This window comes from Panthera pardus, unplaced genomic scaffold, assembly GCF_024362965.1.
Source record: "Panthera pardus isolate Hobbes unplaced genomic scaffold, ASM2436296v1 HiC_scaffold_2, whole genome shotgun sequence".
NCBI lineage: Eukaryota > Metazoa > Chordata > Mammalia > Carnivora > Felidae > Panthera > Panthera pardus.
Window position 1 is genome coordinate 76,198,172 of NW_026526765.1, and position 72,089 is coordinate 76,270,260.

The 72,089-nt window shown below is 36.1% G+C and overlaps 1 long non-coding RNA gene across 1 annotated transcript; it reads left to right on the forward strand.

Moving 5' to 3' along the window:
• Positions 1 to 14,372: 14,372 nt before the first annotated feature.
• On the forward strand, positions 14,373 to 45,578 carry LOC128778356 (uncharacterized). The gene is made up of 3 exons (XR_008423955.1): positions 14,373 to 14,452; positions 20,670 to 20,750; positions 44,646 to 45,578. It is a non-coding gene; the product is annotated as an uncharacterized LOC128778356 (long non-coding RNA).
• The last annotated feature ends 26,511 nt before the right edge of the window (positions 45,579 to 72,089 follow it).

A 72,089-nucleotide genomic window follows, 5' to 3' on the forward strand; every position in this document is an offset into this window, starting at 1 on the left:
CACCATTCTTACAAGTGTTGTTGCTGAATCAAAGGTTATTTGAGTCTGTAATTTAATAGCTCTTGGCAAATCCACTCCTACAGATTTTGAGAGTGCCGATTTCCTCCTATTCTCACTGGCATGGTGTGTTATGGAACTTTAAAACTTTTTCCAATCTGATGGGTGAAAATATACTTTGTTACTGTAATGAATATCACTGCAAGTGTGGGTAAATTTGTATCCTTTTAACATGTTGGCCAGCCATGCACATTTCTTTTTCTGTAAATTGTCCATTTGCATAATTTGTCCTTTTTGCTGACAGTAAGTTTTTTTCTTACTGATTTGTAAGAACTCTTCTAATATACAGAAAATTAGTCCTTTTTATTTTAAGCAAAAACTGTTCCCCAGATTCTTTTTATTCTGCCAGCTTTAATGCTAAATATTTTACATAAACTATTGTATCACATAAACTCTGCAGAGTTAACATAATTTCCAATTTGAAGTGAAGAAACTGAAGCTTAGAGAGCAAGTTACTTCCCCAAAGTTACAGAATAATTAGATGGTAGAGGTTGAAAAAGTGAAAATCAGCCATCACATTACAAAAGTTGATCTCATGTGCTGACATATAATAATGGTGGTGTTGCTGGTGACAAAACCAGTCCACTAGTATTCTTTCCACCTGGGAAAAATAAGCAATGTAGAAATAAAGTGCAATAATACACTTTCCTGAAACAAAGGCACATCTTGTCAAATATATAAAATTCACCAAGTGGCAACTGAGAGTACAATCATTACTTCAAGTAAGAATAATTTTGATGCTGTGACGGTGGGTGAATATTTAATGATAAAGAAGTTGTATATATAATTGTAAAGTATCTCCCACCAATTACATATTAATTGAATAAAAAAAAACCCAATAACTTTACGGTGGGTAGATGGGGGAACCACCAATCTTAGGACAAAACAACAAACCTACATGTCTCCTGGTAATATGTACCGATGAGGGTGCAACATTACTTCTCCGTTTTCCTGCCAAAGTGCATAATCTCAGTCTCAACAAGGGGCAATATCACTCACATCAAAGTTGAGGGACGCTTAATAAAAATATTAGTTTGTACTTTTAAAAAATATTAAGGTCATTAAAAAATGTTAAGAGATACAGGAGTTAAAATGGTGGAGTAGCAAGGGGACCTTGGATTTGTCTTGTGCCTGGAACACACCTAGATCAACATCAAACCATTTTGAACACCTAGGAAATCAACCCATCTGAGAATTAACAGAACAATCTGCATAATTTGAGGGAGAGAATGGGCAGGTAAGTGATGTGAAGAGATGAATGGGGGGAGAGAAGAGCTGGTGCTGCAGAGGGGAGGGAGCTGTTTCCACAGAGAGGAGAAAAACAGAAGGGGAGAGCAGAGTGTCAGACTTACACAAGAAAGCACCCCCCCGCCCCCGAAAGCAGCTAGAGAGAAAGAATGAAAACATGCACACGGGACACCCCAAAACCATTGACAGGGGAGAAGGAGAATACTGCCGGTTTTTTATAATGGGAGCACAGAGTCTGACGTTTTAAAGGTCATCCTTTGGTGGTGCTCTTGTGAGGAAAAAGGATGGAGCCCAGGGAGTAGGCAGCACAGTCTCAGAATCCCTTGGGTCCCTTGGGGAGAAGCTGTTCCCCTGCTTGGAGTGTGTTTGGCATATGCCCTCTCCTCAGGCAAAAGACAAAGAAGACACTATTATGCTGCCTGTATAGGAACAAAGATTCCAGCTGCGGGCAGCAAACATGGGTACCGGTTGTGCTTTGTGATTTACCATAAACTCTGAGCGGCTACCGCTGCATGGGGTGTGACTATTTCCTGGGACAAACCAGCCCTGGCCACAGCACAGTGAGACCCTGCCCAAGAAGATCACTGCAGATCCCAACCACAGGGATCTCTGAAGTGTCAAGTTTTGAAATACAACCACACCTGAGATAAAATTCTGGAGAGCGGCACTGCCTGGTAGGTGTACAGCTTGGACATAGACAGGGAAGGTAGGGAGCTGACAGAATTGGAGGACACAGGAGGGGTGACTGATGGCTCATCTGTGAGGTTGCGAATTTCCTGCTTTGAAGACTAGACGGTGAGGTGAAGCCATTTTCACCGTTACCCCACCAGCACTGATGGACCTCAGTGAGCTAAACAGCACCACCAAGTGGAGGACGGCGTAGTTACACAAAACCCTACCCACCTGCAGCCTCCAGCTCCTCCCCTACAAGACCAGCAAAAATCCTTTCCACAAGCTTGGTCTTCTGACCATAGACTGCTGCAAAGTCTCAGCTCTAGGGAACACTGGATCTAGCTTCATTTGGGTTTTTTGTTTGTTCTTTTGTTTTTTGTTGTTGCTTCTAGTTTTGTTGTTGTTGTTGTTTGTTTTCTTTTGTTTCTTGGATAAAGAGCAACATTTAAAAAATTATTTTATTTTTAATTTTTTTCCTCTCTTCTTTTCTCTTTTCTCTTTCTTTCTTTTTTTTTCTATAAAGTTTCTCTTAAGCAGACAAAAACACCTAGGATCTAGCTTCTTTTATTTGATTTGCAATTTTTTTTAATTTTTATTTCATTCTATTATTTTTTTTTTTTCTTCCTCCAAAATGACAGGATGGAAGAGTTCACCTCAAAAGAAAAGAGGAAGAAATGGTGGCCAGGGATTTAGTCAATGCAGATATAAGTAAGATGTCTGAACTAGAATTTAAAACAACAATTATAAGGATTCTAGCTGGGATTGAATAAAAGTATAGAAGACACAGAGAATTCCTTTCTGCCGAGGTAAGAAAACTAAAATCCAGTCAGTTGACATCAAAAATGCTATAACTGAGATGCAAATCCAAACAGAGGCCATAAAGATGAGGATGGGTGAGACAGAGGAATGAATCAGCAGTACAGAAGATAAAATTATGGAAAATAATTAAGCTGAAAAGGAGAGGGAAACAAAGGTCAGGGATCATGAAGGCAGACTTATGGAATTCAGTGATTTATTAAAATCTGATAACATTTATATCATAAGAGTCCCAGAAGATGAAGAGAAAGAAAAAGGGGAAGAAGGTTTATGTGAGTAAATTATATGTGAAAAATTCACTAATCGGGGGAAGGACACAGATATGAAAATCCAAGAGGCACTGAGAACTCCCATTAATTCAACAAAAGCTGGCCATTGCCAAGATATATCTTGGTAAAATCCAGAAAATACACAGACAAGGAAGAAATCCTGAAAGCAACAAGGGAAAAAAAATCCTTAACCTAAAGGAAAGACAGATCAGGTTTACAGCAGATCTTCCCACAGACTCTTGGCAAGCCAGAAAGGAGTGGCAAGATATATTTAACATGCTGAATGGAAGAAAATATGCAGCCAAGAATTAATTATCCAGCAAGGCTGTCATTCAGTAAAGGAGGAGAGAGAAAGAGTTTCCCATACAAAAACTAAAGGAATTTGTGACCAGCTAAACCAGCTGTCCAAGAAATTTTAAGGGGGACTTTTGAGTGGAAAGAAAAAAAAAGACCAAAAGCAACAGAGACTAGAAAGGACCAGAAAGCATCACCAGAAACATTAACTCTACAGGTAACACAATGGCACTAAATTTGTAGCATTCTATAATCACTGAATATAAATGGACTAAATGCTCCAATCAAAAGACATAGGTATCAGAATGGAAAAACAAAAGACCTATCAATATGCTGCCTAGAAGAGATTCATTTCAGACCTAGAGATACCTGCAGATTGAAAGTGAGAGGATGGAGGACCATATAGCATGTTAATGGATGTCAGAAGAAAGCTGGAGTAGCCATACTTACATCAGACAAACTAGATTTTAAAACAATGTAACAGATAAAGAAGAGCATTATATAATAATTAAGGGGTCTATCCATCAATAACATCTTACAATTATAAATAATTATCTCCCCTAACTTGGAGGCACCCAAATATATAAGTCAATCACAAGCATAAAGAAACTTACTGATAATAACACAATAATAGTAGAGGACTTTAACACCCCACTTAGAGCAGTGGACGGAAAATCAATACGAAAAAAATGGCTCTGAGTGACACACTGGACTGGATGGATTAACATATATATTCAGAACATTTTATCCTAAAGTTGCAGAATGCACATTCTTATCAAGTGCACATGGAACATTCTCCAGAATAGATCACATACTGGGTCACAAATGAGCTTTCAACAACTACAAAAACACCAAGACTATACCATGCATATTTCAGATCACACTGCTGTGAAACTCAAAGTCAACCACAAGAAAAAAATTTGAAAGCACTTAAATACACGGAGTTTAAAGAACGTCCTAGTAAAGAATGAAAGGGTTAACCAGGAAATTAAGAAATTTAAAAAATACATGGATGCAAATGAAAACACAGCAGTTGAAAACCTTTGGGATATAGCAAAGGTAGTGTTAAGAGGAAAGTATATTACAATTCAGGCCTATCTCAAGGAGCAAGAAAGGTCCTAAATACACAGTCTAAACTTGCACCTAAAGGAACTAGAAAAGGAACAGCAAATATAACCTAAAGCCAGCAAAAGGGCATAATAAAGATTAGAACAGAAATAAATGATATAGAAACAAAAGAATGGTAGAACAGATCAATGAAACTAACAGCTGGTTCTATGAAGGAATTAACAAAATTGACAATCCCCTAGCCAGACTCATCAAAAAGAAAAAAGAGGGGTGCCTGAGTGGCTCATCCAGTTAAGCCTCCAACTCGGCTCAGGTCATGATCTCACAGTTCGTGAATTTGAGCCTGCTTTGGATCTCTGTCTCGCTCTCTCTCTCTGCCTTTCCCCATTCTCTCTCCCCCTCAAAAATAAACACTAAAAAAAAGGACCCAAATAGAATCACGAATGAAAGAGGAAAGATCACAACCAACAGCACAGAAATACAAACAATTATAAGAGAATACTATGAAAAATTATATGCCAACAAATTGGGCAATCTGGAAGAATTGGACAGTTTCCTAGAAACTCGCAAACTACCAAAGCCGAAACGGGAAGAAATAGAAAATTTGAACAGATTCATATCCAGCAAAGAAACTGAATCAGGAATCAAAAATCTCCCAACAAACAAGAGTCTTGGGCCAGATGGCTTTCCAGTGGAATTCTACCAGACATTTAAAGAAGAGTTAATAACCATTCTTCTCAAACTGTTCCAAAAAATAGAAGGACAACTTCTAAATTCATTCTATGAAACCAGCATTACCTTGATTCCAAGACCAGACAAAGACCCCACTAAAAAAGGAGAATTATAGGCCAATATCCCTGATGAACATGGATGCAAAAATTCTCAACCAGATATTAGCAAATCAAATTCAACAGTACTTTAAAAGAATTATTCACCATGATCAAGTGGGATTTATTTCTGTGCTATAGGGCTGGTTCAATATTTGCAAATCAATCAATGTGATACAGCACATTAATAAAAATAAGAATAAGAACCATATGATCCTCTCACTAGATGCAGAAAAAGCATTTGACAAAATACAGCATCCATTCTTGATAAAAACCCTCAACAAAGTAGGGACAGATAGAACATACCTCAACATCATAAAGGACATATACAGAAGATCCACAGCTAATATCATCCTCAATGTGAAAAAACTAAGAGCCTTTCCCCTATGATCAGGAAGGAGACAAGAATGTCCACTCTCACTTACTATTTAACACAGTACTGGAAATCTTAGCTTCAGCAATCAGACAATAAAAAGAAATAAAAGGCATCCAAATTGGCAAGGAAGAAATCAAACTTCTACTATTTGCAGACAACATGATACTCTATGTAGAAAACCTGAAAGACTTCACCCAAAAATTGCTAGAACAAATACATGAATTCAGCAAACTCAAAGGACATAAAGTCAATGTGCAGAAATCTTTTGCATTTCTATACACCAATAACAAAGCAGCAGAAAAAGAAATTGAGGAATAAATTCCATTTGCAATTGCACCAAAAGCAATAAGATTCCAGCAGTAAACCTAAATAAAGAGGAAAAGATCTATACTCTAAAAACAATATAAAACTCATAGAAAAAGTTAAAGATGACACAAAGAAATGGAAAAATATTTCATGGTCATGGATTGGAAGAACAAACATTGTTAGAATGTCTATACTACCCAAAGCAATCTACACATTTAATGCAATCTCTAACAAAATACCACCAGAATTTTTTCACTGAGCTAGAACAAACAATCTTAAAATTTGTATGGAACTACAAAACACCCTAAATAGCCAAAGCAATCCTAAAAACAACCAACCAACCAAACAAACAAAAAACTGGAGGCATTACAATTTTGTATTTCAAGCTATATTGTATTGGCACAAAAACAGACACATAGATCAATGGAACAGAATAGAAAACCCATAGATGGGTCCACAACTGTATGGTCAACTTATCTTCAACAAAGCAAGAAAGAATACCCAATTGGAAAAAGTCTTTTCAACAAATGGTGTTAGGAAAACTGGACAGCGATATGCAAAAGAATGAAACTGGATCACTTTCTTACAGCATACACAAAAATAAGTTCAAAATGGATGAAAAATCTAAATGTGACACAGGGAACCATCAAAATCCTAGAGGAGAACATGGGCAGCAACCTCTTTGACATCGATTGGAGCAACTTCTTACTAGACACATCACTTTAGGCAAAGGAAACAAAAGCAAACACAAACTATTGGGACTTCATCAACATAAAAAGCTACTGCACAGCGAAGGAAACAATAAAAAAAAACCTAAAAGGCAGCCTATGGAATAGGAGAAGATATTTGCAAATGACATGTCTGATAAAGGGTTAGTATCCAAAATCTGTAAAAAAAAACTTCTCAAATTCAACACCCCAAACCAAATAACCCAGTTAAGTAATGGGCAGAGACAGGAATGGACACTTCTGCAAAGAACACATCTAGATGGCTAACAGACACATGAAGTGATGTTCAACTTCACTCATCATCAGGGAATTACAAATCACAACCACAACGCCACTCCTGTTAGAATGGCAAAATTAACAAAACAAGAAACAGATATTGGCAAGAGTAAGGGGAAAGGGGAAACCTCTTGCACTGTTGGTGAGAATGCAAACTGGTGCAGCCACTCTGCAGAACAGTATAGAGGTTTCTCAAGGAATTAAAAATAGAACTGTGCTACCAACTAACAATTGTGCTATTAGGTATTTACCCAAAGGACACAAAAATACAGATTTGAACTGGTACATGTACCCCAGTGTTCATAGTATTATCAACAATGGCCAAACTATGGAGAGAGCCAAAATGACCACCAACTGATGAATGGATAAAGAACACACAGTATGCATATACAATGGAATATTAGCCATAAAAAATAATGAAATATTGCCACTTGCAATGATGTGGATGAGACTAGAATGTATTATGCTAGGCAAAATAAGTCAATCAGAGAGGAACAAATACCATATGATTTCATTCACGTGTGGAATTTAAGAAACAAAAGAGATGAACATACGGGAATGGGGGGAAAGAGAAGAGAGGGAAACAAACCACAAAAGACTCTTAATGATAGGGAACAAACTATGGGTTGACATAAGGAGGTGGGTGGGAGATGGGCTAGATGGGTGATGGGTACTAAGGAGGGCACTTGTTTTGATGATCACTGGGTGTTGTATGTAAGTGATGAGTTACTGAATTCTACTCCTGAAACCAATATTGCACTGTATGTTAAATAATTATAATTTAAATTAAAAAAGGAAAAAAAAGTTAAGAAACTGCTCCACATACAACAGACTAATGAAACATGACAACTACATTTAATGCATAGTCCTGGATGGGATTTTAGATTGGAGAAAATAGTTACAGTACACATTTTGCAACAGTGTGTGAAATTTTTATATGGACTGTGGATTAGATAATTGCATTGCAACAATATTAAATTTGCTGATTTTGGTAATTGTACAATGGTTATGTAAAAGAATACCACCATTCTTAAGACACAGGAGTATTTTGGATAAAGTGATACAATATTTGCAATGTGTTCTTAAATAGTTACAAAAGTATATATGTAGTTAGCTTTCTATACATACATACTTGGGTACATTTACAGACATACATAATACCTTGTGGCTAACCATTCACGTGATTAGATAAGAAATATCTACACTTGTTTATTTAATGATATTATATTTACTGGTTAAAATATACTTTTTACAATTATCTCAGTAAATATTTTTCTGTTTTTTGTTTCATATAAATGTGATAATATGCCATCCCCACATTGCTAATCATTTTTCAGGTTAATATGTTTCTATCTATATTCACATAAAGAACATTTTTTATATTACTATGCATGGATTTTGCTTCAATAGCTTTCTAGAAGATGGGGCTGACTTCACATCTGTATATTTTTTGGCTGGACAATTCAGTGTTTACTATGCATTAGAATCATTTAGGAATTTGTTAAAGTCAAGATTTTGATTGAGAAGGTCTGGGTTGGAGCCTAGGATTCCTCATTTCTTCCGAGTGTGCAGGTTATGCCCTTTGTGAAGACCACTCTCTTGAGACTTTATGTATTTCCTCATCCCCCTCACAATGAATTTCATGAGGAAGTATGAGCACAACATAGGCACAACTAGATTTACTTCAGAAAAGGTGAACTGGGGAGTTATTTCATTTTGAATATGTTTTGATGAGGAAAAAGATTGGAGTATAATGGAAGAGCAAAGTGAAATTGCTGAATTGAATTGTAGCAAAGTTTGGAGAAACAATTTGTGCAATATAGCAACTGCAGTGATAAAATGTGTGCAGACATTTCTCAGGAAATGTGACCCAGACCGATGCACTCCATTATCCAGAATCTTAATTTCTTGCTTAGGAGAGGTTTTTGCAGGGTTCCATACCACGAAGAAATGCACCCAACATCCAGCAATTCCTGAGGCTCACCTACATAGAACAAGTTCAAGAATATTTTCTTGCATAAAAATTGTCCTGGTTTAATTTGACTCTCTTTGTATTTACCAGCTGCATTTACAACTCTATAGTTATTACCATTTAAATGCAAATGACTCTTTGGTTTGCTTATTTTTGTTTTCTCTATCTTATATTTAAAAAAAAATGTGAACCCTGAGTTATCTGTGGTTTGTTGGTTAACTTGGAAATACAATAGTGGAATCTGTGCTCTAGCATATAGTGTGCAGAAGATAAAAGCTAAACACACAAAAAGACATCTGATCTACTTCATAAATCCGTCTAAAGTATGTTTTGCATTATGGATGTTTCTGTCAGTCACTTGTGTTAGTTCCATAGAATTAGAATCTTGTCTCCTTTGTAATATCACTGATGACGGGCTACTCTTAAGAACAGAAAAGAATTGAATTCTATTCTGTTCTTCAGGTTTTCTTTTCTTCCCTTGGATATTTATAGGTGTGTTATTTACAGCATAATTTCATCTATTAGTTATTTATGTGGCTTCAGATCTCTATCAGACACAAGCAGTATATCACTAAAGCATCTAGATTACATCATGATACGTATCATTTGATACCTTAGAATGTTTCATCCTTTTTGTTTTGACAAGGCACATATATTTTATTGTGAATTCTTTTTAATAGTGAAAAGACTTCTAATGCGACTCTAGTGAAATTAGAGGGAAATATATGTATCCTGATACATCTAATAAAATAATGAATACAACTTCCACTCGTTCCTAAAAGCTGTATACCATAACGTCCTTATTAAAATGAGGGATTTTAAGTACTTTTGGAACTATCAAATTGATTGCTGATTTTAGGAGAGTGTGTTTTTAAGTCACATAAAATTTAGACATTAAAAATAGTACGTTTCATAGTAGTAAATTTCACCTCATTGATTTATCTCAAAATGTGCAGTTTAATTAAATTAAAGGTGCATGATTCCACTTCAGAGAATATAAACTAATGTCCTCCTTAATAAAAAAATTTAATATAACATCTTCTCATCTCAGCTTTTTGTGACATGTATATAATTAGAACAAAAGTTGTTGGGTGTGCTGCTAAGAATATCAAAAAGAACTGGGACATAATAATTACAAATTAATGTTAAGGTTAAGAGAGAAAACCAGGCACGGTTGACTGTAAGTTAGGCAAGAAATGTAAAATAATGTTGGTTCTTGACTACCAGTTCTAGAGGGTTCTGCATACTGCAGTGAGCTTTCTAGAACTCTGGGGAAGACTTGATTCTGACCCCATCCTGTTCTTTCTCATGCACCTTATGTGTGATATGGGAGAAACACATATTCATTCATCTTCTCAGAGATTTTTTCTGATTTATGATAACCCGTAAGTCAGTCTTTTGTGAGAATATCATGTTGAGTAAAAATTTCCCATGCAAATTGATAATATAGCTGATACAATTTCAGGGAAGAAAGGGAGAGAGGTATAGCAAGGGAAGCAAGAAAAATTAACAAAGAAATGAGAGAAAAATAGATAATTGGAAAGAGGAGTTTTTAACTATTACAAATAAATACTTGTTTGGGAAAATAATTTATTGACCTTAGAGGATAAATGAATTGAAAGAGAAAAAAAATCATAATGTCATTAGCAAATTAGGGATCTCTTTTGATTCCTTCTGCTGCTACTTACACAATTTCTCTTTTCTCCTATACAGAAAAAGTTTTTTAAGACACTGCAGCAGCATCTTGTGTTCTAGGATTTGAAAACTTCTGTGGTTATAATTTTGTACATGATATTCAAATATCAAAATATGTAGCATCTTTATTTTCTACAGTTTGTCCCCTCCACTCCCCTTCCTCCCCCAACCCTCTCTGTCACTCTTGCTTGGTTTCTTTTTCCTTCCTTCTTTCCTTCCTTCCTTCCTTCCTTCCTTCCTTCCTTCCTTCCTTCCTTTCTTCTTCCTTGCTTTCTTGCTTTCTTTCAAGATTTAACCTTGCTGAAAGCAGGTTGGTGGGGGGACTTGAAGGTAATAAACTTACCGTTATTTTAAAGAATGTCTTTTTGATTAATCAATTTCTGTTATAGCTTTTTGGTAAACATTTGAGTTACAGACTTTCTTCTCTCCACCGTTTTTCTAGCCAAAAGAAATCTTGACAAAGGAAAACTTTTTCGTATCTATTCATGTTAATGACCATGTCAACTATTTCTAAACTTATAAACTAAGGTATACTTTTGTGTGAGACTAGATGCTGAGATTCACAAATAGATTTGCAGATTTGGCAATCCTCTAGAAATATTTTCAGAATCTACTAGGAGTTCTCTCTAACCTGTCTAGGTATTTCTCTACTCAACCACTTTCTGAAGATAGTGGGAATGAACAAATACTTGGTTTAACCTCTTTTCTCCTCTAATTTCCCTCACACTTCTTACTGGGTTGGGATTTTAATATTGTCATGGAAATTGAGTGTGAAAGGTGAAATGATTATTTGAAACATGGCACTAATTAAACTCTGCTCTTATGTGTGGTTACAGGTTCTGGTGGAGATGCCCATTTGTGATTATGCTTTTCTTCTGGTAGCCTAAAACCATGAGATGCCTCTGGCTATAATATTTATAATCTATGAGAGATTTATAGAGTAGTGTGAAATGAAGAGTGTTTATATAGTCTAACCTCTCCTTCTTAAGCAGTAAAATAAAATTATTTAAAAGTACCATGGTCTGGGGCACCTGGGTGGCTCAGTTGGTTAAGTTGATTTTGACTCAGGTTATGATCTCACTGTTCCTGGGATCCAGCCCCACATTGGGCTCTGTGCTGACAGTGTGGGGCCTGCTTTTGGGATTCTTTCCCTCCCTCTTTGCCCTCCCTGGATTGTGCACTTGTGCATGCATACATGCTCTCTCTCACAAAACAAATAAGCAAACATTTGTATTTTATTTATTAAAACTTTTTTTTAATGTTTATTTACTTTTGAAAGACAGAGAGGACAGAGCACAAGTGGGGGAGGGGCAGAGAGAGAGAGACACACACACACACACACAGAATCTAAATCATGCTCCAAGCCCTGAGCTGTCAGCACAGAGCCTGACATTGGGCTTGAACTCATGAACTGTGAGATCATGACCTGAGCTGAGGTCAGATGCTTAACTGACTGAGCCACCCAGGTGCCCCTAAATAAGCAAACATTTAAAGAACTACCATGACTTGTTTGTATACTAAGGAAGAAAATGCATTTAATTAACTGCTAAAATTTTAAGAAAATGGCTCACTAAGACTACTACTACATTCTACATGTGACATTTTTGTAAAAAAAAAAAAGTTAACTATTTCAACAGCTTTTTAAACACAAAGTATATTTCCACTTAGAAAAATGGTTTAATAGGATAAATGCTCGTGGAATTTATCAGTCAACATGCCCTAAAACAGCAACATCTTTATCATTGAATTGACATGTTTATTTTTACTTTTATATAACCTAAACAGTAAATATGCCTTTTCTTAAAATTTTAATATACAATTTTCTAAACTTGAAAAATGAATACACTATAAAATTAAATTTCATTTTTTGTTGTTACTTCAATAAATTGAGAAACTTTTTTCTCCTTTTTGATGCTTAAGGTGAATATTGCAAAACTCCAAATTGGTATATTTACTTAATAATGAAGATATTACTTTTTAAACATTTATTTTGAGAGAGAGAGCCTGTGTGCATGAGGAGAGGAGGGGCAGAGAGAGAGAGAGAGAGAGAGAGAGAACCTTAAGCAGACCCCGACTCAGCCACCCAGGTGCCCCTCAAGATACTATTTCTGAAATTTATCTAGTATTTTTATCATTCTGTTATTTTAATAGCTTTATTGTTCTGTTTATCAGTTCACATATCCCTAAAGTCAGTTGTTGAAAGTGTACAATTCAGTGATTTTAGTAAATTAACACCCCAGGTACCACATCCCAGGATACACTTCCATCTGAGGCAAATCCAAGTGGTTGGTCACTCTTTACATTTCAGTCATCCTGAGATGGCCTCCTCCTGTTTACAGTTAATCACTCCCATTCTCAGCCTGAGAAAATACTCCTTGGTATCTGTTTCTATAAATTTGTCTTTTCCAATCATTTCAGACAAAAAAGTATACATATTCTTTTGTATATTCTCAGCTCTTTCACTTAGAATAATATTTTTGAGCTTCACCCATGTTGTAGCATTTATCAGTACTTTTTTTAAATTATTGAATATTATCCCATTTTGTGGATATACTCTCTTTTATTTTTTTTCTCCAAATGATCACCTACAGGTAGATTATTTCCACTTCAGGCTCTTATAAGTGGTTAATATTTCTGGGAACAATTTGCATACATGTTTTTGTGGACTTTGAAACACTTTTCTTGGCTAGATTCCTAGAGGTATAATTTTTGGGTTTATGTTTTGTTTATGGTGTGCATAAGGGTCTTTTCTCTTCCTCTTCCACCTTTGTTTTTTTCCTTGCGAGTGTACAACCAACTGTTCCAGGGCCATTTATAAAAGAATATTCCTTTATTTAAAAAAAAAAATTAATGTTTATTTATTTTTGAGAGAGAGACAGAGTGAGAGTGGGGGGGCGAGAGAGAGAGGGAGACATGACTTGAGCTGAAGTTAGACGTTCAACCGACTGAGCCACCCAGGCACCCCAACCATATTTTTCCCTTATTAAATTGTATTGGCATCTTTCTTGAAAATAAATGACTTTAAGGTAAGGGTCTGTTTATGAACTCCCAATTCTGGTCCGTTGATCTATTAATACTATGATTATACACTGTCTGCATTATTTTAAAGTAAGTTAAAATCAAATACTATAATTCTCCAATGTGTATTTCTTTCTTTCTTTTTTTTTTTTTCAAATATGTTTTAGCTCTTCTAGTTCCTTTGTTTTTCCACATAAATTTTGGGATAAACTTTTCATTTTCTACAAATAAGCATGTTGAGATTTGATAGAGATTGCACTGAATTTATAGATCAATTTGGTGGTAATTGCCATTGCGACAATAGTAAGCCTTCCAATCAGTGAACATAAAATGTCTTTTTATTTGATCCTAATTGTCTTCTCAATGTTTTGTAATTTTCAGTATATACGTCTTACATTTCTTTTGTTAAATTCACTCCAAAGTAGTTTATTTTATTCTGATGTTATTGTGAATAGAACTGTTTTGTAAGTTTATTTGAGATTGTTGCTAGTATATAGAGATAAATAGATTTTGAATATCGAACTTGTATCCTGTGACTTTGTAGAACTCATTTATTAGTTTTTGTCATTTTTTTCCCCTTACCATTTTTCTACATATAGGATCATATCCCCTGTAGGTGAAAACATATTACTTTTTCATTCTGATCTGCATGCCTTCAGTGTATTTCTTTCAAAAAAATTTTTTCCCACCAACTAAGACCTTTAGTACAATGTCTGATAGAAGTTGACACATGGATATCCTTGGTTTGTTCCAGAGACTAGTGGGAAAGCATTCCAGTGTCTTCTTGCCAACTTTGCCTCTTGTGGGATTTCAGCCATTTCTCATGCAAGGTCAGTCATTTATCTTATTGATGTTCCATGAATTGGTACATTAAATATATATTTTCAAATTTGTTGGCATCATGTTTTTCATATTTTCACAATACAAAAACTGAATACTGAAACAACTAGCTTGGTGTTGAAAATAATTAAGTTTAATATAAGATATAATGAACATTCTAAGGGAAAGTATGATATGAGGGAGAAAGAGAAAAGTATTAATAGAAAAAATAGCAAGCTTAAGACAATATTATAATAACAAAATCCAGAGAGATCATATAAGAAGGCTGAGATGAAAAATAAAATTTAATCCTGAAGGTTGTAAATTTAATGATCAGGATAGGACCTTGAATTTGGTACATTAGGAAAAAGAAAAGTGTTCATATATTTTCTCCGAAAATATATGCCTTATAATTCCATAGAGATAACAGTAATTAGGGGCTTGAATAAGAAAGACTGTGTGTATAAATTATAAATGAAGCCAAATATAATATTTTGGTCAAGGGCATACTTTGATAGAGAAAACATTAAAGTTAAAATAAAAGTTTTATTTTATTTTGTTTTAATACGTATTATGTCTTATGCATATAAAATATATAACATGTTTCTTATAAAATATGACATATAATGTATAGTTATATAATATATATATAACATATTTGAATGTCTAAATGCCTACCATTTGATATATTCTAAAAGCCAGCATCTCAAAGTTAGGCTGAGGACCAGTAGCAGCAGCACCCCACCACATGAGCTCTTATTAAAAATGCAGAACCTCAGGGCACCTTGGTGGGTCAGTGAGTGGTGTCTGACTCTTGATTTGGGCTCAGGTCATGATCTCATGGTTGTAAGATCAGGCCCTGCATTTTTAAGAAATGCAGAACCTGAGGGGCACCTGGGTGGCTCAATCGGCTAAGCGTCAGACTGGATCAGGTCATGATCTCTCAGTTTCTGGGTTTGAGCCTTGTGTAGGTCTCTGTGCTGACAGTTCAGAGTCTAGAGCCTGCTTCAGATTCTGTGTCTCCCTCTCTCTGCCCCTCCCCTGCTCATGCTCCATCTCAAAAATAAATAAATGTTAAAAAAAAAAAAGAAAGAAATGCATAACCTCATTTCTAAGCAAGATGCAGAACCTTGGACCAACCAAGATAGCAGAATCTGCATTTTAAAAGATCCCTATGGGGGATACAGGAGTACTGATGCATAGGGGCACTTGTACCCCAATGTTTATAGCAGCACTCCCAACAATAGCCAAATTATGGAAAGAGCCTAAATGTCCATCAACTGATGAATGGATAAAGAAATTGTGGTTTATATACACAATGGAGTACTACGTGGCAATGAGAAAGAATGAAATATGGCCCTTTGTAGCAACATGGATGGAACTGGAGAGTGTTATGCTAAGTGAAATAAGCCATACAGAGAAAGACAGATACCATATGGTTTCACTCTTATGTGGATCATGAGAAACTTAACAGAAGAACATGGGGGAGGGGAAGGAAAAAAAAAAAAGAGGTTAGAGTGGGAGAGAGCCAAAGCATAAGAGACTCTTAAAAACTGAGAACAAACTGAGGGTTGATGGGGGGTGGGAGGGATGGGAGGGTGGGTGATGGGTATTGAGGAGGGCACCTGTTGGGATGAGCACTGGGTGTTGTATGGAAACCAATTTGACAATAAACTTCATATATTGAAAAAAAAATAAAAGATCCCTATGGGATCTGTGTTTGCATTAGAGTTTGAGAAGTCGTGATTTAAAGTATTATGCTTTCACCTAGCAACTACAGTATCTTCTCGAGAGGAAGTATTTACCAAACCATATGGTACCCATTGTGGGTATTAAATTATCCTTCATGGAAGAGTCTCACAGTCTAGTAGGAAAGTCAGGCAGGTGGATATAGTGATAGTTGGACTAACACAGTGCTAAGGAAACATGGAGGGGACATAAGTTGGCTTCTTTGTGACTGCCAGAGAAGATAGATCAACATTTTAATTGGACCTTCAGAGATGGGGAGTATTCCCCAAGTCTTCAACTCTTCATCAACAAAAGGTAGGGTGGAACTCACAGTCATAGCCATTGTCTACACAGCCTCTGACAACATCTTTACCCCTGCACAATGGAATCTTCACTGCTTCACATTCCACAAGGACCACCCTTTTGCTAAAACTATTTAACTTAATTCCACTAGGATTCAACTCATGATATTTCTGCAGTTGCCACAGAAAGCCTCAGACTTTCTCATAGCTCCTGGGTGGTCTCCTGCTTGTCATCTAACCCTGAAAAATCCCTTTTTAATCCCCTTCTCACCATCCCCCTTTTGAGGGTCCTCTTGGTCCATCAGTAGCAAAACCTCGTCAACCTCCTTTTTGAGCATTTCCTTTAGCATTTTACTCTAAAAGGAACCTGGATCTCCACTAATGATACTTTTGTTTACTTGTTTTTCTTTTACCCCTATATCCACTAGTCTTAAAGGTGGAGTACTTTTTCTTTGTTTCCTCATTGATAGTTCCATACCTCTCTTCTTCTATTTTCCTTGCAACCATCTTGATTCTTTTCTTCTTTTCTTTTTTTTTCTGTCTTTTGTTTCATCACTTCAATTCTTCATAGTGTTAAAATCTAGAAGTATCTGAGCACTTGTTTCATCTCTCAGTGATTTTAAACATTATTTTATTGTTTTCTCCAAATCTACTCGTGTCTTCTTTTTTGGTGATTAGAATACATGTGGAGAGGATCCTGCCCACTCTGGCCTCCCAGTTTCTTTAATCCCCAGTTATTCCTTCGGTTAAACCCTAGACCATGTCAATTCCTAAACCTGTAACCTTTCCATAATCTCATTTTTATGCATCTCATTATTGATTACTCCCCCTTCCTTCTAGTTCATTCCTCTAGAATTATATACCCAACAAACTTTTACCTAACTGTGACCTCCCATCCATGGAGTCTACTAGTCTCATTGCTGGAGACTTTACATCAGCCCTTGTGCCTTTTTTTCCCTCTTTCTACACTCACTCCCTTGGTGATTTCATAACATCTCATGCATTTAAATATTATCTGTATGCTGGGGCTCCTGGGTGGCTCATTCAGTTAAGCATCAGACTGTTGTTTTCAGCTCAGTTCATGATCTCACAATTGTGAGATAGAGCCCCATTTCAGGCTCCACTCTGAGTGTTGAGCCTGCTTAACAGTCTTTCCCTCTCTCTCTGCCCCTCCCCCAATTTCTCTCTGTCTCTCAATCAACATGACCTCTATGCTGATGATACCCAAAATAACGTCAGCTTATATTTTTCTGTTGAACTCCTAAAGTGACAGATGGAGGCAACTGTTTTTGCTTTCTATTTGTTGATTTGTATATTTCAGTTTTGATAACAGTTTCTGGAACATGGTAGGCCTACAATAAATAAATGAATAGATTCTTTGCCCCCCAAAACAAAGAAGTAAGAATACATGGTTTACTGAAATAATTTTGGGTAGTAGTATGTGGTTGAAATGAAAAGTGCCTGTGTATATATAGGGATGAGGATATTGGTTGAAGCTGATTTTAAGGAATTTGCACTTTATCATTATCATATACATATTCTAGACCATATCTATATTTTTAACACTAATAAGAGTTCAATAAATCAAAAGATTAAGTCTTTAATAAAAGATACTTTGTTATTATAGTATTTTAGTGTTTTATAGAATTGTAGAGTCATACATCATCCTCAACAGGGAATTCATAGCCTGAGCATTCATAGTATGAAGTCAGTTATATGTTATGTCACACTTATTTCTGTGAATTTAGTAAGCAAATAACCTGGCAAACTATCACTGTAGAAAAGTATTATAGTACACAACAAATATAGGAAAAACATAAAATGTGCATGGGCAGATGTATTTAGAATGAATAATATAGAATGGATTATCTTGAAAATTTTAACTTGTCAGCATGAGAAAATCCACACTTATGTGTGCTTCAGTGAAGCACTTCATAAGATTTCAGAAAGTATATGATACTTTAAATTATGCACTTTTATTTCACAGTAAAAATATTCATGTGGCTCTAATGAATGACCCATCTTGTTATACAGTAGAGAAGAATGTGAAAAAAATTGGACAGACTTCATTGTCAGAACCCCATGTTTTCTGGTTTAGAACATCATTAAGCTCAATATCACTCTGAACTGTCATTTCCCTTCCTAACAGCACATGCACAGAATAATGATTGCCAACAGGTGGGGGTTAATTAATCGGATTTCTTGCACGTGGGCTACAGGTGGAGAGCTGTGCTTCCCTGAAGCAGTCATACCTGTCTTTACATGTCCCAGCACTTGGTGTACAGTGTCGTAGAGAGAGCAGCGGAATTATATTAATCAAATTTTAGTTTTTATCTAGTTCCTCTTAAAAAATATGCCCAGATATTATTAACTACATAGTATCCTTGGAAAAGTAGTTTATGGTTACATCTGTGAATAAGGTGTCCGTTTATACACAAACTTACTTGTGTTTATTACACGTGTGTACATGTTCTACTACCCAGACTACTTGAAAACTGCTTCTGTACTTTTTTTGTTTTATGTGATTTCAGTTAATATACTCCATGGGATTAATTATATTTCTCTGGTCCATGTAGTAAAAGAATACCAACTTTGAAAATAGAGACAATAAATCCCCAAAGTAATATCACCAGTATTATAAAGGGATATTCTCAATATGTTTACGTAAAAATATTGACAATTTAGATGAAATGGACAGATATAAATTATTAATCTTCTATCAAGGGCTGGATCTGACTTCACCAGCCCTTGAATCTGGATTTGCCATGTGACTTTTTGAGCCAATGGGGCTTCAGTAAAAGTAGCAGATGCAGATGCTTGAAATATATTGGACATTGAGGTTGTTTTGTTGTTTTTATTGAAAGTGGAAATCTTAGCCACCAGGTGAATAATATAGGGGTTGGTGAGAGTTTGAGAAGGCATGTGGAGCGAAACCAGCATAAGTGGGAAAACAGTTTGCCAAACACCATACATGTGAGGGAGGACTTCATCAATCATCCAGCTTCTCACTGCAGAGCAGCTGACAACAGAAACGTGAGAAGGTGCAATAGAACCTACCCACCCAAGACCATCTAGATTGTAAAACCACCCAGTTAAATGCAGAATTACAAGATAATTTAAATGTTATTTTAAACCACTAAGGTTTGGGATTATTTGGTATGAAGAAATAGCTATCTGACAAAGTAATGTGTTTCTTAATTGATACTGTCTTTACTATAAAAATAAACAAAAATAACAAAAGCTGTCCTTTGCTTATAAATTATGGCTTGTCATAGTCTGATTAAGTTAATATACTACATACAATGTCCTATCCCCATTTCAGCTGGAAGTCGAGAGAGCTGAAATAGAGATGGAAGGAGATTCTAGATTTAGGGGTAATGATTAAAAGATGAAACATGTCAAACCACATTTGACCAATTCAGCAAGAAATAAAAAGACATCACAGATCTTTATGTACAAAATGACCCATTTGGAAATATGTTTCAGAAAGAGTTTAGGATGAATGGTAGAATTTGCCAAACAAGTATACTCAGAACCATAAAAACATCATTATTTTGTTTTATTTCATTTTGTAAGCATCACACCAAAAAGACAATTAAAAACTAACATTCATTTAAAATTCTACCATTGTACCTCTTCATTTAAGAGATTAGTGGAGGAGGGAGGAAGGGAGAGAGTATGTATAGGGATGTGGTAAAGGGGAAATAAAGGCAGGAGAACACGTGGTAAGGCTCTTACACTGATGTGAGCAAGAAACAAGAGTCTGTGTTATAACGTGGCAATGAGAATTAGAAGCCCATGATTGGTTCAAAAGAATTGTGTATGGATCCTTACCTGCAGTACAAAATCTGGTGTTAACAGTGCTGAGCTAAATGAAGTAAATTTTTTTTTCTGAAAGAAACAAGATCAAAGCTTAAATTAAATCTAGAAAAAAGAAAATCTTTAGTACCTATTAAAAGACCTAAATTGTCCATTTTGTATTAGTTTATATTATTTATATTTTGTTAAAACTCCATTAAAATCATACTTTGAAATAGTTTTAATAGTATTTCTCTCTTCTCAATCTATTTTTTTCTTTATCTCTTGGATCACCTGTCACTCCTCCTCCTTTGCCTCTCCTACCCTTTTCTTCCACCTCCTTAATTTTCTTTAGCATAATTTTTGGTTCTAATGCGGATTTATATCCCTCTGTTTGCAGTAAGCTATGGGATACAGCCTATGTGGTGGTGAAGAGAAGGGACCAAGTGGTCATGCCTACATCCCAGCACCTACGAATTTGGTAAGCTTGGGCTTGTGATGGAAGTTTTCTGTAGCTTTCCTATTCATACGAACAGAGTAATAATGGAGCTCACCTTACTAGGTTGTATTAAATATTAAGCAAGTTAGTACATTTAAAGTGTTACATTTAAAGTTCTTAGGACAGTAATCACTCAGTAAATGTTACTGGTTAATTGGTTCTATCCCTATACTTAATAGAAAATCCTGGTGTAATTGATAGAATTTGCATCAGTGTATGCCGAACAAATATACTCAGAACCATAAAAACATTATTATTTTATATTTCATTTTGTAAGCATCACACCAAAAAGACAATTCAAAACTAAACTTCATTTAAAATTCTACCATCCTAACTCATCATATACCTTCAGTTTTTCTGAATTTCTTTTCATTTTTTCCCATATCCATGCAATTACATATTTTGCTTAATTTCAACTTTTTCACTCTAAATTAATTCTATACTTCCAATTAATATTTCATGATTATTATTTTAATATCTGAATAGGGTTTTTCTATAGTCACAATTTACCTGACTCAATTTATTTTTTTTCATAATTTTAATGTGTAAATGAGGATATTTATAGTGAAATTTTTCTTTCTCTTACTTTATACTCAGATTTCTTTTTACTAAATTTAGATTTGTAATAAGAATTATCCCACAAAAATTACAAAATGGACAGCAAGAAATTTAGATGAACAAACTATATTTGAAATAGCAAATTCAAATAGAAATATAAGACAATAATATAATTTTATCATAATTTGTTTCATAAAAGAAGACCTACTACTTAGACTGAAAAATGGATGCATCATTAAAATGCAACAACTAAAATTTGAGTATTTGAATTTGGTTAAATATTTTTAAGACAGAGAATGGTAATTCGTCACCTAAAATATAATAGAATTACCTTTAATATTATGCAGTGGTGAACACTAGTACTCACTAACATCTAATTTTCCTCTCTTTCTGGATCTGTAGGGAAGACTATATTTTTCTGCTCCTTGATGTTAAGCTGGTGATAGATTCTTAATTCTGTCCAACGGGCTGTGAGAAGTGATTGGGTTTGCTTCTGGGATAAAGCTTTTACTTAGAGGATTCTTTCTTTTTTGTTGCAATGTACAAGGTGGACTCATGGTCAAGATAAAAAAATGCTAACAAAAGGCAGCATAGCTTCCACTAGGTCTCTGTGTGCAGGGCAGAGTCATTCAGGACATGCACTGGAATGGGAAGGGCACATGCAAAATAAACATTTGCCGATTCCTCTGTTATTTGGAATTTTTTGGAACTTTTATAGACTCTGGTCACTCATTAGTTGACCAATACAATACTTAACAAGGCCTCACGTGTTTGCCAATTTAATCAAATAATTCTTTCTAAAAAATTTCCCTATTTTCCTTCAAACATAAATTACTTAATGTGATCCTCTTTGAATTCATAACCTGTAGTAACATTTTACTTTCTCTTTTCTGGTTCTCTTGAATAGATGATCTTTTGTCAGTTCTTTTAGTTTTTTTTAACATTTTGAAAATATGTTTTAAGTTTATTCATTTTTGAGAGAGAGAGAGAGAGTGTGTGTGTGTGTGTGCAAGGGAGGGGAAGAGAAAGAGAGAGAGAAAGAATCCCAAGTAGGCGCTGCACTGCCAGCACAGAGTCTGATGGGGGCTCCAACTCCTGAACCATGAGATCATGACCTGACCCGAAACCAAGAGTCAAATGTTTAACTGACTGAGCCACCCAGGTGGCCCTAGTGTTTTTTTGTTTGTTTGTTTGTTTTTTGTTTTTTGTTTTTTAACATTTTCATACTTGAAAATGTCAAAAATAAAAATTACAGCTTTATAAAAAAAATAACACAAGAGTTTCAATAATGACTTTACACAGTATTATGATTTCAGATTGACAGTTAACAATCCCCCGTTTTTAAACATTTCTGAATATTTATATATTTTATTTTTTAATGTTTATTTATTCTTGAGAGAGAGAGAGACAGAGACAGAGTGCGAGCAGGGGAGGGGCAGTAAGAGAGGCAGACACAGAATCAGAAGCAGGCTCCGGGCTCACAGCTGGCAGCACAGGGCCCAATGTGGGGCTTGAACTCACAAATGGTGAGATCATGACCTGAGCTGACGTCAGTCGCTTACCTACTGAGCCATCCAGGCTCCCCATCTGAATATTTATATCAATGGTATAATAAAAAGGATTGTATCCATGAGAAAGTGTGATAAAATATTTTATTAGTTTATCCATAAAGTATTCTTTTTTAGTAAAAATATTTTCTTGCAGCTAAGTAATGGGTTAAAAGTGTAACACATTATGAAGTCTGAAATGAAGAAGTTGTTGGAATATGGATTATGAAAATACTTCAGAGCAAGAATATATTCCAATAACTTGATAAAAATTGCAAGCCAATTACCTGCAAAAATAAAAAAAACAATTATGTTTGATAATTTAGAAATATAAATGTCACGAAATGTGCAATTGTTTTCAATTTCATCTCTCATAACCATATAGACTCAATTATAGTTTTCCATTATACAAGACTAATTAGTTTCACAAAAACTGGCATCTTTGCAATGCAAGGTATCATAATTAGGATTTCATGTTTTAATTTGTAAGTGTGTTCCCTTTGATTTACTGCCATATGCTTTATTATTTTAGATACATATTTTGAACAGATATTTCTGAAATAATCAGTTTACTCTTTCCTTTGAACTACATTTGTGTTTAATCAGAAAACAAAGGCTGTCCTTTTTACAAGAACATTTAAAACTAAGAAAAAAAATGATAAAGAAAAGTAATCTTCTAAGATCTAGAACAATTAAAAAGACTTTCCATCCTGTATGATTTCAGTCATCTTTGCTGCTTTTTGTCCCGGAAACCTTCCTACTAAGTTATAATTTTATCTCCATTTTGAAGAAAGATTATTAGATAGTAAAACATATAAAACAAAAGAAATGAATGAAATAAAACACACAGCAGAGCAGAATGAGTGAGGAGTAAGATAATATGTTGATGAATGTTTCATTAGGCAATATCTTACCTCCCAAATTGCTACATTGCTAAATTGGATATTATTAATGTGAACAAAGTGTATTTCACGGGATGCTAAAGCATACAGATACTTTCTTGAATTCACACAGGTTTAAATCTAGTTTGATTGAGGAGACAAGAAAACAGCTAGTAAATATGAGCCATACTGGTAAGGCCACAATAAAACTATAAGAAACGAGTAATCAGTGGAGGGAGAAAAAATTGTGATATCACCTGGGTTAGTTCATGTATGCCCTTTTCCTACAGCTGATGATAAAATCAACCCTTTCATAAATAACTTTAATTATGAACTTAGGTGTCAATATAGATATCCTCTTTATATTTGATATGTGAACCCAACTATTTGCTGCTAATATAGGCATAAAGACTTGTATATAGGAAGAGTCAATATATGCACATGGTAAATGGATGATATTTGAATTAAGATAGGTTCACCTTTCTAACATAGTATAAATCTGAAAATACTCAGTTGTATGTTGTAATTAAATCTCTGGGAATATTCCTTTCTGAATAAATAATCAATTCAACTGACTAGAACACTTACATGTAAGCATTGGTAGAATAAATATTACCAGAGCTTAACTTTTTGCTAATTAAACTAAACTTAGTGTTTGAGTTTTCTTGTCATTTGAACCTCAGAAATTTAAGTTTAGGTGCAAGTATCACATTCTCACAGAATGAAAATTGAATATCAAAACCAGTAATCCTAACGGTAAGGAAGTAAAACTCTGAGATTAAAAAGATTGATAGCAAATGTTTGAATATTTATTTTTTTTAATTTTTTTAATGTTTATTTATTTTTAAGAGAGAGATAGAGAGACAGAGTGTGAGCAGGGGAGGGGCAGAAAGAAAGAGAGAGAGAGACACACCCACACAGACTCCAAAGCAGCCTCCAGGCTCTGAGCTGTCAGCACAGACCCAGACACGGGACTCAAACCCATGAACCATGAGATCATGACCTGAGCCAAAGTCAGGCGCTTAAGAGACTGAGCCACCCAGGTGCCCTGAATATTTATAGTTTCTAATACGTTGGAAGATATATCTTGGATTTTAAATAGTACTCTGCTATATTCACACTGCAACAGTGGTTTATTTCTTTTAAAATTTTTAAATTATAATGGAAAATGACAAGAAAATAGGCCGTTGTTGAGATTTCCTAGTGCATTGTTTTGTGGAAACTAAAATATGATTAACATAGATAAAAATAGATTGAGTTCTTTAACTTGAAAAATGTATAAAATAAAGAGGTCCCTGAATGGTTTTTAAAGTTCAGCATATCCATTCATCAGTTGATGGACATTTAGGCTCTTTCCATAATTTGGCTATTGTTGAAAGTGCTGCTATAAACATTGGGGTACAAGTGCCCCTATGCATCAGCGCTCCTGTATCCCTTGGGTAAATTCCTAGTAGTGTTATTGCTGCGTCATAGGGTAGGTCTATTTTTAATTTTTTGAGGAACCTCCACACTGTTTTCCAGAGTGGCTGCCCAGTTTGCATTCCCACCAACAGTGCAAGAGAGTTCCCATTTCTCCACATCCTCTCCAGCATCTATAGTCTCCTGATTTGTTCATTTTGGCCACTCTGACTGGCATGAGTTGGTATCTCATTGTGGTTTATATACACAATGGAGTACTACTTGGCAATGAGAAAGAATGAAATATGGCCTTTTGTAGCAACGTGGATGGAACTGGAGAGTGTTATGCTAAGTGAAATAAGTCATACAGAGAAAGACAGAGACCATATGTTTTCACTCTTATGTGGATCCTGAGAAACTTAACAGAAGACCATGGGGGAGGGGAAGGGGAAAAAAAAAAAAAGTTAGAGAGGAAGGGAGCCAAATCATAAGAGACTCTTAAAAACTGAGAATAAACTGAGGGTTGATGGGGGGTGGGAGGGAGGGGAAAGTGGATGATGGGCATTGAGGAGGGCACCTCTTGGGATGAACACCGGGTGTCGTATGGAAACCAATTTGACAATTAAAAAACTAATAAAAAAAAAAAGGTAATCATGAAGGATCCGTGTGGTGACATAAATGTTCTGTATCTTGGCTGTCATTGTCAATATCCTGGCAATGATATTGTACCATAGTTTTCCAAATGAAAAATTAGAACTTCTCTGAAGAAATAAAATGTATTGAAAAGAACCAAATAGAAATTACAGAACAGATACTGTACTATAGATTTGCAATGTGTTTCCATTGGGGGAAACTGGGTGAAGCATACATTGAATCTCTCTTTTGATTCCTTACAACTGCATGTAAATCTACAATTATCTCAAAATAAAAATTCTAATGAAAAAATAAAGCTAAGCATATATTTAATATTGATCGTCTTTTTAACAAGACTATTTATTAAACCTGAACACTCCTTTCCACATAGCTGGCTATATAATACAACGTTTACTGTACAAAAGCTAATACTTTATTTTTTCTATACAATTTGAAATAAAATACGAATTTGAACTTTTCTTTGCTTCTGGCTACCATTTTCAGAACTTCAAAAGAAGGTATTCGAAAGAACAGGGGGAAAACTCTGGTCACGTATTTTGATCTGATGAAGATCAGTTCAGTCTGGTTACTCAGCCAAATGTGGAAGGAAATAACACCAGATATTTTATTTGATTGTCTTGACCACATAATTCTTTTGAAAGGCTTAATCCAGAGATCCCACAAGTAAAAAGGAAAAAAAAGTATGTTTCCATAGTAAAATTTTCTTAATCATATATCTGAGTTGACTTAATTCGTTTTAGAACTTAAGAGAATTTCAGTTTCTAGTCTTCCGTTGTCTGAAGTCTAGTCTTGAGTTTTCTTCCATTGTTAACCTTCATTAGAAAGTATCCTTCCCTTGATTATCTTTCAAAAAATGCATAATTAATATATTTCTAAAGATGGATGATAAACTATTCCTATCATAACAGTTAGAAATGTATTTTTTCAGTATAGTAGTGTTAATTTGGACAGTAGATCATCATTTCTGTTGATAGTCTTGAACCATGTGTTTTATAAATTATACTTATTATATAAAATAACCTTGGGAAATTAATCTTTCCATGTTATTCATATGTACACTTCACCTGAAAAGGACTTTGATTTCACTTCTTGGGAATTACTGGAAAATGGATTTCCCACCTAGAATTCTAGCACATTTATAAACATGACCTAGTAGTGGAATTTATGGCATGTAGTCCTTCTGTTGAGGATTTCTGTGTACATAAAATTGCAACTGGGTTGCTTTCTTCTGTGTAAAATAAAGTGATTGGGAAAGACTACTGATTTGACATTTTAATTTTAGCACAACATATTTTTATGAAAATAAAAGCCTCCCTTTTCTTTCCATGATGTAGAGTCACATCTGCCAACTCCAAGGATGAAAATCACGCAATTGGTAGACCAGGGGAATCAGTGAACTCCCAAGTCTTTCCCAGCTAAGCAATCTATGATAATTTATAATTTAAGTTAATGGAAAATATCTCTAGCTTTTCAGCATGTTGCCCCTGGTTTCTTTTCTGGAATGCCCTCTTCAGTGACATGGAAGTTTCTCCAGAACCCATCCTCCAAAACCAAGCTCAATTCCCTTCTCCCAGAAAATTTCCTCATCCTCCAATTAGTTTCTCCAGACCTTATACTTCTCTAGTCTATAATCCGAGTTGACTCTCAGGAAATGTTTGCATAGTTGAGTTGTGGAGAGGAGAAACAAGAAAAACATCAAAACCAAAATTTTAATTAAAGTCCTTGTTACTAGAAAAGTCAGGTGACCGGAAAAGTACAGAAAGAAGGCTTCCACAGCCATTAAATTTACTCTGTGCCACAAATTTTGATCACCAAATCTTTCATTAACAGCTGGTCGTCAAAACCTCTATGTTGTTAATGATTTCTGCTTGATGTTATACCATTCATTTCATACTGTGTTTTGTTGTTGTTGTTTGGTAGTGGTAAAAATACATCAGTTGGCATTTTAATTTAATACTTCAAGTTTCACACATCAGCCCCAGTTAGATAATATCTTAGCTCTCAAAAAGAGAAACAGCAAAGTTTTCACTGCAGAGAGTCCAATGGGTCCCGTTCTACATTAGGCCATCAACTTTGTCAAGAAAACAAATGACTCAGAAATGTGACCTGGAATGAAAGTCAGTCTTCACAACATCCTTGGACATTTGAACATGCTTTAATTCCTTGAGTTTATTTGTCTAAAATCCATCTCATAAAAAGGTTCTGCCTGTAGGAAACCCAGAACTCGCCTCCGGACTCTATGAGAGGGTAGAGAAAAGATATTCGAGGAGAGACCAGAAATGCAGTTTTGATTTAGCTGCATTACAGTAAGGAAAGGGAAAAAAACTATTAACATAAGGTAACAAAAATAATGTGCAAAAATCATGAAACAGGCATGATACCACAGTTACATCTATCTTAAACACTCATTGTGCTGGAGGATGGTAAGTATCAATACAGTGTGGATATAAGACTTCCAAATGTTGAGCAGAGAAATGCCAACCTGATTTATCCTTAGGAAATCTAATGATGCTAGTAAGTAAGTAATGGAAATATTCATTAAAGATAATGAAGGACTTGGTGATTCAGTACAAAAAAGAGTATTTTTTCTTATTAGAGAAAAAGCAATATGTATTGCATTCACAGGTTTACATTATTTTATAGATTTATCAAGATCCAAAGAGAAATGGTTTTGTTCGGGGAAGAGAATTCAATGTTTGAAAATAAAACCTCTCTAAATTATTCTTCCATGCATGCTGAAACAAACAAGAAATGTCTGACTCATTCACATCATATAAGAAACACTTACTATAAAGCTTAAACCTATAAAAACCTGTAACAAAATATGGAAACAAATCTTGTGACATTGAATTATCAAGATTCCTCAAATACAACTCCAAAAGCACAATTCATAAAGAAAATCTTCATAAACTGAGCTATAGCAAAATTAAAAACTTCTGTTCTTTAAAAGACACTGTAAAACAAGTAAAGGCAAGTGAAAGAAAATAGTTGCGAAACACATACCTAGTCAAGGACGTGTTTTCAGAATAGAACACTAAACATAATCTCTCCAGAAGCTCTCACAATGCAATAATAAACAGAACACCAAATCAAAATTGGGCAAAAGATTTGAACACATGATAACAAGAAGTTTTAATTTGCATTTCCCTAATGCCTAGTGATGTGGAACACCTTTTCATGTGCTTATTACTCATCTGTATATCCTCTTTGGTGAAACATCTGTTCACATCTTTTGCTCATTTTCTAATTGAATTGATTGTTTTTTAAATGTGAGTTTTGAGATTTCTTTATATATCCCAGATGCTAGTTCTTTGTAGGATATGTGGTTTATAAACTTTTTCTACCAGTTTGTAGCTTGTCTTTTCATCTTCTTCAGAGAGTTCTTCATCAAGCTAAAGTTTTAACTTTTGTAAGTCCACTGTATCATTTTTTTCCCATTAATGGACTGTGCTTTTTTGCCTGGTCCTAGATCTTGAAGATTTTCTGTTGTCAGAGACAGGGACTGTTGGTATTTGGCTGGAGTAGGGTGGGCATTGACAAAAAGGTTCTTTGGTTTTGTTTCTTTTTTGGCCTGTGGGAACAGGCTTTTCCTGGGGGCTTTCTTTCTGTACCTGTTAGCTCTTTCAGGTTGGATGTCATGCAAATGCTCTGTCTGGCTCAAATGCGAGACAATATGAAAAGCGAAGGAATTCAGTGACGCCAAGTCTTTACTTAAGTCAAGCAATCTTCAGGCAGCCCACCTCCTTCTTCCCAACTTTGAGGGACTTTCTATGGTATTCTTTGAGTCCTAGCATGACCTTATATGACATTTTCCTGGAGCAGTCTTTGGTCATTCCATTGGAAAGTCTGGATCTAAAACTTTCCCCTCATTCTCAATAGATTTATTAATAGTAGTACAATTTGTATTCTCCTTAAAGCATCATGTGTCAAAGATCTGTGAGTATGTAATATATGGGTTTCAGTATTTCAAGGGTGGATTGATGCCAGATATACCATAATATAGCTTGGGCTGTCAAATTGTATTTTTCACATAACATCACAAGAGAAATAGGTATTTTAATTTCTAAAACCTCTACTTGTTGCAAGACATCATGACTACCTCCACTCATTCCTTAATTAATATATTTCAGCCAAATTTCCTTTCAAACTCCTGTAGTCTCCTTATTAGTTTTATTGTTATTCTGAATTCCCTTTAGTTTGTCTCTGACCTAATGTACAGACACACTCAAATAATAATCTAATACACCTTACTTGCACTTGGTGGGATAGGACACTTTTTACAATGCTCTGTAGAGAAGACATGCCAGTTGGCTACCTCACAATTCAAGGTTCTCAGAGAATACCCAAACGTGCCATGCTAGGACTGCTCTAAAAACAATAAAGTGCCATTTAATGATTATATATAGTGATGTAATTAATATAGCAATGACTAAGCACACTTGAGTATTTCTTGAATGTTAAAAAAGGTAGCAAGTGATATATCATTTTAAAATAAGTATCAGAGGGTAGGAGTTCTGGCTATGACCAAGTGATGAATATTCTCTCAGTAAATACTCTCTGTAAAAGCAGCTATCAGCCTATACCAAGTGGACAGGAACCATTATTTCAGCACACTGGAATTTGACCAAAGGCATAGACAAGCCTGAGAAGTATTTACCTTTAAAGATAGCCTGAACATCAGACAAAGTATAATAGGGAGCCAGCGACAAAGCAGAACTGTGGTTTACAGAGTATGGCAAAAACAGGGCAAATTTGTGGCTTAAAGGCAATATCTAAGTATATATGTATTGAGCTACCCAATAATAATAGCAACTGAAAAGCACAATCCAATTATGGCAACATTGATGGCAAAGTTTTTCTTCCTCCTAAATTAAGGGGAACCCAGTTATCTGTATGTTCATGTGCATTAGGCACAGGGTTAGGAACATGATAGAAATGCATATATAGGAAGCAAAAAAGGCTCAGAAGAAGGAAGGGTCTATTTTCTCCCTAAGCTTCAAGAACAGGAAGAAAGACTTCCTGGACATGATACTGCCCAAAATCCCAAAGTGGAGAAGACGAATGCCTATGGTGAAAAGTGTGGGCTATTTCAAGTAAACGGCCACAAGGGCAAGAGGGAGAGGTATACAAGTATTTGGCATACCCTTCTGTGTAGCATGAGAGGAAGTGAATTTTAGAGGTAATTTGGCACTAGATCAAGATGGCCTTTTATACCTTGTTATAGAGTTGGAGTTTTTCACTATAAGAATAGAGAGCCATTATTGAAAGGTTGCTTACTGGTGAGTATTGTATCAGATGTGTGCATTAGAAATGCCAATATGAGGGGCTCCTGGGTGGCTCAGTTGGTTAAGTGTCCAACTTCAGCTCAGGTCATGATCTCACAGTTTGTGGGTTCGAGCCCCACATCGGGCTGTGTGCTGACAGCTCAGAGCCTGGGGCCCCCTTCAGATTCTGTGTCTCCTTCTCTGCCACTCCCCTGCTCACGCTCTGTCTCTCTGTCTCTCAAAAATAAATAAACATTAATTTTTTTTAAAGAAATGCCAATCTGAACCCTGTTTGGCTGGGTTAGAATTAGGGAGACCCCTTGAGGAGGTTGTTAGCATGAACCAATTAGTGTAGGAGGAAAGAAGATTCTTAGAGCAACTCTTCTTTAAAGCTGTTTGGTCTTGAGCCCCATTACACTATTAAAAATGATTGTTGGTGCAAAGAACTTTTGCTTTTATTCCCTTAAAATTTTCCATAGTAGAAATTAATACAGATTTTTAAATTATTAATTTTAATTAAATTATTGAATATAAAGCTATTTACAGAAATGTCATAGTTTTATGAAAACATAAAACATTATGAAATAAATTTTCCAAATTAAAAATCAATGCAAAAAGTGACGTTATTTTATAATTTTGTAAATCTCTTTAGTGTCTGACTTAGGATAGCTGGATCCTTATATCTGTTTCTGTATTTAGAACAATCTTGTTTTAGTTGATAGATCTGAAAAAAATCTGGTCTTACACAGACAAGAGTTGGAAAAGGAAGGAATGCTTTAATAACTCTCTAACATAACTTTGGATATTCTTCTTAAATACCCCACTAAAACTTAGGGGTAGTTTATTAAACTTTAGCTCCAATTGAAATTGAACACTATATCAATAAATTTACACGTTACATTAAAATCCATTGGTCGTCTTTGTGCTTTGAATGGATCTTCTCCCCATGAATTATAACTCAGGAAGTTTTTTTGGAAAATACTGGTTCAAATGACATTATTTTCAACTTTCAAATATTGATACATTTTATTATGTGATATTTTAAGAAATTATATTTATTACCTCTGATCTCATCAGAATAGCCTTTAAGTATCTAGAAGCAGTCAAGCTAATAGTAGTAAATATTAGTTTTCCAAAATTATAATTTTTACTTGAAAGAAAGCTCAAATATTATCAATGGCAGTATAGATTCTCAGTTGGTTTACTTGAAGACACATGCTCACATTGTATATTTTTGAGAAAATGACTGACAAATACCCAGGTCTGAATAACTATAGTTTTCTGTCATTCTGTCAAGTAAACATTATGTTCTGTGAAAAGTGATCTCAAAACTCACACAGTGGTTTTCTTCTAGATCATCATTGTACTGCAGTATACAACAGAAATGTTTCATGTGTGCTTCCCATTTCTCTCAGGCAGACTATTGAAAAAAGAAGTACTTATTGGTAAGATTTAATTAAATTTTAATTTTTCATCAAGGACATTCTTAAGTAAAACTGGCTTTGTCTTTTTTCTGTGAATTCAGGAAAGTGAAGAATAAAATGACTTATAATGTACTTTGGTGCTACCATCTTCATTGCTCATAAGCAGCCAGCATTTTCCCTACCACTGCTTTTACACCATTAGTTACAAATACCAATATGATAGAGAAAACAATAAAATTATTTTGAACTCCATAATCCGTGGAAATGTATCAGAGATTATTGGAGACCATAGACCATACTTTGAAAACCACTGACTTAAAAAACAGCAGAAAAGAATCAGGGAAGAATGGATGTAAGAGATTTGGAAATATAAACTTTATAAGAACTGTCTTTTTTGAAAAAAAATCTCTCTCAAGTTGCCTACGTAGGTGTATTAGAATAACATTAGTGCAGACTTTTATTGCGTGTGGTTTTGTCTTTTTTTCTTCTTTTCAAATGGCTTCTATCATTTGCCTAACTGATCTACCTAAAGGTTTGTGAAACCATCCCTATCTTTTTCTGTACTTACTCAGAATCTCCTGCAGTACTGACCATGTCATAATTAACTACACAACCAATAAGACCCGATTAGTTCGTAGCTCTTGAAACAGACTGAAAAAAAAAAGGATAATAGATTTGCACTCTTATGCAACCTAACATTATTATATTAGGCACAACTTTTTATTATTTTTAAATTACTCTGAAATTGAGACATATTCAAATATTAAAATTAAAGCTATTGGCATACTAATTACTTTCCCACTTAATTATAATAGCACAGAACAAATGGTAGGGTTTGCACAGTAAACAAAAGCCTGGAAGGATAATATCTGCCAGTTAATTATTACTTTAAACATGTGTCTCTCTGTTTGTGACCTATTAGGGTTGTAAGTTTTGCATATTACTATATTTTGAGCCAAGTTTGAAGATGGTAAGAACATAACAAAAGACACAATTATTTAGACATAGGGCTTTATTTTACCACAAATTATTTAAAAAAAGAAAGGCCTCTTATCTCTATTCTAGGAATAGTTTTGTTCTAATCTCAAGCCCATGACCTTGGACACACATCATTTAGTTGCCATGTACTTTATCAGACTCATCTATAAAAAAGAGGTAAAACTAGATGACTTGTCAACTCCAGTCTTTTTCTTTTTTTAAATAAGGTACAATCATCAATCCATGACCATGGTGACCAAAATGATTATTATATGTTAACAGTCTGTGATCTATTAAAAAGTGGATAAATGAATCAGTTTGGTCACCATTGCAATGCTGTGGTGATTTTTTAATCTCTTCTGGGCAGATCTTTCAATCTCTTCTGGGCAGATTTTTGCAATTCATTCATACAGATAACTATTAGATGCAACTAGTTTTCTTTTTTCTTAGCAAATGTAAATATTCAGATCATATTTCTATATCCATATTAGAAAATGGCGGCTTAATTTCTACACTTTTCCCCATTTTGCTATTGATTTAGCTGTGTAAATCCAAAACTGATTTTGTAAAGGAATAGACTAAGCTTATTGAGTCAATGTATAATGTTTTGGAACCTGAGAACGTTCTCCAAACTGAATTATTTGATTTCTAATTATACACTGTTGATTAACATTAGAACTGGTGGCACCTGGGTGGGTCAGTTGGTTAAGCTTCTGACTTTGGCTCAGGTCATGATCTCACAGTTCATGGGTTCGAGCCCCACGTTGGGCTTTGTGCTGACAGCTCAGAGCATGGAGCCTGCTTCAGATTCTGTGTCTCCCTCTTTCTATGCCCCTCAGCTGCTTGCACTATGTCTGTATATGTCAAAAATAAATAAATATTAATAAATAAATAAAATTTAGTGTTGAAATATAAGAAGAAAATAACAAATAAGTACTAATAACTAAGAAAATAAAAAGTAAAATAATCTCTGTATGAGGAAGGGTCTACTTTAGTGGTTTTGGATGATAAATAGATAAATCTAATTCTCCTTCTAGAGTGGTAAAGTGTTTTAAGAAATCACATCTTATGGGGGAATTGAGAATAACTTTTATTTTTTTTATTTTATTTTTTTAATAAGTCATTTCACTGCTTATTTTTTTTTTTCAACATTTATTTATTTTTGGGACAGAGAGAGACAGAGCATGAACGGGGGAGGGGCAGAGAGGGAGGGAGACACAGAATCGGAAACAGGCTCCAGGCTCTGAGCCATCAGCCCAGAGCCTGACGCGGCTCGAACTCACGGACCGCGAGATCGTGACCTGGCTGAAGTTGGACGCCCAACCGACTGCGCCACCCAGGCGCCCCGAGAATAACTTTTAAAGTAGGATGGCAGACCTGCTATGAGTTCCTTGACAATTATATTCAGTCTTATAATCTCCTTACTAAGTACATAATGCATGACCAAAAAACCATGAGAGTGGTGAGCATAGAGGATGTGTCTCTTTCTCTCTCTCTTTCCTCTCTTCCCCCCTTTCCCCATGCCCCCCACCTTCTTCCACCTATCCTTTAACATTTGGCTTCCATTATAATAGGCAGCTGTGCATGGTTGGGTAAAAATTGGACCCTCGTTCCAAACTTAAACCAGAACAATGCTAAAGGCATTCAAAATTGACATTTCTCACCCTTATCAAAATGGAACTTGAGAACTACTCTGTTATCCCTACATGTAGACAATAAAGCTTACCCTGCACTTGCTTCTATAGTTACCCTATGAAGTCATTTTATCACTAATAGTATAGGAATTGAATGTACAGCAGTTTTTGAAATAGCAACTAGTAGTTACTATTTCCCTTTGTCACTCAAAGAAATTCTGATTTTGTTTTAAATGAACCACCTTTTCTGTCTGAGCCCAGTGTCCCTGGCAGATTTGACTTTATACCCAGCATCAGTGTGTGACTGCCATTAGAACTAAGCCAACCGGCACATCTAGGCGGAGTGTTTCAAAGAAAGTTTCTGACCTATTTTGGACCAGCTTCTCCCAAAGCTCTACTTTTATTGGAACTTATTGTGAAGACAGTATCTCTCTCTTCTGCTGTGGTTATAACTGAGTAAGATAGAACCCTACAGCTATATAGCAGACATCTTTTCCTGTAAGAGGAGAAAGCGTATAATCTCTGATGGTGGTGTGAATGGTATAAAATGGTTGTCATAACCGAATTCACAATGAAAAGTAAAATTTTCCTTGAGCCACTTTAAGTAGGGCATCTTATTTTATATTTGAAATTTCCACTCTAATAAATATAACATTACATAAACTCTCTGCTTTATTTACTTTTATATTTCATTTGTACATTATCTTAATGGGATTGTTTTTTACTTCTGTTAAAATTTGTCCAGTGTCCCTATGAACTGAAGACACACACAGAAAATATTTGTATACATAAAACATATCATAAAAAAATAATTGGGGATCTCTCAAACAACTCATTTAGTTATTAACACAACCAAAAGAAATATAGTAGTTTACTTTTAGTCTTTGTTAGAAACATGGTTTCTTGGAGGATTTTAGTTTTATTTATTTATTTATTTATTTATTTATTTATTTATTTATTTTAACGTTTATTTATTTTTGAGACAGAGAGAGACAGAGCATGAACGGGGGAGGGGCAGAGAGAAAGGGAGACACAGAATCGGAAGCAGGCTTCAGGCTCCGAGCCATCAGCCCAGAGCCGGACGCGGGGCTCGAACTCACGGACCGCGAGATCATGACCTGAGCTGAAGTCGGACGCTTAACCGACTGAGCCACCCAGGCGCCCCGAGGATTTTAGTTTTATGTTATCAAATTAAAATTTTAATATTCAGTTTCAAGGAATATTCTGTATATAATTATTTTTGAATTTTTTTCTGTATAGGTCCTACTCTAAATGAAGTAATATTTTTAAAAAGTTGAATACAAAATAAATGGTAAAGATGTAGTATGCACACAGAAGTTTCTTGAGAAGTTAATTTGGTCCTTTTTCCTGTCTTGAAAAATTATTTTTAATTATAATAAATGTAGCTTACGTGAAGTTAGAGCTAGCTATTTTTTTAAATTTTTATTAATGTTTATTTTGAGAGAGAGAGAGCGAGCACAAATGGGGGAAGAGGCAGAGACAGAGGGGAGAGGATCCCAAACAGGCTCTGGGCTATCAGCTCAGAGCCCTACATGGGGCTCAGTCCCACAGACCCTGAGATCATGACCTGAGCTGAAATCAAGAGCTGGGAGCTCAATCGACTGAGCCACCCAGGTGCTCCATGTTACAGCTAATTATATCAAAACTTCTAGCTATGTATAACCTTTAACATTGACCTTGAAGTAGTTTTTCTAGGTTTTGCCAAGAGAATATCTACCCATACTTTAAATATTGTAGCTTTCTCAACCTTGAAGAAAATACATCCTCTGAAACCTCCATTATTGTATTTTCCTTGGGATGGAGCAATTTTTTCTGACAGAGTACTTGAAGTGGTAGTTATATGTTGATACTGAATAGCCTGAGGCTTAGAAGTCAGTGCTAGACAAATTCTTATTATCTGCACTCACCAAAAATAGTTATGGCAGCAAAAAATTAATCATATGCCTCATTTCAGGAAGATGAAGGGCAAAACTGAGGAAGTGAAGCTCCTCATTTCAGATTTTGGAGCAGAAGTTAAAGGTAGGGAAATAATGCATGGAGAAAAAGTCTATATCTCTAAAACATGAGATTGGTTAATAATCATATGAGTATATAATACCACGATACTTTTCTTCATTTAGACAAACATTTCTCAGAGTGTAGTTCTCACACTGGTTACACCAGCATCACCTGAGATGCTTGTTAAAGATACTATTTCTTGAGCTATTTTCAAGCTGTTGATTCAGATTATCTTGGTTGGCCCTGAGGGGTCTGAATTTTTAATAGGAACCTCCAGGCGATTCAATAAACGTTGAAGTTTGAAAATTGCTGACTGAGAGCTTGGGAATGACTGGGCCACAGTCTACCTTTTTTCTCCTGATGGGAGCTACATTCCTCCACTTAAGATGGAATTTTATACAGTTTACAGTTGCATACACTGTTTCTACAAAACTTCCCTTGTACACCAGACTTCGACTTCTGTATGTCAGTTGATGAAATAGATTAAAAGCAATTGTATGATAGAAATGTCTTCCAGATGAGGTGGCTGGGTGTCTCAGTCAGTTGGTTAGGTGTCTGAGTCTTGATTTCAGTTTTGGTCATGATCTCAGGATTCATGAGATCGAGCCCCGCATCAGGCTATATGCTGACAGCATGAAGCCTGTTTGGGATTCTCTCTCTCCCTTTCTCTGCACCCCCCACCCTCTCAAAAATAAATAAATAAACTTAAAAAAAATTGCCTTTTGGCTAACAGTTCTGCTTCACCAGAGTCACTTTATTTGTCTTCACAGCATTGCTGTTGTGCTTACGGGAATGTTACTGCCTTCATCCCATATGTAGTAAAAAGAATGTAAAACAAAGGGATTAAAAGTGATGATTCTCAGAGGAGTAATGCATATCAGAAAGAAGAGATTACTATAACTACTTTAAATAATTACTTTTAGTATTATCCTTACATAAGTGTTATTAAATTTGCAGGACAAAATAAAATAAATAAAATGAAGTGTGTATATGACATGTTAGAAGTACATTTTTCGAAACAGTGTCCTCAAAACATCTTGTAATTAGAAATTTTAAAAAAACACATTTTTTTTTTCTCTCTGGGATTGGAATCTACCTACCTATCCACACATATATATGTATATATATAATTCTAACTCTGCATCTCTTCCAGGAATTCATTGTGCATGAAATTAAGAGATCGCCTCTATAAATATTGGGGTTTTATTCATTCAACAAATATTTATTGAGCACCTACTACATTGCAGGTAATATTTTAGAAGCAGTATATGTTGTAGGAACAAAACAGAAATAATAAGGCCCAAGGCCTTCTAAGACCTTGATTCTAGTGGAGGAGGTGAGATAGTCAACAAATCATCAGTAAATCTCTGTCAGGTAACAATAAATGCTGTGAATAAAAATAAAGCAGAATGGCATGTTGTATAGTGTTGTCAGGGAAAATTTCTCTGATAACTTGACATTTGAATGGGAACCTGAAAGATATGAAGGAGTAACCCAAAAAGCTGGTTATGGCACTTTTTAAAACTGGATTACGAGAGGATGGTTTGGTAAAACATTCCTGAAAAATAAAATACAAATCCTATCTATCACTTCCTTGATGCACACAAAATATTTTAATTCCACATGCCAGTGTAATGTAACAAAGATGATAGTCACAGTATACACAAAACAAATGACTGAAAACTCAAATATCAAGACAGTAACTGATTTGTGATGTAATTTATGAGAGCTTTTAGTTATAGTTTGTAGGGCAGACAGATCATAAGTAGTAGTATGTTTGTTACTACCATCAAGCTACTTTTTTCTGTTTTAGAGAATCAAGTACTCTTGCTTTCCATCTCATTGTCTGGCCTTCTCATTTTTGTATACTTTTATACAAAGGTAAGTAAGGTTATTATTGTTTTTCAATTCCAAGTTGGAATGCTCTTTGTACAAGTTGTTATACAGATAAAAGAAGCTGAAATGAAGTAAATATTAAAAATTTTTAATAAGGTTATTTAAAGGATAAAACACATCTATAATTTTTTTAAATATTTATTTAATTTATTTTTTAATTCACATCCAAGTTAGTTAGCATATAGTGCAACAATGATTTCATCAGTAGATTCCTTAATGCCCCTTACCCATTTAGCCCATCTCCCCTCTCCCACCCCCTCCAGTAACCCTGTTTGTTCTCCATATTTAAGAGTCTCTTATATTTTCCCCTCCCTGTTTTTATATTATTTTTGTTTCCCTTCCCTTATATTAACCTATTTTGTATCCTAAAGTCCTCATGAGTGAAGTCATATGATTTTGTTTTTCTTGACTAATTTCGCTTAGCATAATACACACTAGTTCCATCCATGTAGTTGCAAATGGCAATATTTCATTCTTTTTGATTGCCTAGTAATTCTCTCTCTCTCTCTCTCTCTCTCTCTCTTCTCTCTCTCTCTCTCTCTCTTTCTCTCTCTCTCTCTCTATACACACACACACACACACACACACACACACACACACACACACACACATCTTCTTTATCCATTCTATTGATGGACATTTGGGCTCTTTACATACCTTGGCTATTGTTGATAGTGCTGATATGATCATTGGAGTGCCTGTACTCCTTCTAAACAGCATACCTGTATCCCTTGGATAAATACCTAATAGTGTAATTGCTGGGTTTTAGGGTAGTTCTATTTTTAATTTTTTGAGGAATCTCTATACTGTTTTCCAGAGTGGCTGCACCAGTTTGCATTCCCACCAGCAGTGCAAAAGAGATCCTCTTTTGCCACATCCTTGCCAACATCTGTTGTTGCCTGAGTTGTTAATGTGGGCCATTCTGACAGGTGTGAGGTGGTATCTCATGTGGTTTTGATTTATATTTCCCTGATGATGAGTGATGTTGAGCATTTTTCATGTGTCGTTTGGCCATCTGGATGTCTTCTTTGGAGAAGTGTCTATTCATGTCTTTTGCCCATTTCTTCATTGGATGATTTGTTTTTTGGGTGTTGAGTTTGATAAGCTCTTTATACATTTTGGCTACTAACCCTTTATCTGATACGTCATATGCAAATATCTTCTGCCATTCCGTCGGTTGCTTTTTTAGTTTTGCCAATTGTTTCCTTCACTGTGCAGAAGTTTTTTATTTTGATGAGGTCCCAGTAGTGTATTTTTGTTTTTGCTTCCCTTGCCTCCAGAGACATGTTGAGTAAGAAGTTTCTGTGGCCAAGATCAAAGAGGTTTTTTCCTGCTTTCTCCTCTAGGATTTTTATGGCTTGCTGTCTTACATTTAGGTCTTTTATCCATTTTGAGTTTATTTTTGTGTAAAGTGTAAGAAAGTGGTCCAGGTTCATTTTTCTGCATGTCACTGTCCAGCTTTCCCAGCACCACTTGCTGAAGAGACTGTCTTTATTCTTTATAGGATATTCTTTCCTGCTTTGTCAAAGATTAGTTGGCCATATGTTTGTGGGTCCATTTCCGGGTTCTCTATTCTGTTCCATTGATCTGAGTGTCTGTTCTTATGCCAGAACCGCACTGTCTTGATGATTATAGCTTTTAATACAGCTTAAAATCCATGATTGTGATGCCTCCATCTTTGGTTTTGTTTTACAAGATTGCTTTGACTATTCAGGTTTTTTTTCTGGTTCCATACAAACTTGAGGATTGTTTGTTCTAGCTCTGTGAAGAATGCTGGTGTTCTTTTGATAGGGATTGCATTGAATATGTAGATTGCTTTGGGTAGTATTGACATTTTAACAGTATTTTTCTTCCTATCCAGGAACATGGAATATTTTTTTCCATTTTTTTGTGTTTTATTCAATTTCTTTCATAAGTTTTCTGTAGTTTTCAGTGTATAGATTTTTTTTCCTCTTTGGTTAGATTTATTCCTAGGTATTTTATGGGTTTTGGTGCAATTGTAAATGGGATTGATTCCTTGATTTCTCTTTCTGTTGCTTTATTGTTGGTGAATAGGAATGCAACCGATTTCTGTGCATTGATTTTATATCCTGCAGCTTTGCTGAATTCATGGATCAGTTCTAGCATTTTCTTGGTGGAATCTTTTGGGTTTTCCATATAGAGTATCATGTCATCTGCGAACAGTGACAGTTTGACCTCCCCATGGCCAATTTGGATGCCTTTCATCTCTTTGTATTGTCTGATTGCTGAGGTTAAGACTTCCAACACTATGTTGAATAACAGTGGGAGAGTGGACATCCCTGTGTTGTTCCTGACCTTAGGGGGAAAGCTCTCAGTTTTTCCCCATTGAGGATGATATGAGCATTGGCTCTTTCATATATGGCTTTTATGATCTCGAGGTATGATCCTTCTATCCCTACTATCTTGAGGATTTTTATCAAGAAAGGATGTTGTAATTTGTCAAATGCTTTCTCTGCATCTATTGAGAGGATCATGTGGTTATTATCCTTTCTTTTATTGATATGATTAATTACATTGATTTGCAGATATTGAACTAGCCCTGCATCCCAGGTATAAATCTCCCTGGGTTGTGGTGAATAATTTTTTAATGTATTATTGGATCCGGTTGGCTAATGCCTTGTTGAGGATTTTTGCATCCATGCTCATCAGGGAAATTGGTTTGTAGTTCTGCTTTTTAGTGGGGTGTTTGTCTGGTTTTGGAATCAAGGTAATGGTGGCTTCATAGAAAGAGTTTGAAAGTTTTCCTTCCATTTCTATTTTTGGAACAGCTTCAAGACAATAGGTGTTAACTCTTCCTTAAATATTTGGTAAAATTCCCCTGGAAAGCCATCTGGCCCTGGACTCTTGTTTTTTGGGAGATTTTTGATTACTAATTCGATTTCTTTACTGGTTGTAGGTCTGATCAAATTTTCTATTTCTTCCTGTTTCAGTTATGGTAGTGTATATGTTTCTAGGAATTTGTCCATTTCTTCCAGATTGCCCATTTTATTGGCATACAATTGCTCATAATATTCTCTTATTATTGTTTGTGTTTCTGCTGTGTTGGTTGTGATCTCTCCTCTTTAATTCTTGATTTTATTTATTTTGGGTTCTTTCCTTTTTCTTTTTGATCAAACTGGCTAGGGATTTATCAATTTTTTTAATTTTTTCAAAGAACCAGCTTCTGGGTTCATTGATCTGTTCTACTATTTTTTTGTTTTTTTGTCTTTTGTTTTGATAGCATTGATTTCTGCCCTAATCTTTATTATTTCCTGTCTTCTGCTGTTCTTTTTCCAGCTTTTTAGGGTGTAAGGATAGGTTGTATATCTGAGACCTTTCTTCCTTCTTTAGGAAGGCCTGGATTGCTATATACTTCCCTCTTATGACCACCTTGCTGCATCCCAGAGGTTTTGGGCTGTGGTGTTATTATTTTCATTGGCTTCCATGTACTTTTCAATTTCCCTTTTAACTTCCTGGTTAGCCCATTCATTCTTTAGTAGGATGTTCTTTAGTATCCAAGAATTTGTTATCTTTCCATATTTTTTCTTGTGGCTGCTTTCAAGTTTCAGAGCGTTGTGGTCTGAAAATATGCAGGGTGTGATCTCAATATTTTTGTACTTGGTGAGGGCTGATTTGTGTCCCAGTATGTAATCTGTTCTGGAGAACGTTCAATTTGCAGTGGAGACGAATGTATATTCCACTGCTTTAGGATGAAATGTTCTGAATATATCTGTTAAGTCCATCTGGTCCAGGGTGTCATTCAAAGCCATTGTTTCCTTGTTAATTTTCTGCTTGCATGATTTGTCCATTGTTGTACGTGTGGTGTGGAAGTCCCCTACTATTATGGTATTATTATCAATGAATTCCTTTATGTTTGTAATTAATCGATTTATATATTTTGGTTCTACCACATTGAGGGCATAAATTTTTACATCATTAGGTCTTCTTGGTGGATAGACCCCTTAATTATGATATAATGCCCTCCTTCATCTCTTGTTACAGTCTTTATTTTAAAGTCTGATTGTCTAATGTAAGTATGGCTACTCCAGCCCTCTTTTGTCGACCATTAGCATGATAGATGGTTCTCCATCCCCTTACTTTCAATCTGAAGGTATCTTTAGGTCTAAAGTGGGTCTCTTTTAAACAGCATATAGATGGGTCTTGTTTTCTTATCCATTCTGTTACCCAATGTCTTTTGATTGCACCATTTAGTCCATTGAAGTTTAGAGTGAGTACTGAAAGATATGAATTTATTGCCATTATGTCGATTGCAGAGTTAGAGTTTCTCGTGGTGTTCTCTGGTCCTTTCTAGTCTTTGTTGTTTTTGGTCTCTCTTTTTTTTTTTTTTTTCCTTTTTCGTCTTTTCTCCCCTCAGAGAGTCCCCCTTTAAATTTCTTGCAGGGCTGGTTTAGTGGTCACAAACTCCTTTAATTTTTGTTTGTGTGGGAAACTTTTAATCTCTCCTTCTATTTTGAATGACAGCCTTGCTGGATAAAGAATTCTTGGCTGCATATTTTTCTAATTCAGCACATTGAATATATCCTGCCACTCCTTTCTGGCCTGCCAAGTTTCTGTGGATAGGTCTGCTGCAAGCCTGATCTGTCTTCCCTTGTAGGTTAGAGACTTTTTTCCCTTGCTGCTTTCATGATTCTCTCCTTGCCTGAGTATTTGGTGAATTTGATTATGATATGCCTTGTTGATGGTCATTTTTTGTTGAATTTTATGGGAGTCCTCTGTGCTTCCTGGATTTTGATGTCTGTGTCTTTCCCCAGGTTAGGAAAGTTTTCTGCTATGGTTTGCTCACATCTACCCTTTTTTTCTGTCTTCATCTTTTGGGACCCCTATGATTTTGAGGTTGTTTCTTTTTAATGAATCACTGGTTTCTCTAATTCTTAAATAGTGCTCTTTTGCCTTAGTCTCCCTCTTTTTTTCTGTTTCATTATTCTCTATCAGTTTGTCCTCTATGTCGCTGATTTGTGCTCTGACTCATCCATCTTTGCCTCCATGGCATCCATTCGATATTGCAGCTCAGTTATAGCTTTTTTTATTTAATCCTGAGTAGCTTTCATTTTTTTTATCTCCACAGAAAGGGACTGGATTTTAATTTGTTTTTGACCCCAGCTAGTATTCTTATTATCGTGATTCCATATCTGGTTCAGACATCTTGCTTGTATCTGTTTTGATTAAGTCCTTGGTTGTTGTTTCTTCCTGCTCTTTCTTTTGGGGTGAATTCTTTTGTTTCATCATTTTGAAGGAAGAAAAGGAATTAATAAGGTAAAAAAAAAAACCTAAAATTAAAAAATTAAAAACAACACACACACACCCAAATCAAATAAATGATGCTAGATCCTAGGTGTGTTTTAGTCTAGTTATTGAAAGGTGCTTGATAGATTAGAGAAAAAATAAAAAGAAAAAAGAAAAATAAGAAATAAATAAAAAGGAAAACATTTGAAAATATGAGAAAATGAATACAATGAAATAGAATAAAATTAAATGATGGAAGTAAAATAGATTTTGAAAAATGTTCTAAAAAGAAAAAAATATATAGTAGAGAAAAATAAAGGAAAATATTTTTAATAAAAATTGAAAATAAAAATAATTTTTTTTCTCTTTCTGTATTGAAGAAAAAGAAAAGAAACGAAAAAGAAAGAAAAAAAGAAAGAAAATTGATTAGATCGACCAGCAAACAGCCTGAAAAAGGATTGAAATTACATCCTTTTCGCCTAGAAGTCAAGCTATGAAGCACTTTATAGTCTGTAAACAAGCTGCAGGAGTGATCGGTGCTCCTGAAGAGCTAGGTTGGCCCCATTGGGTGGGGCTTAGTGTCATGGCTCCTTTCTCCACTAGATGGCGCTGCTTAGCTTACTAGAGTGGATTGTTGTGGTGCTTGCAGGTGTGTATGCACATGTGCCAGAGTTGAGAAAATGGCGTCACCCAGCTATCCAGTCTGTAGTATCCGGATTCTGTGCTCTCCCCAACCAGCAAATATGCACCCATCCTTTGTCTCCAGCCTCCGTCCACTCCCTGCTTTTACATTGTGACCAAGACGTGGGGTTGCCAGGCAGCACCTCCCTCCTGAGTTTTATATCAGATGCGGCTGTGTTTCCCGACCCCTCACTTCTGAGGGACTGCGGCTTTGACCCGCTGAGATCCTGTGGGTCTCACTGAGCAACGGCCAGGTGCAGGCTGCACCCAGAAATGTTTGTGGGACCATGCTGCTGCCGATGCCCAGAGACTGCGGCTGAGTGCCAGCCTGCCCCAGAAAAAGTTTGCGTGATCATGTAGCAGCAGCGTTTCAGGGATTTTGGAAAATCACAACATACATCTGGCACCAGGCTTCACCTTTAAGGACCTTGTTTCAGCACCCGCAAATGTGGTTGTTCTCTGGGGTTCACTGGGACCAGGTGGATACACAGCTTCTACCAAATGCATTTCAGCAGTGGAACTGCTTCTCTCGTGTGGCCCGAGGACCTTCTGGACCCCATTCTGCTCCCGGGGATTCACCCTTCTCACCAGAGCACTGCCAGGTATTGAGCTGTGGTGTTTCAGACTCTGTGCTCCCCGTTTATAGAATCTTAATGGAATTGAAACCCTTTCCTTCCTCCTTTCTCCCTTTCTAGTTCAGTCCCTGCAGCTGTTTCCACTTTTCCATTTTCTCTCCAGCTGCTTTTTTTTTTGGGGGGGGTGCTTCTCTCGTACTCTCTTCCCATCTCAGTCCTCTCTCTGCAAGCAAAAATAGCTCCCTGCCTTCTGCTGCTTCTTGCTCCCCCAGTTCACCTCTCCTCACTGCGTACCTGCCGAGTTCTGTGGTTCAGGTTGTGCAGATTGTTGTGCTAATCCTCACATCAGTTCTCTAGGTAGGCAGGATGGTTTAGTGTTGGTCTGGCTGTATTTCATGGACACGAGACACACAAACAACTTCCATGCTGTTCTGCTACCTTGGCTCCTCCCCCCATCTATAAATTTTTAATACATGCTTTGAAATGTATTTGAAACAGAGGATGGTGACTTTTATTTATAGCCAACTTACATGCTGCACCATTGTCTAGCAGACTATCACCGGTCTTAGGGATATTAAGTTCTGTCCCACTCTAGTATATAATATTAACATTTTGAGAAGAGTAAATTTAGATTATGAAGTCTCTGGATAAAGATGTCATGCTCCCCTGAATTTTCTTCTCATAAACACAGAACAGGAGGGATTTTCAAAATTTTCATTTAGCATATATAAAAATATGCCTTCATAAAAATTTCCAAATTTATAAGGATTTCATTTAGGATGATCAGGCTTTGTGTTTTCCACAGAGGAATAAGAATTCTCCCTAAGAATACCAAAGTTAGAATTCCTAAATCTTCCTTTGCTAGGGAGGCATTTTCGGCAAACCATGCCTCTGAGAGTTGTTGAATACCAAGCATTTCCAAAACACATGGTAGTGATTTCTAGATTAACATGTTAATTGAAGCTTGGGAAAGCAGTATAATTAATGAGCTCTTTAATTATGTAGGCTTCTTTAAAAAATTATCCATTTGTTCTTGGCCTCAACATGCAGTAAATACACAATAAATTAATTGGATTGCATGGATTTTTTTTGTGGACAGAGTAGGAATGTGATAGTTCCAAAAGCTTCCTGAAAATCTTAGAACCATGAGAATGTAGTGATAAATATATCATTGTAGTCGTATAAAACGCACAATGTTTTTATGATAATTATTCGTATATTTTTGTGTTATTGGGTATTTTTTTTCTTTTTGGAATAAATACATCATTATGCAATGCCAGAAGAAAGTAGATAGATATTTTTATGGGAAATAAATGCTATAGTTTCTTTTCTTTTTCTTTCTTTTTTTCCTTAATTACACTTATTTCTGTATCATTCTTCAAGATTTACATTCAAAGCTAAATCAGCAATTTTAGCATAAGGAATATAAAATTTTAATATGATATTAAGACCATTTACCTGGATATAAATGGGTCATAACTTTTAATGTGGCTTTTGGTGTAGTAGTTTTCCCATTACGTTTCTATGTAAGAATCTCATCTTATCAAGTGGAATTTTTCCATTCCATAGCATAGGTGATGAAAGCCATGAAATCAGTGACCTTATCATTTAAGAAACTGGGACAGCATTCCCTGATTACCTGGGAAATAGCAAAAAGGTGGGTTTTTTTTTATTTTTAGATACAATTTATATTATTTCACCCAGAAAATAAATTCTGAATAGATATCCCACAGTTGGTTTTGCTCTTAAAGGCATGTGTGTCACTTTATGTGTTCATGTATCTTCCTTCCCCAAATACTTTGTACAGATATAAGAAACAGTGACTTAGGGAAATACATCTCTGTATATGCTATCATGTTGTTTGTTCACTGCAGATACATTAATATTGACAAGGGAGGAAGAATACGTTTGGTCTAAGTAGGGATGAAAAAGGTGGCAATACACACATGGCTTCTGGCTGGAGCAGAGTTACCATGAGCCTCAGCCTGTGAGATGATGAAATGTTCACAGAGGACGCGACTGCAGCAGCCTGTGGTGTATGTTTCCTTGGTAGAAGGTCACTCAGTCCCTAACTGTGCCCCAGAAGAGAGGAAACACACCCCTAAACCATTTCTGGTTCGTCTTCCTTTCATACATCCATATACATTTTCTTTTATTCTGTTGGGTTAATTTTCAAGGGTGAACTGCTAAAGCCACTGAAATTTGCAAGGATGTTAAAAGATGTAGATTCCAATAAATAATTATAGTGCCTCCTGAGTATCAGTGTAAATGCTTCCTTATCACCTTAAATTATGACAATAGAAGGTGAATCTGGTTAGCAAACCTGGAGAAATAAATATTTAAAGAAAATGAAAACTCAGTTTAGGCTTAAGAAATATTTTTCAAACCTTCATTTTCAGACTCAGAAATCTTTGTGGCTGTGAATTCCTTGTGGAAATTCACTATGTGTCACACAACAGGGCATGTGGGGGGAGCCCACCCAACACTCTTGTTCCCTCATGAGGCTATTTTGTATGTCTATAGTATCCAAGGACTCTGCTACACAATTTAAAAAGCAATGGCTTATAACGTTAAATTTTTATTAAATACCAGTTTTGACAATGACCGTGATGATGATTCAATCTTTGTAACACAAGTAACAATTTTGTTTAAATTTAACAGATGTTATTGATTACTTACTATGTTTTAGTCATGTTGCTGTGGGCATAAGAGTATCCTTTAGTTTTAACATATTTTTACAAAAGTTTACATTTTATGGAATTTTCCTGCTATAGAAGCTTTTAATTACACTTCTTGGTTTACTCCTTGAGAACAGTTAGTTGTTTCATCTGTTATTTTTCTTGTAATTTTTGTGTTGGCTTCTAAATGAGATGACAATAGTCTTAGCTCAGGCTGCTATAACAAATTATCAGACACTGGGTGGTTTAAGCAACAAATTTTTATTTCTCACAGTTCTGGAAGCTTGAAGTTTGAGATGATGGGGCCAGCATAGTTGGGTTCTTGGTGAGTGCCCTCTTCCTGGTCTACAGCTGGCTGTCTTAATTGCTGTGTCCTCAGATGGTAGACAGAGAACTAGCTAGCTCTCTAGCCTCTTCTTTAAGAGAGCCTTGATCCCATTCACCAAGGTTCCATCTTCATGACCTAATTATCTCTCAAAGATCCTGCCTCCAAATAAATGCCATTTATTTCTCACTTTGGGATTAGGGTTTTAATGTATGAATTGTGGCAGGACACAAACATTCAATTCATTGCAATAATATTTTGTGTACCTTGAATAAATTGAATGATTAACTGGATGCAGACAGGAGAAGAAAAGGTCTACACAACACTGATGTGTGCAAATATTCCCCAAATTTACCTACATATGGAAATACAATCTCTTCAGTAGCCTGTTAATTAGTGGTGTGAACTCTGGTGTTAGAAGATTAAGAGTTCAGGTCTCAGCTATAAGATGTACTTTGAGTTCCTAGGTTCACTCTCTTCCTAGTTTTAACAACTCAGTAGGCATACCCAACTACCCATTGCTCAGGCCTCAGTTTCCAGTAGCATCCTTAATTACTCTTCCTTGTGCTTCCCCCTCCATGTGCCATCCTTCTGACAGAGTCCAAAACATATCTTCATTGCCCATCTTCATTTCTGCCACTGTCATCCAAGACTTGAGCACATTTCTCTGCATCTCTTTTTCCATTTTGCATTTGCACCCTTGCTCTTGTACTATCTGTTCTTTATAATGCAGCGATTTTTTTTAGGTTTTTAATTATTATTTATTTATTTATTTATTTATTTGAGAGAGAGAGTGCTTGCGCATGAGCAGGGGAGGGGAAGAGAGAGTGAGAGAATCCTAAGCACACGGAGCCCGACCTAGGGCTCAAACTCACAAATTGTGAGATCTTCACCTGAGCTGAAATCAAGAGTCAGATGCTTAACTGATTAACCCAGGTGCCACTATAATGCAGTGATTTTTAAAAGTCATGTGTCACAAGCACTCTATAGCATCCTTTAACTTTTACAATTCACATGAAATCTGAGCCTTTACCTCAATGACTGGTCTGTTGCTCTGTTCTCTTGTCATTCCTTTCTTCCTCTAAGCCAAACTGGCCTTTCTTCCCACACAGTCCCTCCTCACGACCTTTTCATTTGCTCTTTTCTCCCTGCAAAGTGAAATTTCTCTTCATCTCTGCAGGTCTTACTTTGTCTAGTCAATCACATACCACTTAAAAGGCCACTTTCTCAAAGAAATCTAACTCTTTGGTCAATTAGGTTAATTGCATATTTTGATTCTTTGTATAGTACTTGCACTATGACTTTGTTCAATTAACCTTGTTAAGTAGAGCCCCAGGGTGCCAGAGGGGGAGGCCACAGTTCAACAAAAGACCACAAGAGATATTGAGATAGAGAGGTTTATTACTCACAAGTCCTGGAGGAAGTTACCTCAAGGGGCCATGCAGGGACATCAAGGCAAGGTGCAGGCAGAGAGAGGCAGGTCCTGGGGCACATGTGTTTATTAGCATCCTGGATGCAATGTTTTGGGGGTCCTGGGCTAAGGCCAGATTGGTCAACTCAAACCAAAAACAGTAGGGTTTTGGTAAGCTCTGTGGGGGTCTTATCTAAGCAGCCCACAAGTGGAAAGCCCTGGGAGGCAGGGGAAACTTTTTATCATGAGGGCCATTGGGGAAGTCACATTAGAAATTTACATTTACTTGTGACTATGCACTGTTATCTAGAACAAGTGTTGCATGAGGGGGCTAGTGTTGTTTTAAAGGTTCTGCAAGCCAAAAGAAATGGATGTTGAGTAATAATAGTACCATGTGTCGCGACTGGCGAGACAAACACAGAGGTCAGGGTCCTGAGGGTAGGGGAATGCAAGAAAAAAGAGAGAAGAGAAAGTTTGGGAACAGGAGGGTCCCCTGGGCTGATGGCCCAAGTGATGACTTTATAGTTGCTGTACACAGTCTTTTATATCCAGACTCTTATGGGTCAGGCCATTCTAAGAATAAACAGGTTTCACATAATCGCTGCCCACCAAAACATTTAGTTCTGTGTTTCTTGTGCATTTTCTAGACGGGTCACAAGACCTTATTGATAAGATTGCTAGCAAAACACAATTCCCATGTTTGTTTCTATCTGACTCGGGGTAGAAAAAGGGAGGTAGCATTACTGCCAACACCTGCAGACCACAGGCTTCAGGAATTAACTTTCTCAACCTTGACAAGGCTTTTGTATGCCCTTGAAAGTGGGGGAATGGGAGGGGGAACCACCGGGTTGGCTTGAGTCAACAGGGAACGTTGCTCGACCCGGTCTCAGCCTGGCACCGGGGCCCGGCCCCCCACAACCATGGAGTAGTTTAGCTAAACTCTACATCTTGTCTTTTTTGTTATTTCATTTTCTTGGCTTGCATATTTGCTTATTTATATTGTTTGTCCTCCCCTACTAAAAAATAAACTCCATGCAAGAAAGTTACAAATCTTAATCATTGCAAAATCTCTAGTCCTCTAAAAAGAGCAAATAGTAGTCTCTCAATTATTATTTACTATGAAAAGAAAGAAATCCTTACATATAAAAGGCCATCATAATGTACTCATACTTTTAGGGATATTATTAGTATTATATGATAGCCATAGAGAGTTTAGCAAAATCTGGCAAGTGTTAGGAGCTCAGGAAATGTTAACATTGTTATTGTGTCATTATTCAATAGACCAAGAGAGCGAGGCCTAGTTAGCCCCTGACTGGAACCAGTTTTCTCTAGGTTAGTCCTTTCTAAAATGACCTGATGGCTATATAGAATTTCTAATGCTCTGAAAAACCAGGTTCTGTACACCATTTACATCTTTAACAAAGATCTTAATCTCAGTGGTCCCTCAAATTTCAGTGGAAATTTCATAGTATTTTGTAATATTTCAAAGGGCTTGTGTCTCTGTTACTTTGTCTTGTTTCACAAACCCCCAATTCCATTTCTTGAGTCAATGAAGAAATAGATGGCCATAAGTTTAAAGTGATTTGCTTTATCATCCTGTTTTCTTCTCAATGTTTAAAAATCAGTTTTCTAGGACTCTGTTTCTTAAGGTCATGGCTCTTTGAATTCCATCACTCTTGATCAGTGGAGCTAACTATTTCTTTACTTTTGATTGCATTTTGAGTTAATGGCTCCAGGAGATAGTTGTTGAACAGTCCATAATATATGCCTGCTAATCATTTTACTGAGCTCTGAGCACAGTTCCTAATGTCAGGACTTTTAAGGATATGGGGTTAGTGGGTGGGTGTGGTCATAATTTACCAAATAAATATAAAATTGAGTCCTTGTTCTTAAGAAGCTGAAAACAATTAGGTTAAACAAGGCTGATATCCACAAGGAAGTAAACACTGTGAGATCAAGGAACATCTCCGCAGAATACTAATATCCTTTGTGGTAAAGAAGATATGCTATGAAGAAAAAAACATGCTTAATATAGTTTAGGAAAGTGTCACTTAGGAATATATAAAAACTGTTAGTCTGATGTCCTTAAGTTTCAAAAGTAGCATAACGTAGCCATATCTATGCGAATGTCAAGTGATCAGGCATCTTAGTAAAGTGAAGCAGTGCTGAATTTCATGTTCATGTTCCTATCAGAAAGCTTTACTAAAAATGTCTCATTCTGAACATTTTGTTCCTCATATTTGGTTCCCCAAATGCTGGTAAGGTGATGACTATTGCATCTGTAGTCCAGTCCTTTATGACAGATGATCATATTTTTAAACTACAGAAAGCACATTTTAATCACAAATCACTCAAATATGCATTTTGTACATGCACATAAAGCAGATTCTGACTCTGTTATTGAAACCCTAAAATATGTATTTCATAACGAATATTGCATCTTACCAAAAGCTCATTTTTTTATTGGAGATTGAGCAGGAGTGTGGACTGTTTGAAGTTGAAATAAAACCGCTAGATGGTGCTCTGTATCACAAATAACAGAGAAATGTCAGGCTCTCTTAAAGAAAATGAACCTAGTGTCACCAAGGCAACCTGAGTAGCTTGGTCTAGTTGCTTTTCCTCATGCTCCCCCTTTTTTTTTTTCCCCGTCTACCCCTTCTATCCAAAGAACTGCTTTTCCTTTTTTATGCACATGAATTTACATTACGTCTATGGGGAGGGGGGGAGGCGGAATGGGGAAAAGAAAAAAAAATACCATTTTGGAGTAACCAGTATGTGCTAGTTACTTTGAGGGTAATACAATGGAAGTTCTATGCATGGTCTGAAGTAGCTTACACACTCACTTAGGATACAAATCATAAAGGAAAAAAAATATTACAGAACCATGAAATATCCTGATTAATACTACATATGAGCTATGTTAAGTACAGTTTGACCAAGAAGGGACATTATCATGAGTTAGAAGATAATCTAGATGGGCCACTAATAAATGGGTTACAGGGGACAATTTATTTTTGCTCCCTAGTGTTAATTTTGTCAGATGTTTGGGTTAAACTAAGTGATCCCTGTGAGTCCATGCAAGGTGATATGATAGTTCTCATCTCTAGAATTCTAGGGTTGCATGAAAGGTTATGTTAGGCCACAGTAGTCAGAAAAGCTGTGTAAATGAATAGGAAGTCATAATGCATATTTGAAAAGGCAAAGTCTGAAGAAGAGACTTAGGAGAGGAATCTGATATTCACTACCACCCAGACATGTACAGACCTGAAATGTGTTTATTTCAGGTGCTTCCATAGGAAATTCACTGTGTACACTTGGAGATTCATGGTCCCTCCCAAGTAATTGAAGAGGAAGCATGGCCTTAAACACATAAAGGTTTAGATTGTAATAAACATAACCGTCAGTTAGCCCCTGACTGGAACCAGTTTTCTCTAGGTTAGTTCTTTCTAAAATGACCTGATGGCTATATAGAATTTCTAATGCTCTGAAAAACCAGGTTCTGTACACCATTTACATCTTTAACAAAGATCTTAATCTCAGTGGTCCCTCAAATTTCAGTGGAAATTTCATAGTATTTTGTAATATTTCAAAGGGCTTGTGTCTCTGTTACTTTGTCTTGTTTCACAAACCCCTGATTCCATTTCTTGAGTCAATGAAGAAATAGATGGCCATAAGTAATAAAATGAAAACATAAAGGTTTAGATTGACTTTCCACCAAGTTCTTTGAAATTATGGTGTCTGCTAAAGTAAAATGACAAAAGAATAACAATGGCATATATTCATGCAAAAAAATGGTGTAACTCATTTTTATCAATGTAGCTTCTGAGGACACCCTGCATCATCACCTGTGGTGTTTATTAAAACTGTATCTTCTTGGGCTATACTCAAAACCTACTAAATTAGAATCTCTTGGTGAGTTTTGAAAATTCTCGTTTTTGACAAGGTCCTTAGAAGATTCTGAGGGGCAACATGAGTTGAGAACACCTGCTATTACCTACAAAAGGGCATTAATAATTTGAATAAATAATGTACAATGGACAGGAGGAGTGTCTGAAAATAGTATTCTGTCTCTTTCTAAAGAGGAGAGAAAGCCTGGAAAAGACTATCCACTGAGACAATGAAACAAAGGACTTATAGTTCATTTGTTTCTCTAGGTCATTAAGTTTCAAAAAAAACTAGCATTGTCTTAAAGTTTCTTTATTTATTTTGAAAGAGAGGGAGAACGAGTACGCATGTGCGCACATGAGCAGGGGAGAGGTAAAAAGACAGGGAAAGAATCTCAAGCAGTACATTTTTCCTCCTTCAGTAATTCACTTAAATATCTATTAACTAGTACCCTATGTAGGATACAATATTGTTTTGGGCCACATACAAGAGGATGGGAATTTAAACAAATGTTTTAAAAGTACAAAGGGCATTAATTTAGAGCTCTCCCTTGACTCAACTCTGAGTTTCCTATCACACTTACAATAGACCTCACCGTGGAGTCACCAGTAATGGGCCCTGCTTTAAAAATACCTGGGAGAATTTTTTTTAAATGTTTCTAGTTCTATTTAGTTCTGTAATATTATGATGCTCTTATCAATTTATATGTCATTAGCTATTAAAAACAAAGTGTAATTACTAGATAATGAAAAAGTAAAATTTCTGGGGAAATGTTACCATATAGTAAGGGAGATATAACTGGCCAAATATTTGGAAAAGTGCGATTTTCACCGACAGTAATTAAAAATATTCTTCTTGAGTGGGTAGATTTATGACTATATGTTAAATAAATCCTGAGGGAATTGGTGGTTGTAACCCTTATTAAGCTTGTGCCTCAGGAGAGATATTTTCCAAATTATTCCATGAGGCTAACATTATTTTGATACCAAAACCTGTCAAAGATTATGAGAATACTTTAGTAAATCCATGAACACAGATGCAAAAATTCTAATAAAATTTTAGCAAATTAAATTAAACAAAAGATAAAAAAGATTAATACATGGAGGCCAATGGGATTTGTCCTGGGAAAGCAAGGTTGTTGTAACACTTGAAAAATCAATGTAAATTGCTATGTCAAAATACCAAAAAAGAAAAATCATGATTAACTCAGTAGAATTAAAAAGCACTTGACCAAATAAAACACACATTCTTGAAAAAAATTGTGAACAAATTAAGGATAAAAAGCATCTTGATAAAGAACATCTACAAAAATCCTAGAACTAACATCTCACTTAGTAAAAACAGGAATGCTTTCTTCCCAAGATTAGAAAAGAGACAAAGATGTCTGATTGCACCATTTACTTTAAACACTATACTAAAGTTTTTGTCCAGTACAAGGTGGGGGTGGGGGGTGGGGGGGGAAGGAATCAATTTTGGAAAGCAAGACACAAAGTTATGTTTTTCTGGTTTTTTTTCTTCCCATATATTCATCTCTATATAAAAGCAATTTTCAAAAAAAACAACTAAAACTGTTCAGTAAGTTTCTTAGCAAGTTTTCAATATCAGTATACAAAAATCAAATATATTTCTGTATGCTAGCAGGGAATAATGAGAAAATGAAACAAAAACACATTTAAAATAGCATCAGAAAATGAAATAGAGCTAAATCTACAAAAAAAATAAAACAACTATATCCTGAATATTATAAAGAATTGCCGAAAGAATTAAAGTTCTTAACTGATGGAATGATACACCATTTTTATAAGTCACAAGACTTCCACCAGATCCCTGGAGATCTAGTAGCAATGTGACTACAGTTAACCATACTGTGAACTTCATTTTTAAATAAGCTTTTATTTTATTTTATTTTTTATTTTTTTTTAACATTTATTTATTTTTGAGACAGAGAGAGACAGAGCATGAACGGGGGAGGGTCAGAGAGAGAGGGAGACACAGAATCTGAAACAGGCTCCAGGCTCCGAGCTGTCAGCACAGAGCCCGACGTGGGGCTCGAACCCACGGACAGTGAGATCGTGACCTGAGCCGAAGTCGGACACTTAACCGACTGAGCCACCCAGGCGCCCCAAGCTTTTATTTTAGAATGGGTTTAGAATGATTATAAAAATTGAGAAGTTAATACCAACTTATAATATATCCTACACTCAGATATCCTTCTTGTTAACATGTTATTAATAAATATGTCAGATCTAATGAACCAGTATTGATAAATTATTATTAACTAAAATCCGTACACTTTTCAGGTTTCCTTAGTTTTTACTTAGTAACCATTTTAAATGAGAATTCCACCTAGGATGTCACGTTATCTTTAGTAGTTATGTCTATCTCCTTAGTCTCCTCTAGACTGTTACAGTTCTCAGACTTTCCTTGTTTTGGATGACATTGGCAGTTTTAAAGAGTATGGCCAGGTATTGTAGAATGGCCTTCATTCGGGATTCATTTATGTTTTTCTATGATTAGGCCAAGTTTATGTGTTTTTATGAGAAAGACCACAGAGGGAAAGTGCTATTTTGGTCATATCATAAGAAGAGTACATGCTAACGACATGCTTTATCACTGTTGACGTTAGCATTACCTGGCTAAGATAATGTATACCTTGTTTCTCCAATGTAAATTTACTCAGCTCCTGCCTCTTTACTGTAATCTTTGAAAGTGTACAGTCTACATTTAAGGAATAAGGAGTTATGTTCCACCTTCTTCAGGGTTGAGTATCTGCATAAATTATTTAGAATTCTCTGCAAAGGTCTGTTCTCCCCACTTATTTGTTTATCCAGTCGTTTATATCTGTTTAGACTCAGGGATATATATTCTACACACTAGGTTATAATCTAATACCATTTTATTAATTTGGTTCAGATTTTTTTGGCTTTGGCTACTGGGAAGTCTTTCATTTGGCTCCTGCCTCTTTTGACACACCCCCATTATTTCAGGGTTTGTTTTTGGCACTTCCATGTTTTATGCTATTATAAGATGTTTAGGCTTTATCTTATGTATTTCCTATCCCAGTCCTAGACTCAGCAATTTCTCCAAAAGACCTTGGTTTCTTTTATTGGAGAATAGTATTCAAAACCAAGATATGTGTATCTTGTGTATCATTGCTTCCATGCATTTCAGCTCACAGAGCAAAGAAATATGTGTGTATATGAACCCGTGTGCATCTGTATTTCTGCATGTACTCATTTGTATCTACGTTAAGCTAAATATGAGTTCATACTGATGTTTCCAACTCTACCAGTACCATATGAAGCATTCTTTCCTTTTTCCCTCACATGTCTTTAACCTCCCATTACAGTGGGAACCTGGCTCCTATCATCCTCTTAAACATTAATTTTCAGTTTATGTACATGTATAGCGCTTTCCAAATTGTTAAACTGTAATGCAGAGGACACAACTTTACAAATTGGAGGACATTGTTTTTATACAGTTCCTTTGGCTTTGGTCTTGCAGTCACCAATTACTTCCAAAATTCCTTGCACCAGGAACTTCCTTTTCCCCATATCCCTTTGGTGAGGCTATTTATAGATTTGTCATATTGTTAGATTGTGTTGTCAAAGTCCGAATTTCATCCTGAGACTTTCCAACCTCCTGAAGGATTTTTAAGATTTACATAATTAAGGTTCACTTCTTTATGTGGTAAAGTTCCATGGGTTTTCACAAATGCATGGTGTCATGTATCCATCATTAGGGTAGCATAGAGAATCATTTTGCCACTCTAAAAAGTCCCCTTTCATCTATTCAACCTCCTTTTTCTCAAAACCCCTGGTAAAAATTATTTGCTTTCACTATAGTTTTACCTTTTCTAGGATATCATACAAGTGGAATTATACAATATATAGTCTTTAACTTCATTCACTTAGCAATATGCATTTATCTATGTTTCTGCATAGCTTGATAGCTCATTAACTTTAATATTAAATAATACTTCATTGTTTCTATTTTCATTCACCTATTGTATGACATCTTTGTTTCTAATTTTGGGTGATTATGAATCATATTACATATATATTTTTATAATGCATATTTTTCTGTCAACTTAAATTTTCAAAAACTTGGATAAATATCTGACAGTGCAATTGTTGGATTATATGTTAAGATTATGTTTATCCTAAGAAACTACCAAACTGTTTTCCAGAGTGGCCATGCCATTTTGTATTTCAACTAGCAATGAATGAGAATTCCCATTACTCATCAGTACTTGCTATTGTTCTTTTTTTGGATTTTAGTCACACTAATAGGTATGTAGTTGTCTTCCTAATATCTTTAATTTGAAATTTCCTAATGAAAAAGAATGGGGACAAGTTTTTTTTGAACCTTAAAACACACAATTTATTTTGGGTCTGCTAACAGTAGGAATGATGATTGGGGTGAGTGCCATGCTTAATTGGTTCTTTTCTCGTATCCCTCTCTTTATCTTAAATTATCTTGCATTATTCTACACTTTATTTATTTTTACAGGAGTAAAATTTAATAATTTATCACTTATATGTAACACCCAGTGCTCATCAACAAGTGCCCTTCTTAATGCCCTTCACCCATTTAGCCCATCCCCATCTCCCTCCATCAACCCTCAGTTTATTCTCATCATTGAAGGTCTCTTATGATTTGCTTCCCTCTCTCTCGTTTTGTTTTTTCATTTTTCCTTCCCACATGTTCATCTGAGGGGAACATCTTTTCATATGCTTATTTGCCATCTATGTATCTTTTTTGTTGAAATGTCTTTTCAGATCTCTTGCCCATTTTTTTCAGTTAAGTTTTTTGTTATTGTTGAATTTTAAGAGTTCTTTGCATATTTTGGATACAAATCATACATGTGATTTGCACATATTTTTTCCAAGCTTGTAGCTTGTCTTCATTCTCTTAACAGTGTCTTTTGTATAATAATTTCTTTTTAAAATTTTCATAAAGTTCAACTTGTCAATTTTTTTTTTCATAGATCAAGATCTGGCTAGGAGTCAGGCTGTCTTTAATGTTCATTTTAGTTATAGATACCAGAGTCTTCAAATTGCTCGAATATGCTTGTTTTGGCAATTCTCCTTGTCGTTGAGACTTTGCTCTGTACTGTTACTCAAAGAGAGTACATATCTTCCAACTCTTTCATTTGTAATACACCATTATTATACTGGAGACTTGGCACAATGGCAGGATGTGAGGTTGAACATTCTAAAGTATTCTGATTTAGTCTCTGATTTAGTGACTATGTCTTGGGGCTTTAGCCTTCACAAGTGTTTTTGTTACTCCTCTTGTGATATATAACTATATATAACTTTTTTCTCCTGTCATGTGCCAAATGTGTGTGTGTGTGTGTGTGTGTGTGTGTGTGTGTTTGAAGTTCTCTGTTATAGTTTGTTGTTTGTTTGTTTTGTTTTGTTTTGTTTTTTAATCCTCTTAAGTAAAACAGGAAGTCTGGAGGGGTTGGAGAGTGGAGGAATTATCATCCTATGCCTGGCATAAGGTTTCAGAATTGTGTTCTGATAAAGTCCTTTTGTTATGGATATATCTGCTTATGTTTCACAGTAGTTATTCTTCCTCTCCCCAGCCTGGACCAAGGGGATATTTCTCAATATTTCCTTATTGTGAAACCATAATGAGGTCCTAAAAGGAAAGCCTAGGTTATATGTGAACACATCCTCTCGCCCCAGTAAAAAAAATAAAAAAATAAAAATAAAAATGCAGCCCCTAGAAATGTTTCACTCTCATTGAGCTTCTGGTAACTTACCAAAATTATCACTTAAATATCTCTACCAGTGTATGGCTTCAGTGGCTTCTGCTGAACAAGTCTGGTTGGATGTGCATTACTCTGGATGTCTGGACGGGGGTGGCATTTTGCTCTGTGATCTCAGTTTTCTGATCCACAAAAATCACTGATTTTCAGTTTCTGCACCTTTCTCTTAATTTAAGGATGGAGTCCAATTTTTTGCAGTTGGAGCTGAAACCAGACTTTCTTTTTTTATTCATTTTTAACAAATATTTGTTGAGAACCTGTTTTGTGCATGTGAGTCTTAAGCACTAAGGATATAAAGGTAAACAACTGTACCCTTATGAGCCCTAGAATAAAAAAATACATTAAGTAAATACAGGCATATCTAATCAATCTTTATTTTTACTTTATAAAAATAAATAATAGAAGATAAATATAATTAAGGGGAAACGAAGGATACTATGAAAATGCATGTTAAGGTGACTGCACAACTGGTCACCTTATGCTGTATATGCTATAGTATCAAGAAGTTCAATCAAATTAAGTTACTGAATTGCCATGAATGTAAGATACCTACATGAATCTATAGAATGTTTGAGCAGCAATCAGTTAGGTGAGAGAGGAGAGAACTGATTTCTTCATTTATTCAAGATAATTTTTTAATGATTATTAGGCTCGTTGCAATTTTTGGAATATGATATAATACATGAGAAAAATGTTAAAATGATTTACTATAAAGCATATGTCAGCTTAATTCCTTTTGAGGAATCAAAAAGAACCTTTTTGGGCAGAAACCTGCTAATGGAGATCAAGTAAAATGTATGTTTCTAGTTGAACATCAGATTTTTTGGGCAAAGCAGTTTTAAGTAAACAATTTTTAGCATTAGCTTTTAAAAAGCCTGTTATCCATTAGAAAAGTAAATTGCATTATTGTCAATGTTAGGCATTTCCCAGAACAACTGAGCACAAAACCATTTATCAACAATGTCTTCTACAATTATTCATAAAAATAGATTTTAATACATGGCAGGATTCCTAGGTAGGTCCAGATATAGAATGTTCTATTTAAAGATTAAACTGGAATTTGTTTAAAAATTTTTCTTAATGTTTATTTTTTGAGAGAGAGAGTGCAAGTGGGGCGGGGGTAAGGGAGGGGGGACAGAGGATCCAAAGCAGGCTCTATGCTGACAGCAGCGAGCCCAATGTGGGGCTCGAACTCATCAACTGCAAGAAAATGAGCTGAGCTGAAGTCAGATTGTCAACCGACTGAGCGACTCAGGTGCCCCAAACTGAAATTTTTAAAGCAGCATCTGGTCCTGGACTATTAAATTCCAGATAATGAAGCCAGTGTTTCTTGGCTAACTTTACAGCTATCAAATGAACAGATTTACTGAGTTCTCACAATAGGCTTAGCCTTATGGTAGTCATTTTGGTGTATATTAGAAAACAAAGTTATGGTTCCTATATTCTAATAAAACACATTATTTGGAGAAAATATGTACAATTCAGGAAGTTCAGTAATAAATACTTAATTGTTAAATTGAGATAGTAAGTTCAAAATGAGTTTATAGAATGAATAATGGAAGGAGACTTCATGATTAGATTGAGGAGCGAGGACCTGTGCCAATTTGACTTAAAATGCACTTAGATCACCAGAAGGGAGGAAAGGATATATCGTTCAAGGCAAGGGTCCAGTCTGTATGGAGGTGGAGATAAGATAAATAATCTCTGAAACGATTACACTGGGAACCTAGGAGGGTCCGCATCATGGAGCAGAGAATCACTCCAAGTTTATTTTGTTTCTCAGGCTAGAAACTACTCAGAGGAGACGTGTGTAGACTCATTGATTATTTGGACTTAATAATAATAATAATTAATAATAATAATTTTGACATAATCAGATAAGTCCAATCCAAAATATTGCCAAAAACAATAACCTGGCTGGTTGATGGCATTTACTCAGCTGATTTAGTTTCTTATGCTCAAGTAAAATAGGACAATTCAGTAAATGAAATTTTGTAATTTCAAAGGCACAGAATATTTATCTCATCTTTAACAAGATCAGTAGCCCCATTTTTTACTTATTTACTCTTAAAAATGGAGTGTCAAAATAAGTCATTGGCTATTCATTTTAGTGTGAGAATTTTAAGAGAGGGCACTGGTTCTCATAGATCACGCAGGCAAATTATTGGTAAATGATTTGTAAAATATTTGGTATAAGCTAGCCTTTAATATGTACTAAATATACTAAAAACTATTTAGTATATAGCCAGCTAGAGAACTGTATTTTTTTTTTTTGTGGATTATGTGAAGTAAGAGACTTTTTTATTCCCTCCAGAGTGCTACAGACATTTGTTAACCATAGGCAATAAACACACTATACGTTAACAACAAAATAACAAATTTACCTACAGAAATGCAATTTAGTTTTGAAAATAACACACATATCCTGCCCAAACTCTGCAGTTGAGTCCTTTTCTGGTTTTTGATACAAAGTGTCTGAGTACAGAATGAAACAGAAAGCCATGCTGAGAGGGGGCCGGAAGATCAAGCTGTCAACAGAAAAAAAGATATTTGAGTACTTCATGGAAGAGAGAAGATGAAAACTCCAGCTTTCTCATAGGTGACAGGGAGGAAAGATTGCTGCATCACCCACTGCTCAGTGTTGTTTGGAGGATGATAACAAGGCAGAATAAAGCCAACATGACAAGGTCTTTTCTCTGAGTTGCTCACAAAACCAACTGTGACTAAAGAGCACTATGAGCTGGCCACGGAGCTGTACCATTTGGAGCTTGTTTCCTTTTGTTGGTTTTCTTTGAATCTTGTTGTCAGCTGGGCAAACTTTTGACCTGTGACCCTGCAAGCGATCCACTGAACATGCAGGAATCAGGATGGACCATTGGGCTTATATTCCTTAATCTTAGCCATAATTTTCATGTCCTCACCAGAGGTGACATAAAAATACAACATAACTCTTCTGGAGGTCTCATATTAATCAGCAGAATTGACATTACACATTAATCACATTTTCCTGGTATTATTTAGTTCCCTGCAAAAAGGAGTGTAAGATTCTATTTTAAAATCATGATTCATGTGTAAAGTCCATATAATAGATAAGGTACTTTAAAGACATTTAAATGAAGTAGCTCTGTTTATACTGTATATAGTAATACTTTTTAAGATATATTAAGTAAACAAAGATACTCATAGTGATGTAGGCAGGCCATGTCCGAGAACCCAGAGGGGTATCCCAGAGGACCAGCCAACAGGGTCCTTGTCTTCACGCAGGATGGAAATCAAATGTGAACCAGCGGGAGGTGAAAGCAGAGTTGATTGAAGATATATACAGAGAGATACAGAGTGTCCTGGAGACTCCGAAAGGAAAGGACATGCTTTTTGTCTTTGTTCAGGGTCTGGGGGGTTTTATTGAGGAAGATGGTCTTGTGTACGTGTCCCCTCAGGCATCCAGGAACTGGTTAGAACAAAGATGAGGGCACAGATGTTATTCCTTGGAGGCAGATGGCCTTGGTCTAGAATACCATGTGATTGCTTCCTCAGGTCATTCTCATCTGGTCCTTCCTTAGATGTTCCCTAGAGAAATCATTAACCCCTTATCCCTTACAAGGAAGACATATGCTCTTTGCATTACAAGGCGCGTGTAAAGTGGGGTAAGGGTACAGCTCCTAGCAAGAATAGAAGCAGGAAAAGGAGCAAAAAACAAAATTTTAGGGAGTCCTTCAGTTTCCTTGTCTCAACAGTAAAGAATATTTGTGTAGAAAAGTGATAGATAATGCACATATGTTATCTGTCTCTGGAAGGATTATAAAAAACATTTTCCTCCACCATGTCATGCTGCAGGCAGACAGGGAAGCTGAAGTGTGTGGTAGAAACCTTCGACTTACAGTTCTGTGAGTCCCAACTTTGAACAATGGTATAAAGACTTTTTATATATAAATTTCTTAGATGATCAAAATTATTTTCAAATGTGATATATGCATTTGGAAAAATTTCAGAGAATACCGAGGGCATACAGTACAAATATTAATCTTCAGCTATTTATTATTGAAATTTCAAATTCAGAGGCTGATTTTTCTCCTATCTATATTTACAAAATGCTACCATATTCTACATTATCTCCTGGGGAAGTTATAATCATCATGAAGTTTCAAGAAAACCAAACATTATGTTCTTAAAATTTCATATATGTTATAGGAATTATTTGTGCAGGAGTAGTTGATTGACTGAAATATATGCAAGATAGAAAAACAACAATTACGGGAGTGAATATATAATGTTAGGTAGATATCCATGGCTGTAGGGTTTTTTTGTTTGTTTGTTTGTTTGTTTTTTACTTCTGTCATCTATAATCTCTCCTTATGCTCTTCTCCCCTTTTTAACTCCCTCTTTTACTTTCCAAACAACACAGAAGTTATGAGTATGATAATATTTAATCATTTTTACTCCTCTGTTTGCTGCTGACAGTTAAATAAGTCATATTTAATAATAGGTTAAATATTTAATGATCATTGACTACTACTTGATACTAGCAAATATCTGTACCTTCAAGTAATAACTGTTTTGTTTCCTCTTGCTGCTTTTGAAATTCTCTTTATCATGACTTTTTGCCATTTTAATTAGTATGTGTCTTGTTGTGGACCTCATTAGGCTGGTTTTGTTGGGGCTTTCTCTGACTCCTGGATCTAGATTTGTTTCCTTTCTCAGATTAGAGAAGTGTTTAGCTATTATTGCTTCAAATAAATTTCTGCCCCCTTTTCTCTCTCTTCTTCTGAAATCTCTATAATGTGAATGGTATTAGGCTTGATGGTGTTGCTGAGTTCCCTTAACTTGTTCTCATTTTTTATTATTGTTTTATTTTTGTCCTGTGCAGTGTGAATGCTTTCCATTCACTCCATTGCATTCCATTCCAGGTCACTGATCCATTCTTCCTCTTCTTTTAGACTACTATGGATTCCCTCTAGTGTGTTTTTTATTTCAGTTACTGAGTTCTTTATCTCTGCTTAGTTCTTTTATTTTTTTTTTTTTGTCTTTATTGAAGGTCTGAGGTCCCAACTTTTTTTCTCAAGTCCAGTGAGTATCTTTATGACCTTTACTTTAAATTCAGGCATATTGCTTGTGTCTGTTTCATTTAGCTCGCTTGCTGTGATTTTGTCCTGTTCTTTGTTTTGGGACATGTTCCTCTGTCTTCCCTTTCATCTAATACTCTGTGTATGTTTCTATTCTTTAGGAAAGTCAAGTGTGTCTCTTGCTTTTGAAAGTAGTGGCCTTGGGGTGCTTGGGTGGCTCAGGTGGTTGAGCGTCCAACTCTTGATTTCAGCTCAGGTCATGATCTCACGGGTTTGTGAGAACAAGCCCCATGTGGGGCTCTGTGCTGACAGCACAGAAACTGCTTGGGATTTCCTTTCTCCCTCTCTCTCTGCCCCTCCCCTACTCGTGCTCCGACATGCATGCTCTATCTCTGTCTCTAAAAAAAAAAATTGTGGCCTTGTGAAGAAAAGGTCCTGTATTGCCCTGCAGTGTAGTGTCCCATGTTCCCCAGAACCTGGCACTGCTGGGGAGTGTCCCATGTGTGTTTTGTGTATGATGCTGTTTTGGTTGAGCCACTTTTCCCTTCTGCTCCATCATCTTCAATGGTGCTTTTTTGCCTGTTGTGGACAGGGTTTGGTCCCTGTATTGTTAATAGGCTAGTCTGGGCTGCCTTGGGCTTGAATTGGATCAGATCAGGCATTTGTCAGAGCTGCTGTCACACTGAACCACGGGCACTCTCCCTGTGTTGTCTCTTGAGTTACTTTTTTTGGTGAGTGGGTCCTGCAGTGGGACAAGATATCTGTCCCCAGCCCACTGCTGGCGCTGCAGTGGAGCTGGTGTGTGTGATGATCTTCCTTTCTCCCCAGAGAAGGAGTCAGTTTGGAGGGGTGCAGGCCTCTGTCAGGCTGCTTACAAGATGTCAAATTTGTGATGCTGCTGTGGATGGACTCCTATTGAGGGTGTGTTGGAGGGGGCAGGTGTACAGGAGACCAGGGGTGGAGCACACGGTGCTAGTAACATTTGGGCTAGTCTGCAGCGGGAGGGGACATGTAGCCCTTTTGGAGAACTCCTGTGGAAGCCTGGTTGGAGGCACTGGATCTGCAGGAGAGTGTGGGAGTAGAGAGTGTTCTTGCTGGTTCCTACAGGGTCCGGGTATGTAGGCTGTGGGGTGGGGAAGGGAAAAGGTGCATGCCAGCTCTTTTGTTCTTGGAGAAGTCTCCTGAAGATCCCTGCCCCTCCAGCACATATGAAGATTGGTAAGTAGATTTCCTTCCTGTGTTCCTCAGTTAATTTTTTTTTTAATTTTTTTAACATTTATTTATTTTTGAGACAGATAGAGACAGAGCATGAGCAGGTGAGGGTCAGAGAGAGAGGGAGACACAGAATCCGAAACAGGCTCCAGGCTCTGAGCTGTCAGCCCAGAGCCCGATGCGGGGCTCGAACTCATGGACCGTGAGATCATGACCTGAGCCGAAGTTGGACGCCCAACCAACTGAGCTACCCAGGCGCCCCTCCTCAGTTAATTTTAAAACTACTCAGCTTGTACTGTTTCTCAGCCAGGTTCTTTGTTCTGTTGTCTTTTTAAGGGCCGGGACTCAGTGTCCTGTTGCCCACCGGGTTTTCCAGAGCTGAGCCACCACTTTAAAAGTTCCAGGTGTTAAGCCCCACTGATTATAAAAACTTGCAAAACTAAGATCCTCTGGTTTTCAAAGCCAAAGGTCATGGGGATTCATCTTCTCATTTCTGGTCCCCCAATACTGAGGTGCCTGAGGGTAGGGTCTTCTCCTTTCCTTTTCCCATGCTTGCAGTGATCTTCCCTTCCAAGGACATTCTTATGGGCCAGTTTGTTTCCTGCTGGCATTTTCTGCTTTTCTTATCAGCATTCAGTGTGGCCTCTTCTCTGCATTTAGTTGCGGATAGTCTGTTCTGCCAGTCTTCCAGGCATTTTTTGGATTGTTTACACTGATGGGGGTGTTATCTAGTTGGGTCCATGGGAAGAAGTGAGTTTAGGATCCTTCTATTCTGCCATCTTCCCCGGGAGTCTAGAGATGAAATATTTATCAGGATTCTTAATGTTCATTATTGGCCTTTGTTAAAAACTGCTTTATAAATCAATTATATTTATCTGCAGTTATGCTTCTATTTCATAAGCATCCATACTGATGGAATTGAATATGCATGAACTATGAGTAAAAAAGTATGTTCTTGAAATCTATAGTTTGCCTTTATCTTTTGTGTTTAAAACTAGTTTTGTTACAGTATGTGCTGAACTTAAAAAAATATTTTGGTTTGTTGTTTAAACCAGGTCATGAGCTATTGTCATAAGCTTATTAGTTGGTAAAATGGTCTTGTGACACAAGAGGTAGCTTTTGCTACTTTGCAAATAATGGAATAAATAAGAGGGCAGTATACTTAACTCTGAATTTTTTGACCTACTTATATTTCTTTTTTTTTTTTATTTATTTTTTTTTTATTTAAAAATTTTTTTTTTCAACGTTTTTTTATTTATTTTTGGGACAGAGAGAGACAGAGCATGAACGGGGGAGGGGCAGAGAGAGAGAGAGACACAGAATCGGAAACAGGCTCCAGGCTCCGAGCCATCAGCCCAGAGCCTGACGCGGGGCTCGAACTCACGGACCGCGGGATCGTGACCTGGCTGAAGTCGGACGCTTAACCGACTGCGCCACCCAGGCGTCCCTGACCTACTTATATTTCTTTACTGTTTGCCTTGTTTAAAAAAAATAACGATTAAAAAGAGAAAACATTTCTGAATTTATATTTGCTATATCTATATTTATCTTTGATCTTGCATGTTAATCATATGTAAAACGTTGTAAAGAGAAAATAACTATTGACTTTAATGAGCCTAAGATATACTGTACTTGTTAAAGTAACAAATATATGATTATAAATGTAATTTTTAAAAATTTTTAATGTTTATTTATTTTTGAGAGAGAGAGAGAGAGGCACAGAGCATGAGCAGGGGAGGGGCAGAGAGAAGAGAAGACACAGAATCTGAAGCAGGCTCCAGGCTCTGAGCTGTGAGCACAGAGCCTGATGTAGGGCTTGAACCCACGAATCATGAGACAATGACCTAAGCTGAAGTCAGATGCTTAACCGACTGAGCCACCCAGGTGCCCCATAAATGTAATTTTTAAGAACATTTATAGTTTTGGGTATTTCATCCTGGATTAATATTTTAATAAAATCTGGTTGGAAGGATACTTCTTTTCTCCATATTATTGTTAGGTTTCTGTATTAGTGCTTTCAGTATGCAAAAGACCAATTAAAACAAAATAAAACACTTGACTTAAGACCAGAGACTAAATTATAGGAAACAGGCCCTACTCTAGAGCTTTTAAATAGAAATAGATTTAGCCTAGGGAGAATTTATGTCTTACAAAATTTTGAAGGGGCTGTAGGAATGGCTCTGGACACCAAGAATATCTTTTTGAACAAGATCACTGAACGGGTACTTGGGTAAAATTCTCCCTCTGGTAAGGTGGAGAATCAGGATGTTGCTTTGGAAATTGTTAGACTCAAGAACTCACTGTCCTAGTTTCAATCTATGATAGAAAATATCAACTTCCCACCCTGCCCCCTCCACCACATCTGCCTCTTGAAACTCATAATGCCAACATATAGACAATTATATGTCATTACAAACCACTGTAGTGCCTCTGTAATGTCACTTGAGAACAGCAATCAACAAACGGAGAAATGGTCTCTGTTTCATTGCTGCCTTTGAAATGTAGCTGCAAGGGAGTGTGGATGATTAGTTTTCAGCTTAGCGATTCTTTAGTGCAGAAAATACACTATGGGAAATTCAAACGGATGTTGAATGCCCTGCCATATCCACTACATTCATATTTGCCGGTCTCTACTAACATTTTAATATGTTATGGTCTCAAAGAACATAGTGCTCAGATTAAACTATTATTCTGATGCAATGTGAATTCTTTAAGAACAATGATTTTATGTTGTTTGTGGAACCTCAGAACTTGCAGTAGGACTTGGTAGTGTAATGACAAATACAAATTAAAAATAAGAGGCTTAGTTTTTCATACTGAAAATGAGAGGAGGGACTTCTCTCTCCTCTCTTTTATTAGAGGATTTACTTTAAAAACCTGTAATTTTAGGTTCATTCACTATCTTTTGGAAATATATATTTATTTTTTTCAGAAGCAAAATAAACATTTTGTTAGCTTCATAGGCCAGAAACAGATTTCTCAAGGACCTGAGAATTATCTCTTTAGAATGTAAACATTTAAGAAATATAGTACCTCTTAGTTTCTGTGGAAATATTTTTTTCTTTGTTCATTCTTATCCTACATATACTACTCTCAATATATTTTCTTATAAATTGTATTTGCTCCATGAGTGTTTATTTAAAAAGTAATCACTGAACTCTGTTCAAATTAATTTAATTCAAATTACTCTATTTTACTTTTACCTTACTTTTACTAATTTATCATTAGTATGTGGTTGCACATTTTATTTTATTCCATATTCCTTACTCTAAGTATTCAAGTTTCGTTGCCTGTATGTGAATCCCCATCTGGTTAACAATACTCATCTTAAGGCATTTCAGTGTCTAAAACTATTTGCTTTCCAATATTTACTTATGCTTGTTGCCAGTGCTCATCACATATTATTTTATTTTCTGACCCCATAGATGAGCCTTTGTGTGTTATAGTCTGTTGAAAACAATGTCAAATTTAAGCCTAATATGTCCACCGATCGGTTCTGGTCAAGCTGATATTGCCAAAAAACCAACCAACCAACCAACCAACCAAAATGTAGTCTTTGGCAGAAATCAGGTTTGAATCCTGGAAATATCATTGATTAAAATCAGTTTCTCAGGGAGGTATGAGAGCAAACTGTATCCTGAGGAAGGGCCTAGGGAGGCCCCTCCACATCACTGCTGGAGCTTGGAGAATGGGCCAGTAATGCAAAAAGCTGAGACCATTTTAAAGATATTTCTAGCTATTGGTGAGAAGGCTTTTTTTTTTTTAACGTTTTATTTTTGAGACAGAGAGAGACAGAGCATGAATGGGGGAGAGGCAGAGAGAAAGGGAGACACAGAATCGGAAGCAGGCTCCAGGCTCTGAGCCATCAGCCCAGAGCCCGACGCGGGGCTCGAACTCATGGAGCGTGAGATCATGACGCTTAACCGACTGAGCCACCCAGGCGCCCCGAGAAAGCTTTTTAAGAGTATTTGCTTCCTTTTTGATCCATGGACAATTTAGATTTTTCCTCATTAGTTTCATTCAGAGTTGGATTCTTAGGAAACCTTATGAATTATATTCTTCCTGAATCCCCTTATGATAGAGATGAAAGCAATTCCTGTGCAATTGGGAAGGTCAAGCTCCTATGATAAGTCTGTTCAGAAGATTAAGAAGATCCATCAATGCCTCAGTTACCTCAAGGTGCTAGGTAGAACTGGGAGCATTTCTCACATTAGAAAATGGAAATTAGGGAAACCCTTGGTAGAGTATAGAATGGAAGGGCTCCTCGGTGGCTCAGTTGGTAAAAAGTCCAACTTCGGCTCAGGTCATGATCTCGGGCTTCATGGGTTCGAGCCCTGCATCGGGCTCTGCACTGACAGTTCGGAGTCTGGAGCCTGCTTTGGATTCTGTCTCCCTCTCTCTCTGCCCCTCCCCTGTTCACACTCTGTCTTTATTTCTCAAATATAAATAAACATTAAAAAGTTTTAAAATATAGGGGCACCTGGGTAGCTCAGTAGGTTAAGTGTCTGACTTCAGCTCAGGTCATGATCTCAGAGTTCGTGAGTTCGAGCCCCGCATCAGACTCTGTGCTGACAGCTCAGAGCCTGCAGCCTGCTTCAGATTCTGAGTCTCCTTCTCTCTCTGCCCTTCCCCCTGCTTGCACTCTGTCTCTTTCTCTCTCAAAAATAAATAAACATTAAAAAATTAAAAAAAAACACCTAAAAAATATATATAGAATGGAAGTTTGTCTCTCTTGGTCTTCTTAATGCTTCAGAATATTTTTAATACAATGAGGGCCCCTGAATGATAGCAGGTGATATAGTGTCCCATGGGAAAGGCTGGCAAAGAGCAGAAAAATAAGAAATCCAGGCCTCCTGAGGACCTGCCAATCTTTGATTCCAGTGTTTGTCTCAAAACTGTCTATAGAAGAACAAAGCCTTTACACCTTGGGGCAGGATAGTTTTATGTTTAGTTTTTTATTTATTTTTGGGACAGAGAGAGACAGAGCATGAACGGGGGAGGGGCAGAGAGAGAGGGAGACACAGAATCAGAAACAGGTTCCAGGCTCCGAGCCATCAGCCCAGAGCCTGACGCGGGGCTCGAACTCACGGACCGCGAGATCGTGACCTGGCTGAAGTCGGACGCTTAACCGACTGCGCCACCCAGGCGCCCCGGGGCAGGATAGTTTTAAAGCAAGACATTGTTTAACAATTATCTGCACTTAATTTTCAAGCCTTCTAGTATGTCTAATCACTACCAAGGAAGTCAGGAAAAGGTATTTTGCATACAACTTGGGTTAGAGTATGAAAGAATTATGCTGTTGTTAGTTTGCGTGAAGTGGTGCGATATTAAGTCTAATCACACTAGGTGGATATGTAAAGTCTTTAACTCTATATCGAGTTAATGTTTATGTATATGGTGTAACAAAAGTGTCCATAAGTGTTCTTTTGTATGTGGCTGTCCAGTTTTTCCAGTGCTATTTACTGAAGAGCGTATCCTTTCCTCATTGTATATTTGTGTCTCCTTTGTCATAAGTTAATTGACCATATATGTGTGGGTTTATTTTTTGTCACTCTATTCTGTTTTGTTGATATAGGTGTCTTTTTTATTGACTAAATTTCACATATAACATTGTGTAAATTTAAGGTATACAGTGAGTTATTTTGATATATTTATATATTGTAATATGATTGGCACTGTAATGTTTATCACATTATATAATTATTGTATAATATTGTCTACATTCGTTATATTGTACATTAGATCTCTATGGCTTTACTACTCATTAAAGGGTTTAAACTATTTTTCTTTTAATTTTTAAAATTTATTTTGAGAGGTAGACAGCGAGCAGGGGAGGGGCTGAGAGAAAGGGAGAGAGAGTATCCAAAGCAGGCTCTGTGCTGTCAGCACAAAGTCCTATGATGGGGCTTGATCCCACGAACTGCGAGATCATGACCTGAGCTGAGATCAAGAGCCAGACCCTTAACTGACTGAGCCACTCAGGCGCCCCTAATCATTACAAGTTTATACCTTTAAACACTATCGGTCTTATCTTCCCAGCCACCATCTTCTGGTAACCACCATTGTATTCTTAATTTTTTAAAGGTTTGGGTTTTTTTTTTTTTTTGGATTCCATATACAAATTATATCACATAGTACTTACCTTTCTCTGTCTGACTTACCTTAGCATAATGTGTTCAAGGCCCATTCATGTTGCAGAAAATGGTAAGAGTAATCCA